Source organism: Enoplosus armatus, chromosome 24, assembly GCF_043641665.1.
Source record: "Enoplosus armatus isolate fEnoArm2 chromosome 24, fEnoArm2.hap1, whole genome shotgun sequence".
NCBI classification, from domain to species: domain Eukaryota; kingdom Metazoa; phylum Chordata; class Actinopteri; order Centrarchiformes; family Enoplosidae; genus Enoplosus; species Enoplosus armatus.
In genome coordinates, this window is record NC_092203.1 from 2,587,888 (window position 1) to 2,648,835 (window position 60,948).

The 60,948-nt window shown below is 45.8% G+C and overlaps 4 protein-coding genes across 4 annotated transcripts; 3 read left to right on the forward strand and 1 right to left on the reverse strand.

Annotated features, from left to right (window-relative positions):
* The first annotated feature begins 1,223 nt into the window (after positions 1 to 1,223).
* gpr137c (G protein-coupled receptor 137c) lies at positions 1,224 to 8,324 on the forward strand. The gene is made up of 8 exons (XM_070930679.1): positions 1,224 to 1,598; positions 5,921 to 5,970; positions 6,165 to 6,272; positions 6,371 to 6,509; positions 6,886 to 7,035; positions 7,571 to 7,696; positions 7,820 to 7,944; positions 8,039 to 8,324. Exons 1-8 carry the CDS (start codon positions 1,224 to 1,226, stop codon positions 8,322 to 8,324), a joined length of 1,359 nt encoding a protein of 452 aa, XP_070786780.1.
* Positions 8,325 to 13,039: 4,715 nt separating this feature from the next.
* On the reverse strand, positions 13,040 to 20,262 carry acp2 (acid phosphatase 2, lysosomal). Its single transcript, XM_070930447.1, has 13 exons — positions 20,172 to 20,262; positions 17,102 to 17,197; positions 16,629 to 16,715; positions 16,346 to 16,406; positions 16,160 to 16,251; positions 15,983 to 16,081; positions 15,683 to 15,772; positions 14,743 to 14,826; positions 14,607 to 14,655; positions 14,337 to 14,425; positions 13,978 to 14,084; positions 13,266 to 13,441; positions 13,040 to 13,185 (listed from the first exon to the last, which is right to left on the reverse strand). Exons 1-13 carry the CDS (start codon positions 20,259 to 20,261, stop codon positions 13,040 to 13,042), a joined length of 1,266 nt encoding a protein of 421 aa, XP_070786548.1. The 5' UTR covers position 20,262.
* A 4,592-nt stretch (positions 20,263 to 24,854) lies between these two features.
* LOC139306552 (insulin receptor substrate 2-like) lies at positions 24,855 to 38,562 on the forward strand. Its single transcript, XM_070930446.1, has 3 exons — positions 24,855 to 27,627; positions 27,958 to 28,454; positions 35,730 to 38,562. Exons 1-3 carry the CDS (start codon positions 24,938 to 24,940, stop codon positions 35,732 to 35,734), a joined length of 3,192 nt encoding a protein of 1,063 aa, XP_070786547.1. The 5' UTR covers positions 24,855 to 24,937; the 3' UTR covers positions 35,735 to 38,562.
* A 17,947-nt stretch (positions 38,563 to 56,509) lies between these two features.
* lig4 (ligase IV, DNA, ATP-dependent) lies at positions 56,510 to 60,714 on the forward strand. The gene is made up of 3 exons (XM_070930750.1): positions 56,510 to 56,556; positions 57,332 to 59,402; positions 59,634 to 60,714. Exons 2-3 carry the CDS (start codon positions 57,340 to 57,342, stop codon positions 60,301 to 60,303), a joined length of 2,733 nt encoding a protein of 910 aa, XP_070786851.1. The 5' UTR covers positions 56,510 to 56,556; positions 57,332 to 57,339; the 3' UTR covers positions 60,304 to 60,714.
* The last annotated feature ends 234 nt before the right edge of the window (positions 60,715 to 60,948 follow it).

Here is a 60,948-nt window from a genome sequence, read left to right on the forward strand (position 1 = left end):
TAACTTAGCCAACGTTATCACCTGTACATTCAGAAGATACATGACGGCATATGTCCGTGGGATATGTAACGGTAAGCCGCAGGCAAAGCAAGTTTACACGGTTATTTTTTAGCCAAGCTGCACAGTGAAATTTGAAAAATGTGTCTTAAAAGAATGACGCTCCATCTCTCGCGAAACAGTGTCAAGAAACGAGAGTTAAAATAGTACTTCCTGTTGCCGTTTTAAAAATAAAATCCTTAATTGACACATTTGTTGCGCAGTTTTTGAGTAGTCCATACCACTTACTACGATGGACACGAAAGTGATACTGTGAGAATCCACAGTTGATGAGAATACAGCTGTTTTACAGTTGCTCTATTTTTTTCCCTAAAGGTTGCTGTTCTGTCCACGCCAACATTTTATGCTTTTATTTTGAAGGCTACAGACTTTTTCCGCAAACGTGCGTTATTGCTTAGCAACTTGACGTATGTGTCTGCAAATTGTTTTGATGCCTCATTCTCCGCGATAGACGCCCACGTGCTTCTTTGAGCCAATAAGGCCAGGGAACTGTTTTGACTTGAAGAAATGGCAAATCGCAAGCGCACAGAGGGCGGGCACTGCCACAGCTGACATCATCATAAACCAACGGTGAGCGAAAGCTGCGGAGGTTGGGCGGCAGGATTAGCCAATGAAGCGGCGCACTGGGGAAGTGGGCGTGAGGACGTCTTTCACTTGGGAGCTTTAGCTCGGAAACTGGTCAGAAACTGTGGCTCCGGAAGTCAGCTGTTTCACAAGAGAATGAGCCGGGTGCTGAGCCAAGATGGCGGCCCATGAAGCACTGGTTTCCGTTTTAATTGAGAGCAGGGGGGCGGGTCTAAAACTGCATCACAGCTGATCTGGAGGTTTTCCCCCCCTTAAGTTGTTTTTTGCAGAGAACAGCTTTGCAGAGATACACAGGGGGACCTCTCTCTTGTTTTCTTTCTCTCAGTCTTGTTATTTCCAGCCTAGCGCTTTTTTAAAAAAAAAAGCAAGATTCTAAATTTTCTTCCACCCAACATCGGATTTAGACCCCAGCGCAGTTTCATTATGCCACTTCTTTTCATAATAAACTGCTTTCATCGCATTTTTTTACCCGAATACCCTTGTCTTTTTGTCATCCACGGCGAATTTAGCCCAGGTCTGACCCAGGTTTAGTGCTTTTGCCTTCACAGCACCCCATGTCTTAGTGCGAGCCGCCGGTGGATATGTTTTCGGCAGGAGAGGAGGTTAATTCCCAATTGTTTACCTCACTGAAGGAGTCCCATGGAGCTGCAGTCTCCCCAACACTGGAGCTCAGTCTAACTACCATCTACACCGTCCTCTACTCTTTCCTGTTTGTTTTCGTTTACCTGCAGCTCTGGCTCATTTTGCACTACGGACACAAGCGCTTCAGCTACCAGAGTGTGTTTCTGTTTCTGTGTCTGCTGTGGGCAGCGCTGAGGACGACCCTCTTCTCCTTCTACTTTAAAAATGTGGTGCAGGCCAACCAGCTGCAGCCTCTGGCCTACTGGCTGCTCTACTGCTGCCCCGTCTGCCTGCAGTTCTTCACACTCTGCCTCCTCAACCTCTACTTCACACAGGTAGGACTGCACTGTGTGTGTGTGTGTGTGTGTGTGTGTGTGTGTGTGTTAGAGAGAGAGAGAGAGAGAGAGAGAGAGAGAGAGAGAGAGAGGGTGTGCAAGTGTTTGCCTGTGTGTGACCTGATTTCATAAAACAGCTGACTTTGCTGATTTTGTGTTCATCAGATGTCTCATTTAACACACAGTTTAACTCCCATACATAGCAAACGCTGCTGTTATTCTATTCTATTGTGTTCTATTGACTGCTTTGGAGGATTCCCACGAATTCCAAGGCCCTCAACCACCCAACGCCCTGTGGGTAAGAGCTCTGTCTCCCCAACTCCAGTTAGAAGGGCACCCGGTTTGAACAACAACAACGTCACGTTGATGTTGACGCATTGAATTTGCTGTAAACAAACGGCAGTTGTCATTTTAGCAAAAGAGAAAAGACCAGTTATTCAAAAACTACAGCTCCCATGAGGCTTTGACAGTGCTTCTTTGGCATAGGCTCATTGGGTATGTTGGATAAAATAAGAGCTGAAACAATTAGTTGGTCAATATTGAGTAATGAAGGCGTCACCTTGGTCTTTGGGAAATTGAGACAGACACTTTTCTGACATTTTATAGACCAAACGACCAATTGATTCATTGGGAACATACAAGCAGTACAATATGGTTTTTATTTGGTGGGTGTATTCATTTTTAAAGGGATGAAGCCTCTGTGTCAAAGCGGTGTGGTTTATCTGGAACACATAACCGTAAAGGAATAGTCTGACATTGTGTCAACGCTGAGTCTCGTCGTCACCGCAAAGGCTTCCAGGCAACCGGCGGAGACTCCAGGAAGTTGCGCCCGGCTAAGAAATAGTCCCTCGTGAAACGTGCCGCTATTTACAGTACGAAAGGAATGAAATACGGCACGTTAGTTGGTGAGCTTCAGAGGTGCTGTTACCAGGCTAGCTGTTTCCTGTCTTTATGCTAAGCTAACTGTCTCCTGGCTCTAGCTTTGTACTTAATGGACATGAGAGTGGTGTCAGTCTTCTCCTCTAGCTCTTGGTAAGAAGGCACACATAAAAGCATTTCTTTAAGCCAGTCAACATGCAGTATTGTGGGTGGTCATGTCTGCTTCCTTAGCAAAGTCACTTTCAACACGAGTCTTTGCTTGTAGGACTTCTACGACAGCCAGCACTTCTCCTTTTTCAAATGGGGAAATGTGGTCAGTGTCGGCCTACATGTTCCACAGTGGCGTGGGTTGACTGACCTGAAGCAGTTAAGGTGTTTTTTAAGGTTGCGGTTGGTCTGAAAGCTCTGCAAACGGACACAACGGTTCATGTCCCGGGGTGAGAGATAAAAGCCCGTGTTGCATTAGGTCCCAGCCTCCGTTGATGTGTTGTATTCAATGAGCCGACGAGACTCGAGCAAATGTGAAGAGAGAGAGACACGGTTGGTCAGTCACAGTCGTTTAACACCTGCCCGCCCCGAATGTCAAAGACCTGTTTGTTTCCCTCTCAGAAAACACCTCCACACTTTGGGACTCTTTAGTCGGTGACGCCGCCACAGTTCAATCGCTGCTGCGAAGGAAAACACAGAATGTGTCTCAGTCACGAACAGGGGTGTGAGCAGAAAGGAAGCTCGTCCAACTGGCTGAGTTGAAATTGGGTAGTCAAGCCAGTGGTGTCATATGACTGCTGAATACACTTTGTAGCCCGTTAGCTGATCTGCGATCGGTAAAAGGGTGCAAACTACACTCCCTGTGAATGAAATAAACGTCTTCCTTCTTCTTTGGTTGTTGTGGTCCTTCGCATTAAAGCAAGAAAACTGACTTTCATCGCACGCACGGTGGCTTTTCCTTTCCGCCGTTACCAACAAAATGGTGTTCTTCCGTATCATTATAGGTTTAAAAATATGTATCTATCTATGTTGGGAAAACCACGTGACTGGCCCGCTCAGTGAGCAAACTTTTCCTGCATGTGGTTTCATGTCTAGCCGGGTCAGACCTGAGTAACATATCACATTCATATTTTCTCCCTCAGTAGAAACTCGAAAAAGGAAGTCAGATTCACACTAAAGCAGCTATAATCAGTCATTTTATATTAACAATGAATCAAATCAGTTCGAGTTGACGTTCTTGCCAAATATGAACAATGCTTAAAGCGCCACGAGGCACTGCTACCCGCGATTTTGTCTCAAGAAAAACTCAAACCGCAGAGCTTGCTGATCTGCCATGAACACGAGCACAGAAAGTTAAAGCTCAGCACGATTAATAATTTGTTCGAGCAGATGTCTGAACACAGTTCCTGCATTAACGCCTTGCCCGCCGAACAGCGCTGTTTAACGTCCAACTCGCTGGAAGTAGCAAAGGCCGCGAGCATCACGCCACAGTGACGCATGTGTGGAAATGCTTAGTGTGTAGCGTGTTTTCTGATGAGTCAGGCCCGAGTCCTGACCTGTGATTTCCTTCTGTCTTTTTGCATTTGAGCTCTTTCTTACGAGAAAAAATGACAACAAAAAAAAACAGGATCATTCCATCACTGGGAAAGCTCACTCTGTAGTGGAAGACAAAATATTGATTTAGCTACATATTCCAGATGTTTTTGAGGTACACACACACACACACACACACACACACACACACACACACACACGTAGTGTACATAAAGCATGTAATCCTGAAGGGCTCTCTTGGCTTGTTGCTTCATTTCTAGGTTACAAATTACCTCCTTCTGGCCTACATTCTCACACAAAAGGCTGAGTGTTTATGTGTGTGTGTGTGTGTGTGTGTTTAAACTCAATGTTGAGCAATTTTTAAGACCTCTGTGGCCATGTCACCTATTATATAATATCAAAAGATTAATCATTATCGTCATTAATCAGAGTCTGACCGATAAGAGAGTTTGATCAGAGATACTGTTGCATGTGTCTGCATGTTTGTGCCTCTTCAAAGCTGAATAAACCACAGTTTTCGGGAGGTGAGTGAACCAGACCAGGAGGCCATTGTCCCAGCCTTTGTACACTAAAATTGGACTTCTGCACAGTTTGATATTTTTTTTTAAGGTCGCTGCTGATAACATGTTGGCAGCAAGGCAGCTGGTAGATGATATGTAGGTGGACTATTTGTCTGATCATTTTCATACCAACCAGGCAGAGAGGATGCAGATCCAGGGTGTTTAATACTGCGACATCTTTCCCTTTGGATTTTCTGTTCATGAATTATGACTCTCTTCAGGTTTTGCCCTTTTCTTTGTCTGTAAGGCCACAGTGGCTAAAGCTGCGCATGCTAAATGCCTGGTCCTTCCATTTAGTGCTGAAGCAAGGCGATTAATTGCTGAATCAACCAGCGCAAAATGAAGGATTTTCTCCTTTTCTCTGTTTTATATCATTTCAAATTAAATTAAATGATTAGCAGTTCTAATCCCCCCCCCCAATGTAAACTGTGTTTACTGTTACTGTTATGTAATTCGTGTAATGTAGCATGCATTAGCTTCTGGCTAGAATTAGGATGGGACATTGTGACAGTATATATACCACGAGATGATAGAGATTTGTCCAACGGTGGAGAAAAACTAAAATTAACGAACGAATGAAACTATTAAAACGTGCAGACATCAATAAAAACAAATACAAAGAAAAGGACACAGGTTAATGCCATCGTCACTCATTTAGGTGTGGGTTTTTTTTTTTTTTTAGCCCTGATTGCTAATTAGCCGAAACACTGAACATTTTAAAGAATTACCTGCAAACGTCAAGATCGGGCGGCGTGCTCCTTCCTCTTCTTCAGCACAACTGCTTGTAAATAACCGCCTGTACATTGTCTGGTAAACAGTTGTAAACCACAAAACTCACATTTGTTTACATTGTCTCCACCCCTGTTGCCAGTTCAACTGTCACTCAAACTGCCCCCCCCCCCCCCCCCGTCACCTCAGAGGCTTTTTTTTTTCTTCCTCTCGATTCTAAAATCATATCAACGATAATATCGTAACTCCCTTTGACGCGATTTGTACTAAAAAGAGATGACTTTAATGACTCAAGAGTTCTTTTTCTTGTGTTGTTTGAATGTATGCTGCATGCAAGTGAGTGTGTGTGTGTGTGTGTACTTTAATGACACACAGGAATCTCCTCAGGCTCTGTTAAGTTCACACTCTCCTCCTAAAAGAAACCCAGCCCCCTTCTGTCTCGTCCTCGGTCTTCTAAAATACCACAAAAACGTTTGTCTCCAGCTGAGTCGAAATGCGCAATTGTAAAAAAAAAAAAAAAAAAAAAAGACCATATTTGGATGATTAAATTGAGTGTGAAAAACGTGTGTTGTGTTATCGTGTGTGATGGTTTCTCTGCTCTTCTTTGTTTAGGTGATGTTTAAGGCTAAAGCCAAGTATTCCCCGGAGCTCACCAAATACAAGTAAGTCTGTCTGTCTGTAACTTTGTTTGGTTTTTATGTGTGCTGCCTTTCTTTTTCCTTTTCCTTTCTTCTCTCTCTCTCTCACACACACACACACACACACACAGTTGGTTTGCAGCTTCAACACCGTGCATTTTAATTAGCTGTTGTTTATGAATAAAAGCCATACTCCGCCTCCCTCTGTCTCTCTCCAGGGTTCCTCTGCGCTTGTTCTTCCTGTGTCTCAGTATATTTTTCCTGGTGGTGAATTTAACCTGTGCATTGTTAGTGCAAGGAGCCCTGGAGCGCTCTGAATCACCAAGGTAAACACAATTAAAAAACACTAATGGAGCGCTTTCTCCTCGCGTAAATTCACATGTCGACTTGATCGTCTTAATGTAATAACCCTCGTGTCCCCCAGTGACGGGGGTATCAGACATGCAGTCCTGGCCCGGGTCTTGATCAACGACAGTCTGTTTGTCCTGTGCGCCGTCTCTCTGGCCGTCTGCATCTTCAAGATCGCCAAGATGTCCTCTGCCAACGTTTACCTTGAATCCAAGGTGGGAATAAAAACCACTCTCACTGAGTTGAACACTGACAATCGAAACGCAAATCAAAGGATTCCCAGGAGGTTTCCTTCTTGGGATGTTGAGCATTTTTCAGGCATTACTTTTGTGATTTGTGCAGTTCATGGCAGAAACAATGCTTCCCATGTATTCCCGTAATCTCTCAGTCATTGTGGTAATGCAGACATGTACAGATGTCCTACAGAACGTAATTCCTGGCCTGTAGTCTGTCATTTTGGTCACAGAGAGGCCGGAGAGGTCATGTTGTGGATCACACCTGTGGCCCATATCTGACATGTAATTACAGCCGACTGATGCGTGAGCGTGAGCTTGTAATAAGCACAGAAACTCTTTCCACCCCCTCCCCCAGGGTACGTCCGTGTGCCAAGCTACAGCCATAGGAGCCGTGGTGATTTTGCTCTACACATCCAGAGCCTGTTACAACCTGGTGGTGGTGGCCCTGTCACCCCAGGACAGACCCAGTCCCTTCAACTACGGCTGGTACAGCGTTTCTGATCAGGTATTGTACCAAGTGTGTTCAGTTATAGATGGAAAATAAGCTTTTATTTTGACCAGAAACCCAGTGCTAAGTGTGCGTGCGTGTGTGTGTGTGTGTGTGTGTGCGGACAATCCATCTTAGGAGATTTGGGGAAGCAATGCTTAGTGGGGTAAAGGGCTTTGTTTGGCTATAAATAACCATGTGTGTCTGTGTGCTGACCTACATCAGGGCTCAAGCCTTGAGACAGACAGCCCATTTTAAAGGGGTTCCATCGTGTGTGTGTGTGTGTGTGTGTGTGTGTGTATGTGTTGGACACAAACACACACACACACACACCAACGGACACCCACTGTGTGGATGTGTGGGCATAATCTGGCTTTACAAATGATTCTGCATACCAGCTGTCAGCCCAACATCTCAACCTTATTCTGTCCCTTCCCTGAGCATGTGTGCCTTTTCATCCATATTTATGTTACATGTTATGTTGTTTTAGTTCAGGTAATCAATATGAATTTATTATACAGTGTGTTTGTATGTGTGTGTGTGTGTGTTAAAGGCCGATGTGCAGGAGATCGGCGGCGAAGCCTACATCGTGTTTGGGATCATTCTGTTCTTCTGGGAGCTGCTGCCTACAAGCTTAGTGGTGGTTTTCTTCCGAGTCCAGAAACCCAACCAAAACCTGGTAAAAAAAAATAAATAAATAACACACTAAAAGTACAAATGTCAGCAACACTGTGTCAGACAGAACGGCGAGGTTTCAGAGCTGTAAACTCCAGTGAAGCTTGAACATCTGTGTATCTCTCAGGCTCCAGGAGGGATGATCAACAGCCACAGTTTCAGCTCCAGAGCGTATTTCTTCGACAACCCTCGGCGGTACGATAGCGATGACGACCTGTCCAGAAGCATTAATAGCAGGACTGATCGGGCCAGGTGGGCACGCACGCACGCACAGATGCAGTCTTTCACAATCTGTTTCAGCCAATCAGGTGAACTTGACTTCTAACTAATCCTTCCCCTCTCTCAGTCTCCTCTCCACCACCCCCCAGCTGGGCACCTCTAGTTGGTATGGCTCCATCCAACGCAACGGGACTCTGACGGCGGGCGTTGCGCCCGCCCAGCAGCCGCCGTCTTCCACGGCGCCCCTCCTCTTTGCCTACGGAAACATCCAGAGTCACCACCACCACCATCACAACTACTACTCCACCCCGCAGAACAACAACCACCACCACCACCACCACACTAACTACTACTCCACGCCACAGAATTACTACTGTGGGTCGCAAACATATTTCTGCACCCCACAGAATTAAGCAGGGCCCATCGTAAAGATTGAAAAAGACTAATAACTAACAATTTCCTGCGTTTTTGTCACCATTTTGCTTCCCCAGATACATCAAAGCAGGTACTTTTGAGTGATATTTGGTATTGCTCCGGACTTGGTTGGGCCTAAAAAAAAATTGGCTCACCAAATTATTCCGGAGAAATGTGGTGGCATCAGCAACCGGGAAGTTGTTGTGCCATGACTAACGGCTTTTTTTAGGACGTCGGCGTCTTTAAATGGCATGTATGGACCTGAATGAAAGCAAGCGCAGGCTGTGGACCAGAGTTTTAGCACTAATATAGCTAATACACCTAAAACTGCAAAGACCAAACTTTTTTCCTGTTAAATGTTTTGGTCAGACAGTTATCATTTCTAAGACTGGAATTATCAGGGACCAGATAATCATCGCTCTTGACGCCTTTCCCCCCATTTTCCTTGTAAATTTCATCCAATTGTGCTTCTGAACGTACCATTCTGCTCAGACAGGAGCCATGCGGTGGGTTTACCAAGCTAACGTGGCTAATTCCAAAGCTGTCAGTCAACAGCTCTGGACGCACAGACGTTATATTCACTCAGCTTTGCCAAACTATTATTTAGGTGGTCACAAATGGGTTGTGTGGCTGTTTTTAACGGGCATGCCTATGATACAATCTTTTTAATTAGCACAAAAAGGGTAATTTAAGCTGGAAAAGAACAGCGATGGATGCTGGCGTGCTAGCCTGATCCTCGACCCTCAAAAAGGCTTTTCTGACAGTGAAAACCAAATTATATGCATCTACAAAGGGCATGTCGCAGTCACGCTGTTTCACACTTTTAGGTCTAGTTTACGTGTGACAGGAATTAGCCGTTGCTAATTTGCCATTGGCTGTTGTAGCAGCGAGAGCTAGCTTAAAACCGACGCTAACAGTTAGCCTAAACTCAGAGACCTAGCAAAACCTATATACAATAAGCTAATCAAACGTCCGTCCGTCCGTCCCGGACTTGGTAATATTATCTTGTTGGTGGCAAATAATTATCATTTCAAACAGTGATAGTTCATTTTTTTTTTGGTGCAAAATAGAAAGTTGTACAAACTCCGTTAGCAAGCCGAAGCCTGTCAACTCAGTTCCACTTTACCGGACGCTTGTTTAGTTTTGACATGTAAAATAAGCTTTTTACAGTTTCCATAACTGACTGTACTCCAAATACTGGTCAATTTATCTCAGTGTTCACAAGTATCATCCATGTAAACCGCTTACAGCCGCAAAATATATGTGAAATTTCTATGTAGCTGCCATGTGGGTGTTATTGTCAATCTCAATAGCACAATATATGTGTGTAAAAATGTAACATCAAAATTAATTTACACAATTAAGGGTGGAGGAACGGTTTCAACAGATGACTCAGGCTTTAACAAAATATTTAACAGCAGCCAAATCCAGGTTTTCCTTAACCACAATGATACAATGGAAACTATACGGAAACCTAAGACAAGGGGTGCCACACATTGTCAAGCTGTTGAATGTTTAAAAAAAAAACATATCATAGATTTACTTAGCATTATCAGTATCATTTGGACAGTGTATGACAGATCAAAGTAACAATATGTAATCCACATTCGACATTGGAGTAGAAATCAGCCCCTAGGATTGTTCACTAACCAGGGGTGGAAGTTTTCTCTGAGTCGTAGTTTCGACCAGAAACCTTCCACGGAGTATGACCCCCTGTGAGCCGCGAGGCAACAATTTGCACTTAGAAGACGTTCACCTTCAGAGAAAAAGGCTTCAGGCCTGAACGTGGGATTTCATCTCCTACTCGCTCGATGTGTTTCCTTTCAACAATCGTCTGTATTCTATATTTGACTATTTGTCCTTTGAGAAAGGAAACGTCAATGTGCCATCACGTGTTGTCGTATCTGATCATTTCATTCCTTTAGGGAGACATTTTTGCACAAGAAATGGTTGGATGATGTGTGTTTTTCATCGTTTGTGTGTCTCCAAGTTAATCGATTTCTAATCCATGTGTGACATTTGTCGAGTCGGTACGTGTGTGATCTTAGGTTTTTGGAGTTTAATATGCTTTTATACATTTTTGTTTTTATTTTACATTTGATTGTTGTTGTTTAACAGATTTTTATATTTCATCACAAGTTTTCTGACTCTCATGACAGACTGCAGCCTGTAAGCAATACTTCACTTTGATGGAACATCTGACCCAGTTCTCAGACCAGAATCAGTCCCATCTGTGCTAACTAAGTTTGTCGGGACTGAACCAACGCCGTGGTACTTACACAGACTTCAGCTGTCATGAAACTCAATCTGTAAAAGACATCATACAAGAAAAACAAGATCAACAAGTTTGAAATACAATCGTGGGAGTGAAGTTGTCAGCGTTGGGTCCAGATGTTCACCTGTTTCAGAGAAATGACCATCTACAGTGCATGCTTCTGCGTCAGAGTGCAAGAACTCAAGTGTCATATTCTTTCCAAGGTGATATCATTTGTGTAAAAATGTTATTTGCTCTTTCTGCTTTAAAAAAAAAACAAAAAAAAAAAGCAGTGATAATTGTTTTATGGATTGTTTTATCCGTGGCCATACTGAATGTAACCTGATCGTGCAACAGATCACTAACGATGTATGCAAGAAAAGCACTACCATGTTTAAATAAAGGCCTACTGCACTGTTTTTAAGACAAAAGTGAACCAGAATTTGTCAAACGTTCACCGTAATGATTACAACAACAAAAAAAAACATTCCCTCATATTCATATTAATCTATAAAAGTGTTACGATTCTAAAAGACAGTTTACTTTCCCTTTCTACCTCGGCAGTTTTTTGCGCTGCATACAACCCAGACTGAAGTAAAGTGCAATCAGTACGACAGAAACGAACTCCTGCAGCCAGCTGGTCATGTGGCTGAATTTGCCAGCTAACAAGTTTATGGGGAACATCCGAATTAAGGCAAGAGACAGCAGCTGGCACATGGCCGAGTCAGGGAGCCACTGCACCGGAAAACATACCAGCCAACGTGACGACGTTTCATTTGTTTTCAGACACACATTTGAAACAAGGGAAATTAAGAGAGTTAAGCGCGTTTTGCAAAGTAAATGTCGTGTATCTACAAACAGCATTCCCAAAGACTGATCATTTATTTTTCAAAAAAAACAAAACAAACAAAAACAAAACATTTACAAGCAGCACGTTCTGATCGATCATTTCACACGGCATGACAGAAAAGTGAAACGACAGAAATGACTTGAAGAAAAACAAGGTCCTGCTCATTCCTGCATTAGCATGTATGCTTATTTGGAACAAAGAAACGTTCATCTATAAAAGCCCCGGGTGTGGCTTAAAGAAAAGCGAAACATCCGTCCTGCATTAAAAAAAAAAAAACGATTAGTTCAAAGACAAAACAAGTTTTTTTCTTTTTCAAACAATTCATAGCTGAATTTTTAGGGCTGCCAGATTCAAAAACACACGCATGTAAAAGGGCTCCAGTGTTTCCAAAGTTCCCAGAAATTCACAATAAAAAATAAGAAGTAATCATATTTTGTTCTTAATGGAAGCTGTAAACTCTATCTATAAGATGTGTGATTGCATTAATGACTTGAAGTCATCTCTTTTACTTGGTTTCCCTCTGCACAGAGGTCAAAAGGTCAGGCTTTAGTGTCTTGCTAAGGGACACTTGCTGTCATGAATGACAGTTTCCCAAAGTTCAACACCTCCCAGCTGCTCTTTTGATAAATCAAAAGCATCTATTTGAAGAAATCAAACACTTGAAATCCTACAAAAATATGTGTTATGCGTTACATTAGAACAACACCCCCCCCCCCCGTTATTAAAAAGATTTAAGGCATCTCGGTCATTAGGCCTCAGAGTCAACACACAGACACACACACACACACTGCACGAATTATAACACACAAAAGGAGATGCAAATTCATGAGTACATCTGTGCACACACAAACAAGCGACTCATGAATTTGCAGTCACTCACACATACAAAACAAATGTATTCTTGCTAATGTAAAAAAAACCAAAAAGGGACCTGATTGCATGAAGAACCTGTGGAAAGAGTCCAGTTCTGGAAACATTCTGGACTCAGATTCAGTATTGAACCACTTTTAGCTATTTAAGTTTGAATGAAGTCAACATCTTACGTCTTTTGTAATCAGGTGAAGTCCTATTTGTGCTACGTGCTTTTGAGGAAGATCAGACTTGCCGGGAGGTAAAACATGTTTGTTCGAGAATTCACCATTTCCCATCAGCTTTCCAGACCATTTTTATATTATCTAAAATCACAACTTTTCTGCAGCCAACAAACACGGCGTCTTTCCGAGCAAGAAATCAGGGTCACGTTTGTTGAAATGGTGAACTTATTTGGCTGATTGGAGATCAGACCCCGGTTTTCCCTGCTGTGTTTTCTTGATGTAGAGATCAGTCCTGGTCCCTTCAACAGCGTCTCACTCACTTAGAGTGAGTTTTTAAAAGCTGTGTTACATTTTTCCCTCTGACCCGAAAGAAACAGAGTCAAAAAAAAAAAAAACTCACTGTTTTAAAAACAAGAAGAAAATTGAATCATTGTGTGTCCTGAACTGGACGCGCTGATGAAACCATCATCAAGGTCACTCAGGAGTTTTAGAGTTCAGAGTTCAGAGTTCATCGTCATCGCTGCTGTCCCAAGACGCGAGGCTTGTGGATCTCCGAGGGAGGAGTTTGTGCTTCTGTCAGGATTCCTCTCCGACTTCCTGGTTGATCACGTGGTGGTACCCCTGGCTGCCGACTGGCTTCCTCTGCCAGCAAATGACGCAGAGGAGGAGGGCGATGAGGAGGAGGAGCAGGCAGCCGGACAACGCCAGGCTGATGATCACCTCTGGAGGCGGAGAGACAAATGAGTGCGAAGGACAGACGGAGAGGAAGTGAGTTTTCAATGTGTGTGTTAGAAACGTTCACCTTTATCTCTCCCTTCTGAAGGCACTTGACACTCTTTGTCCCGGTCTTCTGAAATAGAGAGCTTTGTAATTCTCACAAAGTCGTCGAGGGGGCAGTCAAGGGAGCAGCCTGGCAGCTGCAGAGGGTAGGGCTCCACTTTGCTGTCGTTCCGGTAAAACATGGACACCGAAAATGAGCTGGATGGACACACAAAGAGAGAGAGAGAGCGAGAGAGAGAGAGAGACAGAGAGAGAGAGGTATAAAATTTCAGTTTTACAGTCTATGATCATCTAATGCCACTTTTAAAAGATGTTTTAATGTCCATTATCAGCACACAAATGGTCCTCATGGACCTTAAGGATAAAGTGACTGATGAAAGCAGTTTTAAATCAGCTTCACGCGTCCTTGTATTTTTGACGCAGTTGAATCTGGTTGTGTTAAATTTCAAAGTAAAAGTCTCACCCATTTATTCCACTGAGCATAATTTTTTCCTTTGTTTCTGGTATCAGCTTCTCAATATCACACGGACTGTCTGCGTGTGTGTGTGTGTGAAAGAGTGTATTATGGGTACATTAATCTGTTTACACAGTCACATTGTGAAATCATTACATTTCAGGGTGGAGACTTGGTTTAAGGGTAGGGGTAGGGGTAGGGTAAGTCTCCAGGAAATGAGTGTAAGTCAAAGTAGTGTCCTCTGAAGTGATGGAAACGTGACCGTGTGTGTGCTTTTTACCCGTTGCCGTCCCTGTACAGCTCGATTATGTGACAGGAGGCATATGGCGGCTGTCTTCCGTTGAACACGTTCAAGCTGGCCTGGAGAGCGGCTACAGTGGTGTCATGCTGTGGAACACACACACACACACACACACACACACACGTTTCAAAGAAACGTAGCTCTTACTTGCTCTCTTCCTACGAGTTAAATGAGAAGACCGAGCGCCACTCTCGTGTCCGCACGCCAATTATGAGGCTACAGCCAGGAGAAGGTTAGCTTAGCTTAGCGCAAAGACTGGAAACGGGGAAACAGCTAGCCTGGCTCTGTTGTGATTCAAAAAGGCATTCTTAAAGTGTTAGTATTGTTAACTGGCTCACCGCTGACAGCATCATCATTTTCAGCCTCTGTTTGGGGTCTGGGACGGCCATCTTGGACAGATTCTTCACTATTTCGCCCAGCAGGATACCTAAAAGACAGCCCATTTAATCCTGTATTTAAAAGGTTAAGTGGTGATAGTCAACAAAATCCCCTGAAAAGACCAAACCCAGCAATGAACTGATCCTTCTAACAAGTGCTGTGTGTGTGTGTGTGTGTCAAAGACGGACGTCTCTAAAGCAGTCGGATTTCACTGAACTACAAGCACGTACCTCCCTGCAGCCGGCTCTTTTCTTGTTGTTTGTGGACACCGAATATGACCTGTGGACATTGGACATCAAGCGGCATTTAGACAATCACGAGACACGAAGACTCCTAAATGAAACTGGAGATATTGCTACTACTTACCTGAAATCCAAAGTCTTTGAGCACTCTGAGCTTCTCCATAACTTCAGGAGTCACCCAGTCAGGAGCCGACATGTTGTGGCGGGACTGAATTCACACACACACACACACACACACGCAGAGGGAATTACGGAAACCGTGAAAAAGACAGTTGACGCTGACTCAGCTGTCCCTGATGTCATATTTGCCTCAAACCTGAAATCTCTCATTACTTTGCGTGCATTGACAGATACAGATACTGATGTATGTGTTGACAGCATTATTGATCGGTCTGGCATGTGTGCGCTCATGCACGTCCACTGGGAAACCAGCTGAAATACATGTCTGTGAACTAAATAAGATGATGCACGGATGAAACATGTTCCTCTAACAGCCAAAATGTCCACTTCTTCCTCAAAAACTGGTGAGGCCAGCTGAGTCACGAGACTAAAGCCATCACACGTGAGATTTGGTCATTGGTCGCTCAGCCCACCGGACGCTTGCACATAACTTCTCCGTCGAGACGGCTTGTGAATCGTGGACGCTCTTATTTTGAAATGAAGGCGTGCAACGGATTTAACAGCACGTCAAGTTAGCAAGTTAATTCCTGAAATTATTTGAATGATCAATCAATAGTTTGAACACTATCCGAGTTAAGTTACATTTCATACGTTGTGGCGCTCAAATGAAATAACTCTATAATGTCGTAGTTGAACGCCATGTTTTCTGGTTCCAGTGAGCATTTTTCATTCTGAGCAAACGAGTCGTGTCAGAGGATTTCCCGCCTTCTCAGAGAACAGTGCTTTTACGAGGTCGGGCTTTCGTTGTTATTGTCAATAAAAACAGAAGAGAAGAGGAACGCCAATACAAAACTTAGGTTTCACTTCTGCTCTGGACTTCTTGTTTTTGCTGGCGGGTGACTGTGTGTGTGTGTGTGTGTGTGTGTGTGTGTGTGTGCTCTCACCTCACAGAAGAGTGTGTCGTACACACTCCAGACTGACTCCACGTTGGTCTTATTCAGTCCAGTTTTACTCCTCACCAGCTCTATGATGTCCTGAAGAGATGAACACAGTAAAGCTCTTTACTTGATTTAAAGAATGTTCAAAAATAATAATAATTTTATGATATTTAGACGAGAAAATATGTGGAATAACCACTCTCCTTTTGACGTCACGTAACCCCGCAAACTTCCCAGAAATATCGGACCTGGTCTTGGCGCTATACACTGTATATAATGAACGGAGAGAAGAGAAGCAGACTGTACCTGGTATGTAGTGGTGACATTAAGAAATTCCTCGGTGTGTTCGGTTTCATTCATCAGCTGCTTGTAGCGAGGGCAGTCTCCGAGAGGGAAAGAGAGAAGCTAAAGAAAAAGAGACGGAAAGTTCAGACAAAGAGCGGTGTGAATAAACCTAGAGAAGTCTTTATATTACACGCATACCCTCTCTTGACTTTGTGGCACGGTGTGGACAGGTATTGGCTGCCACATCAAGTCCGGTTTGAAGACCTGCTGACCTTTGGGGGGGTAGAGACCTAGATGACAGCGATATAACGACACAGGCTGTTAATGTGAGGAGGGGAAGTACTTGGAAAGAGAGGAGTTACTGGTGGGAGGACGAGCAGAGACCTGCAAGGTTGGCCTCGGCGCTCATCAGGGTGCGATCCAAATCTGTACTGCGAACTGAGATCTGTGGACAAAGGAGGTGCCAGTGAGTGAATGTACAAGTTCAACTGTTTTATAAAAAACTGCCAAAGTACTCGGGGGGTGGGGGGCTCCGACTGAGGGCCTCCTCCTGGAAAGCAGCTCTCAAACTTCCCGCATGCATCGTGTTCTCGGAATTGCAGCACCAGTCGGAACCCTGTATGTACCACCAACATGGCAGGGGGGGGGAGGGTGTCATGGGACATACCTCGTGTCTTTCATAGGACTCGTTGAGAAATCCCTTGTATCGATTCCTCAGAAACTGGCCCAGCTCAAAGTGCTGCCGCATCCCCACCTAAAACACACACACACACACACACACACACACATCAAGAGGAAAGCTCATCGACCTAAAGGTATTGCATTGGAGTTATAGATGCAGTAAATAGAGCTTCAAAACACTTCAGCGTTAGCCTTTAATGCATTACAGTACATGAAGTGTACAGGTCATTATATTGGTGTGTTAAAAATACAATGGGCCTCCATAGACTTTAATGCAGTGCATTAGCAATAACAATAACTCAAGCTGTGTATGGCAGCATAATGACCCTACACATAGTTAATCACTGTGTAATACTGAGCATTTTGAGATTAGGTTTGTGCTGTATACAATGGCTGAGATGTGGCTACACACACAAAAAAAAAAACGTTGTTTGTGCGATTAAAACATGCTCATTGTACCTGCGATAGCTGTCCAAAGCCCTGCGGCCAGTCGCTCTCCTGGTGCGGGTCGGTGGGATAGGCTTTGACAGGAGACCTGTCACCGTGCCGAAACAACTGCAGGGGAGAGAGAAGAGATGTCACGTGTCGCGGCTGCATGCTGTCCCCCCCCCCCCCACGTGTTGGTCCCTGTTTCCCTTCTGCCCAGGTGCTACGTCTACTTCCTCAACGTTGTGCACCTGGCCTGAGATGAGATGAGCTCCTAACCAGCATCAGGAGAGGAGAGGCCTTGGGGGGGGGGGGGGTTTTAAAAAGGTGTCTCGCTGTGGTCGATTGGGTCGGGGGTGGAGTTTTGTTAGTCCCATAGGGCCGCCTAAGGGTGGGACGTAACACAGGTAACCTCCAAATAACAACACACTATTTGCCCTTTATTGAGCAACAACCAAAAAAACTTCCACTATTACGTAACATGTGTATCTTTCAGTATTTTCTATTAACCCAAGCTGTTTATGGGGGGGGGGGGGGGGGTTCTCCTGGAAAATGCTTGAAATATAAGTGTATAAGGTCTCTACTTTCTCGAATTTCTTTGAAAAAACTGGAATAAAAAGCGACAGATATTTGCACATCGCTGTTAATGGTCTTTCTTAACAGATGCTTGTTAGTATGTGGGTGTGGTCCGACCCATGACTGCTGAGTGCTCCTGTAATAATGTAGTAATGACTGCTGAGCCCTCATGGGTTGGAACGCCAGTGTTGATGGGTGTCGCGGCTGCTGTCATCCCATCGCACTATGGTCTCTTAGTTTGTTGACTGTCAGCAAATAACACTTTCACTGTTTCATCATGTGATGTTTGACTTTGGTCTTCATGAGCCTACTTAGAAGCTTTTATTTCCCACAGCCTGAGAGAAGTTATTTGTACATATTTGTTTTGCTGTATTTGGCTTCTAAAAAGGATAAAACATCAGTCCTACAATTATAAAAATGCCTCAATATACTGTACAGGGACCTTTTCAGGAACTGTCTATGAACCGGGCCTTTTACTTGAAACTGCTCCTCTGATATAAATAGGGAACTAAGGTTGTGAAGCCTAACGCCGGTGTAGGTTGGCAGTAATAGCTGTATCCAGTCACTTAGATCTTGCTACTGCATGCCACCACATCAGCTGTCTATTCAAGTAGAACAGTTTCAGTTTTCAACCGTGCAGCCACTAAAGAGAAGCGTGGGTTTGTGGTTTTCTGGTTTTCTGGTGTGGCGAGCATGCATGACTGATCTGTCCAAAATAGCTGAAATAGTGTGTAAACTCTTTTTTAAAGGGTGGATAATCCCTTTAGAACTCCTAATCTGATCCGCTCCGTGAGCCATTCATGGCCACCTAGCAGGAAACTAGGTAACCGCCTCGAAGAATAAGAACACGTAACATTAAGCTCCCGCAATATCAGTCGCAAACAGCAGTCACCAAACCTACTTTCACATGAGACAATCCGCGCTTTGCCCTCTGCCCTGACCTCCCTCTCACCGTCATATTTTAACACTGTGACATGCAAGATGCTTGATGGCTTTAACACGGGAAAACACGAGTGTGTCCAACGCTATTTCAATTCTCACATCCCTGACAGATTCCATGTCTGTTACGCTAAATAAAAAAAAAAAAAAAAAAAAGCAATAGAGGGTGGGAAGCAGAACCTACTCGTCCTCGCCTCACAGTAGATTTAGAGTAAGTAAGAGATTAGAAAGGGGCAAAAGAAAGGGATTCTTTAGATTCAAAATGTATAATCCAATCAATCAAAGTGAAGCAAACATTCAGGTTACTGTTACTAGAGCTGCCACTTTGTAATTACAAGATTTTTACCCTAAAGTGGTCCCAACATTTGCATTCACCGCAATGTGTTCTCCAAGGATCTCTATACTTTGCGGGGGGGTTTTCCTGCATATGGATGATGGCCAATGACTCGGAGAAGGCTGGGCAACCTTCAAACAATCCATAAAGCTGCAACCAACTATTTCAAATCCTCTCACAAAGTGTTTGCCCATGTTATGATTTTGCCTGCTAGCGTCCCATCTGCATCACAGTGCATCCTCTTGTAGTGACGTCAATGTAGAGCTCATTGTTGCTCTGCCAAGACAATAACTTCTGTATTCTTGGCTACAACCTCGTCCCTTCCCTGGGGCAGCCTGGCCTCCCCGATGAGCTGTGAACAGGTCCAGGGCAGGGCAGCTGCAAATACTTTAGCGAGTGCTTCCTTAATATGTGCCCGTGATGTGTGCTTGGAACCAGGGAAAACATCCAAGCAGAGGCGATGGAGGTTTCTACATGGCCCAGATCATTATCAATCTGACCAGATATGCCCCAGAGATTAGACAGCACCCAAAGAAGGTCAGCATTTACATGACAGCTGACTGGTCACCTGACAGGATCCGAATCATAATGAAGTTTATCGCCAATCAGGTTTTCACATACAAGGAACTTGCGTTGGTATGTGCATAACAATACACATAGCAAGTAGAAAACACTAAGACATACGAAGAGGATGAGTTTTCTGACAATGATTACTGCTATAACTAATTCCAAACCTTGTAATAACCTCTTCAAGCTCGACTCATCGTTTGCCAGAAATGACCTTAACGTGAGTTAAATGTTTTATTTTAAGTGTCAGCAGGACACTTGCTAACAGAGTTCCTGTAAGACTCGTTTGGGGGGGGGTTGTCTTTGGTCGTTTGCTGGTGTCTCATGACTCTGAATTCAAACTCCGCCTTTATTTTGCTAATATTTCAAGAAAATGTCCACTTTACGACGGGTTAGCCTGTTTTCCAGCGCAACGTATTACTAGCAAATACAAACTGTGCTTCTTTGGAAAAAAGTAAGTGTCGCCAGGTGCATTATTAACGTGCCGACTTCACAAGAATACCCAAACGGTTCGTCTTAGACTCAATTCGTGTTCAGTAAAAATATGCGTGTTCCCAGATAAGCAAATAAAAGAAAAAGTCAATGTAGTTCCGCACGCGTCTATTCACACCGAGGAGAAACGACGCGGGTCGCTGCGGAGTTCAACGCAGCTTCCGAAGCGTTATACGAGACATTATTATTACTCACCACAGTCACATATACTCGTTCCCTTTCTGCCGCAGCTGCCCCACAGACAGAGCCCACCATTAGGAGAAAGAGCACCGCAGCGGACACCATGTTTTCCGCCTGAGTAACCGGAGGGCAAACCTATATTTGCTATAACTGATTGTCGCTTCCCGAGGTCCCCTGGCTGGGCTGCGTCAAGTCAGCCATTGTTAACCGCGCCGCGACTGGATCGGAAGTTAAACCATAAACTGTAACGCGTGTAATTTTAACAAAAAAACGAGCTAAACTGAGGGGACGCCAAACATTAAAAAGGGCGAGGTGTATAGTCTATTACGTTTTAAGCATATACTTAATTTTCACCCACACTTGCCCTTTTTATTCGTGGAAAAAAGGGCACATGTTGTTTAGCACGCATTTTATTTTGAAATGAATAGCCTGCTTTGAATAGCTGACTTTATACAGAAAGGGAAAACGGAAGTGACGGGACATCCAATCCGTGTGCGTGCTTGTGAACAGTCCTGAAGACCACTCTGTGCTCATTTTACTTTGTTTGTTTGTTATTATTGTTATTATTTTCAGAATCAGAATCAGAAATAATGTATTAATCGGGGGGGGGGCGTATCAGGTATCAGTCTATCTATATCTCTTATGGTCACAGACAAGATCAAGGCTTATAGTTAGTCACATTTTTGACTTACTAAAATCAAAATGATGAGATAGTAAGTCAAAAATTTCATTTACTTCATTACAATTTTGACTTGCTTAATTTTGACATATTAAGTCAATGTTTTGACTTAATATGTCGATAATCACATAAAGTTGATATTAAGTACAACTCGAGATGGTATCAACTATATTAATACTAAATTATAGGATCGTAAGTGAAGATCATGAGATAGTAAGTCAAAATATCTCATAATATTGACTAAGAATCATGTAATTCTGTCTATGTTGGTCAAAATTTTAACTTAACATGAGTGTTGGTATTTTTTTTTTTTGTCATGCTTAACTTTTCTTTTCATCTTTCTTTCTTCGTTTTTATTGGCAGAAATCGGCCTCCACAAACATCTGCCAAAACACACCACATCTGAATTGCCAGCTCATTCATTTGGAGGCCTGCAGTTTTTCTCCGCAGCCACTAGAGGTCAGTGTTGTGTTGTTGCTGCGCAGCCTTGAATGATGTGTTTCTGATTACAGTTATTAGGCTCTACCTATGGGTACAAGACGCTGCTGGAACTTTAGCCTTAATAGGTCCGAATGTTTGATCTTTTTTAACATTATGCTGGAGAGAGAAGATTGAACAAAAAAATCATGTCAGAAATACCTGAAAAATACTGCATCAGGTTATGTGCATCCCTGGCAACTTGAGAGAGGCACTTTTCATTGTTGTATAGACTTAATTGGTTAAAATAAGCATTACCTGCAGCTCTAATGTTAATTGCAATAGCATTTTGTGCATATTCCACTAAAACTGCAGTCCTCAAGTGATTGGTCTTTGGACATGAGGGTCTTGGGTTGTGTCTGTGTGTGTTTGAGTGCATGCTGGTATTTACCATTGCTTTAAGATAGCAACATCCGTGGAGGTGTTCAAAGTTAGAGCTTTGAAAGGGCTTTTTTTTTGCGCTTCAAAGCAGTAAACGCTAAACTGAGATGATGAACAAGTTATACCTGCTGAACACCTGCGTGTTAGCATTGTCATTGTGAGTTTGTGAGTATGCTGACATGCGAGCATTACCATTTAGTAAAGCCTAACAAAGCTGCTAGGCTTGTTATGTAATTTTATGATTCAATGTAAGATAAATTTGTAAGATAAATTTGACAATGAAAGTTTTACTACTAGTACTATTATTTACCATTATTATAACCACTATTTCTACTACTACCATACTTGTTAATACACCTACTACTATTATTAATACTGCCACACATCATACTATTACTCCTACTACCACTACCAGTTCTACTACTACTACTAGAACTACTATTTGTGGGATGTAGTGTACTTGTACTAACAGGCCTACTACATCTATTTCTACTGGCTTTTACTGGTTTTGAGTTCTAAAGAAATGATGTTCTTCCCCATAAAGTTGACGTTGTATTAAAAATGAAACATCAACAAGTATAAAAGATCATTCTTGAACCTCAGATACGTTAGTTTGACAAAATAATCCTGTATGAGCAGCTAAAAGCTCCAGAAAAAGCTAGTATACAGGGCCTTGAGTTGTCTCTGGGTAAAACAGGCCCGTCAGAAGTCTTTCCTTCAGCCAAGAGAACTGATTCTCAATCTGGAGCTGACCCAGAGAATCTGGAAAGACGACAGAGTGAGAGATTTTCTGGGAATAAGTCCTCAGGCCTGTTCACACTGGGGTAGTACATAACGTGGCGGCCTTATGGAGTTGAAAATTAACCAGTGGTGGAAAGAATCCCAAAATATCCCGCCGATGTAGAAGAGCTCCTGATTGGCTGACATTTTTGCTTTACTGGCATCAAAATCTGCTTGCATAAAGGGAACAGATATCTTATTTTGCGGGGAGTAACTTATGATTAACCAAATTTGAAAAAAGGAAAAGACAAATGGCAACGGAATAGGCAAGAGGAGAACGATAGACAGGATTGTGTGAAGGGAAATAAAAGAAATAATGTATCTACAGGATCATGAAATCATCATAAAAGCTTTTTTGAGACGGTTGTGGCACACCTGGACATTAACACAAATAAAACATCCCCGGGTTCAGGCAGAAAACACCCAGATTAATGTTGAAATAAACCCTGTGGGAATGTATCAGTGCACCACATCCCACGAGCTGCCTGCAAAACACAGAGTAGCAAAACAACAAGCAATCAGCCATATTCCCTCAGTATTATTGCCAAGTTGTTGTACGTCTTTGCCAGTTAAACGTCAATAATCTCTTTGTTGCTTTTTGTTTTTGCCTCGGGTGTTCATATCTGCGGTCAAAAGCTATGTATTACTAAATCCTGGTGGAGGTGTTTGTGTTTTTGCTCATAACTCAGATTATAGGTGACGGCTAATGCTGAAAACACATGCTGCGTCCTGGCTTAGCCATAAATTAACACTTGTGCAAAAACAGAAAAATAGGCAACAGCCAAATCTCACTGGGATCACTCACACACACACACACACACCGGCATCAACAATAACAATAATGAGAACAATAGTGATTAGGGGAGGCAGGGATTACCCTTAATCTGCAGTATCTATGTGTTTGTTAAGGGGGCAGATATGCTCATTAAGAAGGAGTTAAAGCGGGATACCCTCCCTTCATCTATAGAACCAAATGCACACTGACACCTCGTTGAAAGAGGTGTAATCGGCTGGTTGGGGGATTATAAAAAGCAATCCAAGTGTGTGTTTGGGCGGGGGGGGGGGTGAGGGGTATGATGGCTGGTCTGCCCCGCACGGCCATGACTAATGATCATGAAGATCACACGGAGAATTACTGACATAATTACCGAGATGATCTGCAGAACAGATGTCTGTGAGCTTCCTCCTGTCATCTGACAGGCCCTTCACAGCCCTAACGCCTTGGTGCCTTCCGCTGGTCCCTGATTGTGATCTGCACCGAGGAATAAAAGTGGGTTTCTTTTGCTAACATCATGTGTGGGAGCAGTTGCGATGGACGCAGGGATGCAGAGTGCGCCTGAGCGGCCAGATGATGGCAGCATTTTCTGCAGCTTGTTATCACGCTGAGGCCTCTGACGCATTTGCTTTAGTCATCCCCCCCCCCCCCCCCTCCCCTTCCTCTCTCTGTGAGATGACTGTTTTTCATTCAGCATGAACATTTAGTAAATATGCAGCAAAGTGCAGCATAGGCATAAAGGAATATCACATCTCAGACAAAACTAGGCTGCCTCCCCTCTGTTTCGTTTTCACACAGCAAAAGCTACATTTTTAGAGAGATAATGACAATAATTAATACCAAATGTAGACAGTGCTGGGGTGCACTGAGATGGGAGAATAACTGGTGAGGTATTGCAATAGGAAACACAAGGTTCCAGTTGGAGAGGAATACCCACAGGTTTAAAAATAGGCCACAACACTCCTTATATAACAAGTGGGACATGGGGGGGGGGGGGGGGGGGGTTGTTTACAGAGTTACTGCCTGAGAAATGAATGGTAACAATCCAGCATTATGTTGCACATTTCAAATCCTCATTAATCCAAATGGGCCCAATTAGCCTGTCAATCACACTGTAAAAAAAACAACAACAACAAAACAAGAGTATATTTTAACGGAGGTGTCATTCTGTTGATATATGAGAGGTGTGTTTGATTTGATTTGACAGCGGACTATGTTTGGGGTTTCCTGTTATTTCCGACGGGCGTCTGATCATTTCGGTTTCTCCACCGGAGAGCTGCTGGAGAGCAGCGGGGCGGGGTTTTGCCCCGGCTTGAGTCACTCGGTCAGCCAATAGGCAGCGTCGGAGCCGGGTGACGGACAGGCACGGCCCCCTGCAGGACGCCCCGCCCCCCTATGACTCCGTGTTTTATTCTGTTTTTAGAGCGGCGGCGTCACATGTTGTTTTTCTCCGGGATCAGATCGGTCCCTGGTCTGCTCCGACCGCGCACTGTTGCTTCTACCGCGGCGGGCAGCGGACACAGCCGTCGGTGTCTGCCATGGACTAGAGAATAAAACGGGTGAAAGTTTTTTTTTTCTCTCTCCCCCCCCCCCCCCCCTCTCCCTGCTGCGAGTTTTACACACACAAGAAAAATAATAATAATCAGGACCTCGCTGTATCTGGAAGTCGGAAAAGAGGAGCGGAGAGAAATGGCAAGTCCTCCGGCGGCGACGGGAGGACACCTGTTATCTAATGGGACGAGCGGTGTGAAGAGGTGCGGATACCTCAGGAAGCAGAAACACGGACACCGGCGCTTTTTCGTGCTCCGGGAGCCGACCGAGCGCTTCCCCGCCCGGCTGGAGTATTACGAAAGCGAGAAGAAATGGAGGAACAAGTCCGCCGCGAAACGGGTGATAACTTTGGACTCCTGTCTGTGCGTAAACAAACGGGCCGACGCCAAACACAAGCACCTCATCGCCCTCTACACCAAGGACGAGTACTTCGCCGTGGCTGCAGACAGCGAGCAGGAGCAGGAGAGCTGGTACACGGTCTTGACTGATCTAATAGCCGAGGGGAAAGTGTACGACAGCCCCGCTTCCACCTCCTCTTTAGTGGGCTTTGAGGAACCCAGCTACGGACTGGTTACGCCAGCAGCAGTCGTCTATAAGGAGATATGGCAGGTCAACTTGAAATCCAAAGGCTTGGGTCAGATCAAGAACCTCACTGGCGTGTACAGGCTGTGTTTGTCCAGCCGGACCATCAGCTTTGTCAAACTGAACTCAGAAATAGCTGCTGTCAGTTTACAGCTCATGAACATTCGGAGGTGTGGCCACTCGGACAGCTTCTTCTTCATAGAGGTGGGCCGGTCAGCGGTCACCGGGCCTGGGGAGTTCTGGATGCAGGCGGAGGACTCGGTGGTGGCGCAGAACATCCACGAGACCATCCTAGAGGCCATGAAGGCAATGAAGGAGCTGTCGGAGTTCAGGCCGCGGAGCAAAAGCCAGTCTGCCAGCACGAACCCCATCTCTGTGCCCACGCGGCGCAACCTCAACAATCTGCCCCCTAGTCAGACGGGTCTGGTGAGGAGATCCAGAACGGATAGTATGGCGGCCACGTCCCCAGGGAGAAAGTTCACGTCCTGTCGGGTAAGAACAGCCAGCGAGGGAGACGGGAGCGTGACCCGGCCCGTGTCCATGTCCATCTCTGTGAACGGGAGCCCCACCAGTCCAAACTCTGGAAATCACCTCAGCAGGTCCTACACCCTCAGCAGCGGGCGCACCTGCAGAATGCTGGAGTCCTCCTCCAACCTGCACCATAGCCGCTCCATGCCGGTGTCCAACTCTCCTCCAGCCACCTCCAGCCCCATCAGCATGTCTCCCAGAGGGGGGGCTAGTATCTGCACTCCTGACAAAGCCAGGCGGCCTTTCAGCTGCAGCGCTTCCATCTCTGGCTCCCTCAGCGACACTGGTTTCATGCTGTGTGACGATTATAGCTCCAGCCCAGGTGAACCCAAATTCCTCCCCCTGACCCGCAGCGACACCCCTGACTCTCTGTCCAGCACGCCTCCATCCGGTGATATCAGCGACCCTTGTGGCTACATGATAATGGAGGGGGCAAATGGCTTCAGGTCCGGGGCTTGCGGTGAGGGTCTGGCGTTTGACAAGGCTTACAGGAAGCGGACGCACTCCCTCACCACGCCACGTCAACAGAGGGTGGTGGCGCCGCTGTCCTCAGCCTCCCTGGATGAGTACACCCTCATGAGGATGGCCCACGGACAGAACTCTCACTCCGCCTCGCCCAAACTGTGCTACCCCGAGGATTATGGAGACATTGAAATCGGTTCATCGAGGAGCTCCAGTAGTAACCTTGGCGACGATGGCTACATGCCAATGACGCCAGGTGTTGCAGCCCAGTCTGGCAAGGCAGACAACTACGTGCCCATGAGCCCCATGTGCGTCTCAGCACCGAAGCAGATTGTGAACCCCAGGGTGCATCCTCAGGCGGCTGCCAGCGGCGGCTACAAGACCAACTCCCCCTGCAGCAGCTCTCTGGAGGACAGCGGCTACATGAGAATGTGGTGTGGCTCCAAATCCTCCATGGAGAGCCCAGACAGGCATGGTGAATACATGAACATGTCACCCGGAAACCCACCTCCACTCCAGACCCCCCCTGACTACTACTTGGGCCTGCTGGCTGGTGAACCCGCATCAGTGAGACCAGCTTACCCGGCCGGCTCCCTCACTCTCCCTGCTAAACTTCAGGCCTCCAAGAACGACGAAAGCAGCCAGTATGTGTTGATGAGCCCCCAGAGTTTGAGGCAGAGGGTGGGGGAGTCAGACTATTATTCCGTGATGCAGCCCAGTGCAGCTCAGACCTCACCGCTGAGCCCCTCAGTGCCCTCCCCCGTCAGACACGGCCGGGCAGACAGCCTGCCCTACAGAGGGAGGCTGGGAAGGCCTAACAGGCTATCCTTGGACACCCTGAGGACCCTGCCCAGCATGAACGAGCACCCCCTTCCTGGAGAACCCCGGAGCCCTGGGGAGTACATTAACATTGACTTCAGTGGCACCAGATTCTCCCCGCCCTCCATTATATCCACAGAGAGCCAGTCTTCATCACTGGGTTCCAGTGGTGGGGGCCTGGAGAGGTCCTCCCTGACAGACTACATAAACCTGGAGCTGGGCTCACACTCACCCAAGGAGGCTAACACTCCCGCTGGGCGCTTGGACACACTCCCAGAGTTATCGATGTGCCCCTGCTCAGAGGAGGGTGGAGTGTACCATCTGGATAGTGAGAAAGGGTCTCAGGGCCTCGGAGATGAGGTGAAGAATGACTACACTGAGATGACATTTGGGATGACCAGCTCGCCTCCACAGCTTGTTCCTCAGAACACAGCAAGGTACGTCTTGTTTGGAAGGATTCCTTATTATCATTTATTCTCAAAGGGAGGCATTTTGAATGTGTAAATGTGCATTTGTACTCAATGGATAAATGTGAAATGGAAGGTGTCTGATAGTCTGCATTATTGACACTGATGATGTGAATCCAGATATGATCCATTATCCTTGGTTGATTTCCTAAGATATGGATTTTTAAGCTTCGCGAAAGTTGGGATGTGTATTAAATGTGTAATAAATATCCTTTGGTTAATAGCTTGATTAGCTCTTTTCCCAGTATGAACAGAAAAGCTGACTAACTGTCTCATATTTTGAACATTGTTCTCCATCAGCCAGAGCAGCCTGGAGAGGAGGATCTCTCTGGAGGACCAGGGAGTCCCAGACGGCATTGGTGTGTTCCTGCTTGGGGCCGCCTCTTCCTCCACGGTGGACCCCAATTGTTCTGCCAAGGTGATCCGGGCCAATCCGCAGGGACGTCGGCGCCACAGCTCCGAGACCTTCTCCTCCACCGCCACCGTGACGCCGGTCTTCCCCTCCTTCGCCCGCAGCGACGCGGTGAAGCGGCACAGCTCGGTGGAGAACATCTCGTCCCGGAGCAGCGAGGGCTCCGACGAGGAGTACGGCAGTCCCGTGAACCGGCAGAGCTTGGCTGGCTACCCAAACGGACTGAACTACATTGCCTTGAACCTGCTGGATAACAGGGATGTGGAGAAATGCGAGGACCTGGCTGGCTTCAAACCCACCAGCAGCTGCAAAGGGGGCATCAATGGATTACACAGCACACCATATGTCTGTTTGGGATTCAAGGAGGCTGCAACCACTGCCAAAGGTGAGCGAGGTTGTCGATGATGATGTGTTACTGCTGAATAATTAAAAAATAGGTGCAGGTGTTATTGTTTTAAAGGAGGAAATGAAGCGTTTTAAGGAATGCGAAAGCAGTTTGGTTGCACTGTGCAGCTTTTCACACAGTACAACCAAAGATCTCCTTTTCACCGTGCTGCCGTGCTGAGCAGTTGGAAGAGGAAAAAAAAAAAAAGGATGAAGGCAAACTTGCATTTCCTGTAGATTCAAATTCAAACTGGCTCTGTGGATTTCAAAGTGCATAAGTGGGTGGTGCTGATGTGACCTTCAGGTGCTCCTCTTAAACTCCCACTTCTGAGTATTTGCAGGTCCTGTAACATAAGAAGCAACAATTAAACAGACAGAGTGCCGTTGGGTGTTGGAGTGACGACTGATTTTAGTAATAATCTTCTTTTTTTTTTGTCTAAATCATTCTTTTTTTTTTTTTTGTATTCCCAACATTTCCCACCACATGTGAACGCAGCACAAGGCTGCTATGAAACGTGACCAGGCTGAGAGCTCTGAAGTAAACAAGCACCGTGACAGAGCAGGAGGCTGCTGCCTCGCTGCTACTGTTGTGGGCTGCAGATACCAAAAATACACGAGTACATTTTGGGATTCCAAAATAACGCTTATTATGAATGAAAGCTGAAAAAACAAAAAGGAGAGACCAGAGATTCATTATAAACCATCGCGCACAAGTATACAGGAAATATGAACTCAGAGGTATTAAATAGTTCCTTATCAAGCCTAAAATATAGATTAACCATGGCATGTTTCTTGCAGTAGTTCAGCTGGTAATGCCAAAGCCTCAAAGCTGATAGGTAGGACTTCCTGTTAGTTGTGATGTCACACTGAGCCGCAGGCGTTTCCGGCTGTTGTTTTTCAGTTGGGTAGGCTTTAGGATGTGTTGCACGTCATTGTGACCTCTATAGACCCCCTCATTCACACCATCCCATGATCAATACCGCGTCCCAGAATATCCCAGCGAACAGAATGAAGCTGTGACGTGGGACAGCAGGCCGGTGTAAACAAAGGCCGCAGAGTGGGGCGGCGGAGTGACGCCGAAACCACGTTTGACTTTCTGTCCCCACGCCGTGTCTTGGACACAGCGAGCTCACATGTGTTTGCGAGCACATAGATGGGTGGGAGGAGGGTGGGAGGAGGGAGGGAGGGAGGGAGGTGGGAGGAAAGAGGGGGTTTGTGCGCTGACATGTGAGGCCCAGCACAAGTGCATACGTGTGTGTGTGTGTGTGTGTGTGTGTGTGTGTGTGTGTGTGTGTGAGTCCTTGTGGGCAGAGAGGGAAAACAACAAAGTGGGCGCGTTGCTATGCGGCCATCAGGTAACTGGATGTCACGGTCCACATTCCTGGCAGAGCGGGTCTGAAAAGTTTGCTGGGAGAGGGGCCTTTTTTTTTTTTTTTTGTCCCGGCTCCAGGCCATTTGAATGGAAAGTGGCTTTTATTTCACCACAAGCCCCCCCCCCCCCCCCCCCCTCGTGTGTGAGGAGAGTGAAGTTCTATTACGCTTCATTTTTAACACACAAAACAGCCACAACTCTCTGAAAAAGTTATTTAGGAAGTAGAGGAAATCAATTGTTTTCCCAGAAGGGCCTTCATTTGTGCCTTCATTTATATTGAAATGAAACACAATAGTGTGACGCCTTTGACGCCGAAACATGTACGCGACTGGAGTCAGATGGCTGTTTTTCAGTTAAACAGGCGGTAAACTGACTTAATGATGGCCTGCTGCAAAATGACTCTTCACAACATGTGCTCGCACGTTTGTTTATATCTGAGCCGTGTTGGTTGGCACGTGTTCCGTACTCATGTTTTTAATGGAGTGCAAATATTTTTATGGCGCTAATAAAGCTTGTTGAATGTAATTGACTAGGGAGAGGGAGGGGGGTGGTGGGGGGGAAGGAGTCAAGCACATACATGTGGACTCTAGCACGTACGCATGCAGAGCAGTCGGGGGTGTTTTTTAGTCCTCTCGGGGATCTTTTTTTTTTCCAGTGGCGTAGCCTGCATCACTTGGCAGAGATGTGCAGAAAGAGAGAGTCGCCTGTTTTGTTTTCCAGTGCTGCTCGCCTGGCTGTTTGTGGGAGGGCGACTGAGTGCGTGCATAATGGGGCAGGATGGCACGTGCACTCCACTGCCCTTCTGCCTCATTAGGCTGTTCACTTAGCAGAAGTAAGACAAGCGGGGGGTGGGGGGTGGTGGGGGGGGGTTGGAGCACAGCCTTGTATGCTCAGTGGAAAGAGGAGGGGAAGGGCTCGGGCTTTTTAAAGCAACAAACAAGCTCATTGGTGAGGCCCCCTTTCAGCCAAGGTGCATTCTGGGAGTTCGGGATGGCAGACCCAATGGCTTGTTTACTGAACGCTCAGTCCCACTGCTGTGTGGCAAAGCGGGGTGAAGGAGGTCAAAGTGTGCTGCGCGGGGTGGGGGGGGGGGGGGGGCGGTTTGGCGCCGGGCCCCACTGGCGGAGGTCTTTGATTTGGTGTTTAGCAGGACTCCACGCTGGGCTCTCAGGCCGTGTGCCGTCCTGACCCAAAAGTCTGCAGGTTTTTAAATTCCAGCCGAACGCACCTCCGCGGGCCTCGCGCTGATTAGTTTACTCTCTTAGTGAAATGTAGTTTAATGAAAACCTGCTGACTCCCCCCCCCCAGGTCAGGGGAACTTCTGGTTGAAAGCCACCACTCTGGAGGAACATGTGGCTGTCAGGATCAAAGCACACCCGCTAAACCAATCAAGCCCCAACTGCCCCTTGGAATTTAGCGTTTGCCCCGCATGTGACGCAGCCCCCCTCTCTGGTGAGAAACGTGACCACGCTGCCCCGAGACAACAAAACCCCTGAAGTCATAAGCTTTTGACAGCTGGTTACTACTTTTTTTGATGGTCCTCCTCCACCTAGAGTCAGCTTAGATGTCTTAATGCCTGCCGTACAGGTCAGGCGTTTGTTTACATCTTGTTCCGTCGGCCAGGCCATGTGACTCGGAGGCGGCGTTTACCTCTGCCCTAACCCGAGCCGCGCGCCTCCTCTCGCGGCCCTGGCTAGCCGCAGCTCAGCCAGGTGGATGTTCTGTACCAGACCCGGATTAGCCAAGTCAGCCGTCTCTGTTTCCACCTCCTCGTCTTACTAATACCTTTTCGTCTTGGCGGCGGCGGCCAGCCCCTGCCTCCTCTGTGGCGATCCAAGAAGCTTGATTTGCACAGATGAGATGACTCTTGTGTTCTTCAGTTTGCTGGTGTGTTGATTTGGTTGCCTTTTGCTAGTTCATATCAATCAATCAATCAATCAATCAATCAATCAATCAATCCGTCATCAGGCGTCACAGTAGGTAGAAGATACGGGATATAAAAAGGTGGAAAAATGATAAGGGGGCTCCTGCTGTGACGCTCCGAGTCCCTCCTGAGTGCTAGTGGCAGATGGCCACTCTCTGGAGGGCGAGTGTGTGTGTGTGCGTGTGTGTGTGTGTGTAGTTGTTGGGGAAAGGGGGTGGAATGGGGGGTTAAACACCTGCCACTCTGCCCTATTCTCACGCACACATGCAAACACTCTCATTACACCGATTTCCCTGCCCATGCCCACAAAAGCACGTAAAAATATACATAACACACTATATTTCTCTCTCTCATGCTCGCACACACACACACACACACACACACACACACACACACACACACATATCCCTACCTACTCACTATCCCTCCGCTAATGACAGCCCACCATCTGCCGCACCCACAGGCTGCAGAGAGCATGACCATCAGCATTGAGTGTGTGTGTGTGTGTGTGTGTGTCTGAGTGTAATTCATCGGCCAGATTAGAAGCATTCGTGTCCATCTACTCAAATCCTGCTTCCTCTTAACGTCATCCAGGCAGTAGTATTGCGGGTGATGTCATCGCAGGGATGATGTGGCGGGTAGATAGAAATGCACCCAGAGCGTTTGTTACGTATATATATATCTGTGTTACTTATATTTCCTGTGTGTGTGTGTTTGTTATGATGTTAGCGGATGCAGCGAGCGAAAGAGGTCTCGCTGCGCAGCCATGCATCCCTAACTCGCTCCGAGCGTGCGCAGTCGAGTGCGGCTGTCATAACAAGGTGTGTGTGGACACGCTGACACGAAGACTTCACACTTTTCCTCGCTTTTAAATTCGACTTGGAACGATGTTACACAAATCTGAATTCCTATCTCCGGGCTTTTATTGTGAAAAACTGGATAGTTTTACCTCTTTGGGCCTCGAAAATGTGTCTGTGCCGTGATGAGATGTTGCAAGCAGACACTGGTTTATTTGAAGAGGTATTTAAGCCTGACAGTTTGGGAAGTGCTGTCTTATGTGATAGTAAAAAAATCTTAAGGGTCTGGAATGCTGGCATTTTATAGACCTAATCAGCAGATTCATCAGTAATAACATGTTTTTTTGTCTTGGCTCTCTGCTGCTCGCACACACACACACACACACACACTGAGACTTTGACATTTGCATAAGGGCTGCATTGATGCCGCTTTTTCCACTGCTGGAATTTGTGGCCAACATAATTACTTTGCACAGAACCACGTGGCTCTGTTTTGATTGTCCACATTGTCACATTTTGTTCCAGCATTTGTGGAATTACTCGCAAAGGCGACACCTGATTTCAGCCATCAGCTTGATTGCCCCATCCGTTGTCGCTGCGTAACCGCCCCCCCCCCTCCGCACACCGGCTCAAAACACACACAAACGTACGCGCTGTTAAAGCTCTTAAATAGTTTATTTACGTTCATCAGACCTGCATCGAAGCCCAGATCTCGCAAACGTATCAAAGCAGCGCAAAGAGCCAAGGCAGGAAATCCAGAAAAATGCGATGTTACTTGATATATAGAGAACAAACATGCACACGTAACACCCCAGGCTCTTGTGTCAGAGTTTCCAGGCAGCGTGTGTGTGTGTGTGTGTGTGTGTGTGTGTGTGTGTGTGTGGGGCTAAAGTAGGCCGGGATGTTCCAGACAGAAGCGCTAGCTGCTAGATAACTGCGTGGCCAGCGTTCCCCACATTTAGCCAGCCATGGCTCCAGATGAGATTACAGCTACTGCAGGCGAGATTAGACGGCCAGGGGTAGATCAGTGAGAGCCAGCGGCTACTCCACGGACAGCAGCTGGGTAATGTGTAATGCAAGGTGTGGGCATTTGTCCACTTCAGCCTGTCCTGTGTTTGTTGTCATAATTGAGCACGATTCAAGCTAAAAAATCAACAGAAATCTAGTTGTAAATTGGCAATAAAATCATATCTGGGTTGCACTGAAGACAAACTTCAACAGTAATATCATCCCAGTTATTCAGAAATTCCCGGAGTCAGTACATGCAAGTGAATTCTGGATGTTTTGATAGTAAATTATGTAAGATGCCGGGACTTAGTGACTTAACATCCCCGCTGTCCTCAACTGCCCTCCATCCTTCCTCTGTTTTATCGTTTCATCGTGCTGAAGAAGAATGAAGATGGCGTCGCTTCAAGGCTGTTTCTATATATGTGCATTTGGTTGACGGCTCCAAAAATGGCAACTTTTCAGGAGCGAAGGAAAACAGCCTCGCTTTCAGCCCGACCGCCGCGCATTTTTGAGGTTATCCGACGGCTTTTTGAAGAGTTTCATCAGCCCACGCTGATGGAAGTTTCCCCAGCCCCCCAGAGGCAGCCGCGTAATCCTCGTGCGGTTTCATGACACATGACTGCAGCGAGGATATTGTCCTCCTGGAGGCCAGTGAGTGCCCCAGCGTCTCTAGGGCTCGTCTCCATTTGTCCCCCTTTCCACACACACACACACACACATTTGGTATTGCAGCCCTCTCTGTAAGCCCTTCATCGCTGGACCCCCAGCTCTTCCTGGAAGCTTCCAGTTGACCCAGCGTCCCTCCCTCCCCCTGACCATCACTCTGACTTCAAGTAAATCCTTGCTTCTCTCTGCTTGCAATGCCCCCGACCCCTCCTCCACGCACACAGGCCTTTAAAACATGATAAAAAGACCACAAAATCCTACATAATTATCAATATCTGTTGCAATATGAATGCAACCACGGTTTCACAGCACATCAGTGATGCGCCAGCTCCTGTACTGCTCCTCAGCTCAGCGTGTGTCCATAGCAACACGGCAGCGCGACGGAAGACCCCCAACCCCCATCTCTCGACGTCCCAGATTATGTAATTACGACCGCTGCCGACCAGATTCCCACTACCAGACCACCACCACCACCCCCACCCCCACCGTCCTTCAAGCGCTTCCCAGGCAGAACGAATAGGATTGGGATTGGAGGGGTGACAAGTCCAGGTGGAGCACAGTGAGCTGCAGAGGCTGGAAAGATAATGGCGTAGTCAGAGTGCGTGTTCAATGACGCAACACGCACGTTTACAAACCCTCTCCATACACACCCAAACACATCATGGCTGCCGTGAACCCACATTCATACTAAATATCCTCATTAAACACAAACAATGCAAGGCTACACATCCCAAATCCCTCCTATTTACCGTGTGTGTGCAGCACTCACTGTTCTTGTTATTCAAGCTGTTTTTCCCCAGTGCTCTCTTGTTGTTGTGGCACAATAACACAGCCTAATCTGAGTCTGTGAATGAGTTCACACTGTACAGTATAAGACTCTGTTCTCTCAACCTCCTCGTTGTTGGCACCGGTGTTGTTTGTGGGGAAATAATCAGACTACAGCCTGGGGTTTTCTCACTTTTAATTATAATTAATAATTAATAATAATTGGGTTTGTCATTGAAATGGTCCATTGTCAATGGATGTTGTGAAACATTAAAGGTACCCTGTGGAGTATTGACCACTGTGGTCAATTTATGAGGAAGGAAACGCATTTGTTAGACCTCAAAGATTCACACAATGGGTTTTGGTGAGAAACACTGAACGTGAACGTACCTTTTTGTTTATGTACAAAAAAAAAAAATAAATAAATAAATTCACAGTGCAGCTTTAAGTCTCCATGTATATTTCATCGTTGTTGGCCTCGAGCTCGTTCATTGGTATTCATTCACTCCCACTCAGCTGACGGAAATGCACCGCATTTGTATTTTATTTTTAACATGTCAAAAATGTCAGTAACAATTTGCTTGACTGCAAATGGCTGCAAATGCTCATCCCACTGTAGTGTGATTAATGCGATTGTTGGAGAATGTAAGATGAAGTGTACCAGTCAAATGTCTGTTGTCATGTCGTGAGATGATTAGATATTTCCACTAACTTCCTCTTTTTCTCTCTTGTCGTCCCTTTCAGACTGAAGGAGTCCTCTATCCTCTGACTTGGCGTCTTCACCGACCTGCTGCTCGAAAAAAAAAACAAAAAAAAACAAATCGACGTTGCCCTTCCACCGGGCCCTGTGGCCCTTAAAGACTGTCTGGACCCTCAGCAGCACTCACACACAAACACATAGCACACATTTAGGAAACAAGCAGGTCACCATCTATGCATGTCGCGAATTTGCTGCAGGCAGTGACAGGTGTGTTTGTGTGTGTGTGTGTGTGTGGATGTGTGTGTGTGTGTGTGTGTGTGTGTGTGTGTCGCATACCGGTGCGCCTCATGTTCCCTGCGCTTTCAGAGGCCATTCCTCCTCTGACCCAAATTTTGGCGCAAGCACAGAAGCAAAGATAGTCAGACAATAACAAAACTCTAATGGTACCCAGATACTATTTATTTACTTGAGGGTAGTTTTATGACTGCCTGTATGCGTGCGAATGTGTGTTTCTGAGACAAAGTACGACCAACCGGTATGTCAGTGAACAATGAAACCTGCTTTAGAAATGGCCAAGGGAGCGAGGATACCAAGGTACACTGAGTATATAACTATATTTAGAGTAGATATTTTATTTATTTTTGGAAGATGAATGTCTGATAAGACCTACCCAATGCCTTAATGTCTATACTGTCCTTACGTTTTGTAAGAAACAAGAGATAAATATTCTATTACAGTATGTCTATTTGGACCTACATCTCTATATTGTTATTCTGTTGTGGAAAGTAAAAAGCCTGGCTTACCATTAAAAAAAAAAATATGATTTCCGAAATGTACAGTACAGTACAGTGGGGCTGCTTGAGATCTGATTTATCGTATTGATATTAAAGTATTTTCGTAATTACTCATTTCTTATTTATTCTAACCTAGTTTTATTTTCGTGTCCAATCAAAAGCGCTGGACTTTACAGAAATATATTTCTAAATGTCTTTTCAGAGTTATGCATGTCTTTATAACTCAGCTCAGAACCCCACAACACCAGGCATCTGAATGCACTGTACCTCCCACAGTTCCTCAGTCACTTGAGCCTGAAAACCTCACACACTCCTACCTTCAAACCTACGGCCTGCTGTTAAGCTCCAGCGCGGGCCGCCCTGCTGTGATATCATTTGACGGTACAACTGTCTAGTTGAGGTGACAGTGGAGGGTTGGAGCCAGCGAAACATGTCAAGGTTGGGGCACAGTCGGGACTCGGTAACGTCTATTGTACAGCAGTACGTATCTAATGTTTGCTAACATTAGCCACCATTAGCTACTGGCTGACATTAGCCACCATTAGCTCCTGGCTGACATTAGCCACCATTAGCTCCTGGCTGACATTAGCTACCATTAGCTACTGGCTGACATTAGCTACCATTAACTACTGGCTGACATTAGCCACCATTAGCTCCTGGCTGACATTAGCTACCATTAGCTACTGGCTAAGTAAGTTAGCAGCAAAACTCTTGAGCGTGATGAATTTAACAACAGTGTTTTATTGCTTATGAGTTTATAAAAAGACACTTTACATTTTTCAGATACATGGTCTCTCTGCCTCTTTAAAGTGAGGCTAATGATAAATGCTGTAGAGTGACACTCGTATGTCAGTTACACAGCAATATTCATCGAAGGTTTGCTACCGTTAGCTAACGTTAGCAAAAAGAAGTTCCGTAGTCTGATTTTAACCTGGCGAAACGAGACATTGTGATGAGTAGAGGAACGTCTTTGAACCTCCAAAATGGCCGCCCGATGCTTTGAAAGCCCTCCGTGGACATCCTGACTGTGCCGACTCCAACTGGCTCACAGCGACCCCCTTTAGTGTACAGTGGATTGTAAAACTTTTACTTTGAACCATGTCTGAATGTATCGCTGAGCTGGTGGGAACCACCACAGAAACATAATGCGGGAGACGGTTTTTTTTTTCGGCAGAGGTGAACAGTATCGGAGCTGTACCACGCTACGGTGTGGCGTCTATTTATCTTCAGAGTCTTGAATGTGTATATTTGTACATAGAAAGAGTTTAACTAAAAAGATCTATTGAAAATACATAGAGGACTTAGATTTGACCTTTGTTGCAATGATATTCCTGTGTAAAGACTTTGGCTACCAATTTTTGAAAAGGGGACGGCTTTGGGGTTGTACAGTGTATTGTATGCTTTTCTCCCTCACAGTCTCTGTGACTATATGACAAAAAAAAAAAATACTCTGTCTATTTTATTATAGAGATCTCTTTGCCTTGTCGACACACTTTTACCTAATGGCATATGCAATAGTGACATGAATACAATCTAGTTTACAACCGTGGAACCAAATGTAACATTGCATTAATGATTTTATTTTCTTTCTGTGACGAGCAGACGCTGTTTTGCTCCGTGTACATTTCTCTTTCTGCCAAGTGTTTTGTTGTTTTTTGTTGGTTTTTTTTTTGTCGCCGGGAACTTTGTTCTTGACACGTCTCGAAGCGCTTTCCCCATTTCTGTGTCCGTGGACAGACTCTTCTTTTACAGATTGATCTTGGATTGGCTCAGTCTGAATGTGTCGTCGTCTTCCATTGTACATAGTTCAATATACTGTTTATTGTGATGCTCACGAGAGATGATTATAATGATTTATAAATTCTGGTAGTCGAGTCTTGCTTTTGTCTGTATTGATTATGGATAGCAACCTGCAGAAATAAATCAATTTATTTAAAGAGGTACAACTTAGTCTTCATTTTTTTTTTATCCCTTCAGGTGATACCTCATGCAGCCCAAATGCAAATATGGCCGTGGTGTAATATCAAGACCTTCTCAATACAATAAAAATGAAAATATAGCTTTCCTCATGGAAATACCTTTTTCTAGCGGTACAATAAAGATAAATATTGGAAATATAAAAATGATTGTTTTTTTTCATACAAATATTCATACTCGGGGAAATTCCTTAAAGCGATACTATAACATTTACGAGCTTACAGTGTGACTTTGATTCATTTTTCTCCTGCAGTTTGATATGACCTTAAAATTAGCTTATCCTCCTTTAAACCACTACTAACAAGCCTCACAAGACTCCAGATCCCACCCTGCCCCTCTTCTTCCTCACTCGCTGGAAGATCACAAAGCCTTAATAGCTTCCTGACGTGTGTGTCGAGAGAGGAGGATATCCTACCTCCATCCTGTGGACTTTCTCCGCAAGCGTTTTTATTGCAGATGGAGGCAGAGGCAGGAAGCTCATACTGATCCAATGACACCCCCCCCCCCCCCCCCTCCAAGCCACGCGTCTCCAGAAAAGACTAAAAAGGCTACGCAGCCTGAGTCGAGAGGTCAGCGGGTTCAAATCACGAAGCAAACACATGCGATTACCTCATTACATGTTCATTTCAAGATATAGGAATATTAGACAATGTTACATTTCTTATCATTGGACATTGGACACCTTTGGACAGAGCCAGCACCCTAACCCCTAACCCCTAACCCCTAACCCTAGCCGTCAAATTTGTACTTGTTTATTTTGTTTTCGTAGCCATGCTAAAATCATCAGGCCAAAATTTGAATTTGTTCAATTGGTTGATGACCTGCAGAGCGAATGGCGTTCCTATATAAGCTGCAGGTGTTTAGTGCTAATTAACACACGTTAGCATGCCGACACGGGAGACTAAGATGGTGACAGCGGTCAAAGTTATGCCTGCTAGACGTCAGCGTGTTAGCATTGTCATTGGGAGCATGTTAGCATGCCGAGTGCAGCCTCACAGAGCCGCAAGGTTCAGTAAAAACAGGTATGTATGCCCCTGGGTTGATGGGGGAAGTGCAGGATCTGAAACAACAGGAGAGTTACGGCAGGAGAGGGGAAAAAAAGCAGACAAGGAAAATGTGAGACGAGGAATTGGCCGACATAGTGACACTCAGGCTGCTACTGCTCTCATTCAGCATTCATCAATTTGATTAGTGGCCCACACTCACAGCGTGTTTACAATGCAGCTGTGACGCTTTAATATTCTTTATGGGCATCACTTGATCAAGTTTCCAACTCTCTACTGCAGACACACACACACACACACACACACACAAGCAGCCACTGAGGGCACACCTCTAGCTGGTGTGTATTAATTAGCAGTATGACACTGTCAGTGGGGCTCTGCTCTGCTGCCAGGCAGAAACCAGCCTTACATAAGAACCCACCACCAAGCCACCAGGAGGGACACAGTGTTCCTCACCCCCTCTCTGCACTGACTGTCTTGTCTTTTCTTCCCTTTTTCTTTTTAACGAAATCTGGATGGGCACATTTCTGCTCCGAAGGCAAACCGCAGGAGAAGGACACGAAAACAGCAGTCTTTGTTGCACGATGCCTTTTGTTGTCGCTGGCCGTCTCCCTCGACATAAAGGACGGCTTGTTAAATGAAGTGTGTCAGGGAAGTGAATTTCTCAGTCAACAGCAGTCAAGGTTTCCTAAAATACCGCTTACAGGATGCTCCTTTGAAGTAATTGTGTGCGAGTGTGTGTCTATCTGGTCTATTCCTGGATGCCCTCAATTATTCCCAAATTTAGAATCACATTCACAATCACATGCTTGTACACACACACACACACACACACACACACACACACAGGCAGACAAGCAAGACACAATTCCTCCTGTCTTGGATAATGGAGCCATGAAATCTGCGTCGTGGAGGCTTGATTGCTTCGAACTTGTGACATTTCTTGGGCGCAGAATTCTTTGAAGTTCAGGAAATGTCCGGTTTGGAGGGACATCAAGTGGCACGCATTACTTTCAAAGGGGATCGCATAAAGACAGACGGAAACATGAAATAAGAGGCCCGTAAGTGGATTTGCTCATTTGATTACACACAGGCACTCCAAACATCTGCACATGACGTCCATCATTTTATTACATATTTTATCTGACGTGCCATTTTTATTGTTTCGCTCTCAAAGCAAATCGATTTTTTTAATTTTTTTTTTTTTTATTTATTCCGTGAGCAACAGTCAAACGAATTTTTACAGGACAACACGTGCGCGTTAGTCAACTTTGAAATTCCGTCGCTCACTGTGAATTGGTTGGATAAATAAGTCATGAAGCTGGGAAGAATAGCTCCACTGGGAGTTCAACCCGTGACACCAGGCCTGATTTGTTGGTGCCTTGATCCGCATGCCAGCGGCCCGACTGTGAAGTAATCATGTGAAATTGAACTTTAAACGGCAGTCGCCCTTATGTGCTGCGTGGACTCGATGCACCCTCCGTACAGTGCGTTAGAGCAGCGTGCGTGTGGTATGCGCTGTAGATTAGGGTCTTACAGAGGGAAGAGCTGCTCCTTTGGCAACCTCCTCCACCCCAGCGCCCCGGTGGGCCTCCCCTGCCAGCTTGCTGCCGTGCTGTGCTGCGGCTCTTGAGGGGATTGGGAGTTGCTGGCCCCATTATTTCTCCCTGAATCAGCCTTAGGAGGGCTCCAGCCGGGCTCACTGAACTACGCCGGCGTAGCAGCGGGGCGGAGCTGTGACCCACTTACAGTAGCCAGCTCTGGCTCTCCGCGGAAGAGGCGGCAGAGGCACCCAGCACTCGTGATCCCGCGTGAAAACATAACATACTGACATATATTTTTTTTAGAAATGCCACGTTAAATCAAATACGGATGAGAATGTGTCGACATCAAAGGTTTCCTAATGTTATTGTCACAAGTTCCTCGTGTAGGGAGCTATAGCAAGCGTTGCCGATTGATGCTGCTATGATCGGCTCGCAGCTACAGCGACACCAGGTTGCGTGCTGTGAAGTCTGAAAAGGGTGGCGGTATTGGTGAGGCCACCTTGCTCACTCCTGCTCTCGTGGCTTGTTTCGTTTCTGACTTGTCAGAAAGAAGGAAGAGAACCGCAGGAAGTGAGAGGGTCATGGTGGGCAGCGGCTGTCTGTGTCGGCGTTTAGTAACAGCCAGCGCTCTCCTTTCTTACAGGCAGCGCTCTAAATTACATGAAGGTCAACAGGTCAATCAACCCTGACTTTCACGGCTTTTATCAGAAAACAGACAGAAAACTGCCACAAGGCAAACTCTGGATGCTTGGCTTGGCATCTGACCGTTGGACATTTTTCATTTTGAGTCGTTTTTTCGTCGACGGAATTCTTGCTGCGATGCCAGGGAAAGTCTCTGGGTTGAGTTTTCCGCTATTTTAAGATGTCTTGAGAGCCTTGCGGACCGTGTGTGGTAACACGGGTATTGTCTTGGGCTCCGTTTGACTCGAGCCAAAGTGGTTTCATGATCACTGAGGCCCCCGTTAGCATGATTTGGCACACATGTCTCTGCTGCTTTCAATGAAGAGGTTTGGCAGATGAATCCAAAGAGAACAAACACATTTTTGTCTATGAGGGGATCTGTACACGCATGTGAGTGTGAGTGTGTGTGTGTGTGTGTGTGTGTCAATGGAAAGCTCAAGTCTCTGCAGCTCTGTCTCTCAGACTCCACGTGTTTGGACAGCATGTGGAGCCCAGGTCCCGCCCACTGCTCACAAACACTCCTGCTGCTGTTTACCACGCTGGCAGCGGAGTGGAAGAAAGACTCCAGCCTGCCGGTCCACATGCCGCCTTATCAGCCGAAACTCTCTCACTGCTCGTAAACATGTTTTGCAAAGGAAATTCTCCGGGAAAACACTTGTGGGAGAGCCAAACACGAGTCGGCTCGTATTTTTGTGCGTCTGATGAGCTGGTGTGATATCTAGTGGGCTGAAGGCAAGTCATTTAGCCGGCATTATATGTCAGTTTACTTATTTTGGAATCAGCTATCAGGATTGTTTCCCCCCCCATGCTCCCCCTGCTTCTGTTCACCGCAAAACATGACCTGCGCCCGATTGCGTCACGCTGGAAACCTTTTGCAGGCTTGAATTTGAGGTCCTCGGAGGCAAAGCAGGTCTGGGGGAGGTTAAATCTCAGAGGGCAGAGCCTACGATTCGAAGCAAGATGGAAGTTAGCAAAGAAAGGAAGAGACGAAAAGGTCTAACGAAGCTAAACGCTAGCATGGCTACACACTGATGACGAAATGGGACGCGCTTTTTTTAATTCACTTTCTCGCTGAGAGATTGGTGGGAAGATCGTTACCGCCCTCCAGCTAGAGCCAAGAGGCGGTTAGCCTAGCTTAGCTTAGCACAACGAGTGGAAGCAGGTGGAAACAGCTAGCCTCGCTCTGTCCAAAGTTCCCATTCCCACCCCCCCTGGCTCTTGACTCACACTCTGCTGTTTTCATCACAGCAGCATTTAAGAAGTGCTTTATAATGTTCCAAAAAAACTACTTAGTCCAATACATTTTACACAAAAGTGCCTAGTGAAACGTACAATTTCCCATATGCATTGAACTGAAAGGCTTGAATTAAGACACACCCCACCCCCTTCTGCGTGTATGCATACCATACCTACATGCTCTTATTCAGACATTTCACACTTGTTGAGTTTTAAAGTTTGGAACATTCCTCGTGCGCGTCAACCAGAGGCATCGGCTCATTCCACACCAGACCTCGGGCAATTTTATGCTTTTGTGAGTAAGGTCTTTAGATGGGGGGGGCAGGCCAGAAAAGGCCTGGGAACCTCTGGTTGACGCACGTCGGGCCTACATGAGTCACTGCAGGCCTCGGGCTGAACATGTGAACACACATTGGTCTCGCAGGCCAATGAAACGCTCGCTGAATAGCTGACATGCAAATCTGACAGCGAGCGGCGTCACCTTTACTCTGCTTTTCATGTGCAGAGCTTGCACGGCCTCTAAACGTGGAGAAGACGCAATTTCCTCTGCACCCTCAGGTCGTTTGACATAAATCCTGGTGGCTATTTGGTGGCTTGCAGCTGCAGGCTTTTGAAAGCTACGAGCTTCGCCCTTCCTCCTGAGAATCCGACAGTACCTTCGACACCTGAGGCTAGATTTCGTCTAAATTCCTTTATTCGTGTCTTCAAACATGCATCAGTTTCTGATGACTCAGCGCAGGGCTAGTCGTGCAGTGTGTCACTAAATGAAACACTGCAAGACTTATTTGTTTTTCTTTTCTTTTTTTTTTCATATTTCAGACTGTTTGTGTCTTAACAATAGTCTGCAGCCATGATAATGCTAGCGCGTCGATGTTCAGCAGGGGTTGTTTACCATGATCACCTTGTTAGTTTAGTGTGTTAGCATGTTAATGTTTGCAAACTGGCACGAAACACAAAGTGCAGCTGCGGCTGAAGGGAGTGTCACGAGTTCTTAGTCATAAAGCAAAGTACAGAACACCAACCAAAAGTCAAAAATGTCAACCTGCTGGTGGCATGGCAATCCATCTAACAGTTTATTTCACCAACCGACGGTGCCATCCCTAGAGCCAGGCTGCCAGTGTGGCTAAAAGGCTCACGTAATCCATTCCGCATCATGAAAAGCAGACTTCTCGCTGCATTTCCTGTAATTATATAAATCTCTTTACATTCATGGAAAAGCGGAAATCCACCCCGCAGTGTTTGCCCTCTGACACTTAATCCACACATGTCAGGGAACGCAGCCCTCTGCGTGACATCTGAGTTTTAAGCACGGCATTCTCAGTCACAATCAAAAAAGGGGGAAAAAAACACGCGAGGCGAGAGTAGGCGATGCGGTGACTTTGATGCGCGCGCATACAGTCGTGCACATAAACCCTGTCAGCTCATCCATGTTTCCACCCGTGTGTCTGACATTTACTGCCTGAGAACAAACGAAAAGGCACACAGAGCTTTTAATTGCTAAAAACACTCGACTATGTGGGATCACAGTTTGTTCTCTGCATTGCTAAATCACATTGACTTATAAACCCATGTATTTGGGGTTATTTCCTGCAGTTGGTTTGTGTGATGCTCATTTGCGCCACCTGTGTTCAGGCGCTCAGGCTCTCACATGGATGGAGCACTCAGGAATTCCAACCACACCAAGCATGCTTGACGTGAACACACCCTCAAGATGCACCAGTAATGCTTGAAAATGCAGTTACAAAACCTGACTGGTTTGAATCTTTCTGTGACACATCCATTGCTTTTAGATCTGGAACAAATCACTGTCCCACACGCCATTTTTTTTTTTTTTTAAACTTTACTGCTAGTGTGTACACGCTATTGATACATCCAGCATTTCTGAACAGCCGGGTGACGTCACAGGCTTCAGTCTCCTCCGGCTCTGCGTGGTCGGCAGTGACGCTAACAGGTCCCCTGTAGTGGAGAGGGATGCTGCTTCAGAGCGAAGTCAGTGAGACACTGATGCTAATGAGGCATTAGCTTAAGCCCATAATGCGGAGCATGGCAGTTTAACATTGAGGGCGGCCCTCAGCACACAACCAATCTGACTCACTGGATTTGGGATGATACTGCTGGTGACCTAAAAGCTACAAAACACACATTCAAACACAGCTACAGTGTTCACTTAATGCATCGTTTTGATTGTTTTGTGCAGGATCATGCGTGAACCTAATTCCATCTGCATCCTTATATTTCATCATTAGCTGTAGTAGCATCGCCAGCAGCACAATTATTCTGCTTTTTTTATTTATTTTTTTTTGGCCATGAAAATGACCAAATTCAGACATAATGAATATGCATATATACAAAAAATGCAATCCAACAGAATATCATAAACTTGCAATGTAATGTAAGCCTTGCAGAAAGCTTGACAGAGGAGCCTTTGTGTGTGTTGGACATGGCAGCAAGCAAAGGAAAGAAATTGCTTGTTTGGCACCCACGCGTTTTCCAACCCCAACAAATTTGTGTCGCACAGGCCAAAAGTAACAAATACACATAGCTCGTAAAAAAAAATAATTATATTAAATCATGAATTCTCTACGCAGAACTGTTTTTTACCGCCCACTGACACAGATATTGCATGACAAATACTGAGCGCCATCTGCAGAAAAGCAGATCAAATTTGCATTTTCCTCTTTTTGGCATAGACAAATTTTAACCAAAATCTGGTATACATTTGATTTCTTGCCCAAAAAAAACCCAAAAAACGTTTTAATTTCATTTTGACTTTAAAAGCTGTCATGGAGGCACACACGCTGACCTGTATCTTGAAATTGGAGATCATGTTCCATATTCATCCTCTTAAAATGATCTCTATTAAACAGTCTTTTCCATCCCAGAGCAAACTTATACACAACTGATGCCTTCTGAGAGCTTTATTTCCACGGGGATTGTATAATTTGACCTGTAAATGCATTAGTGAGGCTCTTGCGTCTGTGAAGGAGAGCTGTGAAGCCTTTAGCCTCAGCCTCAAACAGCCACAAAAAGTGATTTGCGTCAGGGTGCGTTAACGCCTTAGCGCTCTGGGTAACGCTTGAATGAGGATGTCTGCACGAGGGCCATCTGTGTGTTTAACGTCCGCGTACGTCAGCTCGCTGCCTTGCGACGTAACCCGTCCGTCCGCGTCCGCTGGAGCCTGTTTGGATGTTTCTCGTAACAGCAGAACCTCCGAGCCGAGTTTCCCCTCCGGGTGCAATTCAGCGCATCTTATCTTATCTTTCCATTAGTGTGAGTGTGTCGCCTGGGAATGAATGAAGGGGAGAACTACTTCACGTTCACTCCCGTTGGACTGCAGGCTTTACGCCAGTCTTTCAAATTCCTTTTTAAAGCCCAGACTTTTTTGAACTTTGCTCTAAACCTCTGGCACTCGCCGCATTGCCAAATGAGGAAAACGATCTAAATCCACCGACTTAAAGTCCGACATGAATTTCTGGCATTTAACCTCTCACGAGCCACGGCCTCCGGCCCCGGGACACTGAGAAGAACTTTCTGCTCGTATAACGCTCGAGAAGAAATAGGATGCAGACGCTAGGATTTGCTGACTTTGAATATAAAGAAAGGTTTTAGTCTGGCACGCAACTTGATTTGCAAGCCTTGGACTGTGCACAACAGAAACTGCTTTCTCCAACGATTTCCAATATGTGCAGCAGTTCTCCCAGCTCCACCATTCCCTCATACGACTAAAGATATTTCAACTACAGTAAAACCACATGGGGCTTTTTGGCATGTTTGCAGCATAGTTTAGCCTTCCAAACATTCTTCTGGCATTCCTCGACCTCCGATGGAGACTCTCACTGTACTACAGTGGCAGTTGACTGCAAATGGATGCTTACAGTTCCTGTTGATCGCGGAGCGTTCGAAGCCATGCAGATTTGAAAGGATAGCTTGAGTTTGTGTGTGCATGTGGGTCACCGAGGCTCCGATCTGCTGCAGCCTCCAGCGTCTGGCTCCGTCGTCGGGGCCTCGCTGTTTTTGACCTTAGTCCCGGTGCTTGTTTACCTGCTGAGTGGAATGTGGAGTTATGTAAGGCTTAATCTATCAGAGAGTACATGTCCCTCTGTTACCTGGGCCACAGGGCAACACGCACAGACACACAAACACACACACACACACACACACACACGGATGTCCACACTGACTCACACACAGGCAAACTTAATGATATGGCCTTTCTGTTGTCGCACACAGGATATATCTAAACTGTGCTCAAATAAAGAAGAATAACCCTGTGTACACACCGCTAAGCTTTACAACACACACACACACACACACACACTGCACACTGCACACACGAGTGTTAAGGTCTTGCACCCTGTCTGAGCTCACTGTGTCCTGACGCGTGCACTTTTATGACCAATAACTGGGCTTTTACGGTCACACAACAAAGATAAAGGCCCACTCAGCTTACGCATGCTGAACACACACACACACACACACACACAGAGTGGAAACACACACACGCCTCAGGCGTTGCTAACCAGTGTGTGTGTGTGTGTGAGTGTGTTGCCATTATAGACTCAGCTCCATCTATGGAAACTTCCCCTCATGTTTGCCGAAAACGCACCGCTGACGCGTTTCCGTGGCATGTTTGTGTGTTATCGACGCGCCGGCGAGGTCAATATTTCTTTCCGAAGGATTCTATTCATGGAAGCCATCCGGTTCGAACTGTCTGCGGCTCCTCTGGGGCCTCATACTGGTGCGGGACTGGGTCAGACTGCTCATGAACACCCCCCCCCCGGAGAGTCTATTACTCACCACATAAACGTACCAGTGCATTGGAAGTAAAAATAGGCGTCCGCACACAGAAAGCACACGTGTGACAAATACATGCACACAACCGGTGTTGAGCGCAATAAAAGACGTGTTGCAACCATTTTGCCCTGTGTGCGGAATTCCAGTTCAACATACTGTACGGTACATTACTTAAGCTTATATTTGAGTAAGATAATTGCTTGAAATTCATTCTTATGTTGGTGTCACGTGGAGCTGCATTCATTTAAAAGCCGTTCTTATTAAACACATATGAGTTTTTTTTACGTGACGGCAACCCTGTAGAGGTTCTGGTAATTTATTCAGGCAAGGACTTGAGTCACCTGCTTCCTGTGAACTGGTGTGGGTTACATTTATTTGCAGCATGTACGCACAGGAGTGTTATTGCACGGTGCGACCGCTTCCCATACGCACCATATGACCTCTTCAGCACCAGCTGACTGCAGGAGTTTGAAACTGGGCCCAGTCCTATTAGTGGGACTGGGTTAGTGCCTATAGGAATCTTAGTCAGCAGCACAACAACACCCACCGAGGCGAGGTCACACCGGGGGCATTTTTGTGTGCGCAGCAGCCAAGTAAATCATCCGTCAAACATGCCAGCCACGAGGCTAAAGCTTACAGCGCGGGACAGAGTCGGAGACACACATCCAGAGGGGCTTAATGGAGAGTGGTGGCACGCGAAGATGCTGCGCCCCAGAAAACCTTGCGACCAGACCCGGCAAAGAGGCCCGCATGCGCTCTGTGCTGTCCGCCAACACACGCACATGAAGCCAGAAGATCCAGTAAACAGAATAAAGTTGCGTATCAATGGCAAGTGTGCAGTAAACAGAGCGTGACCTTTCGTTTCGTGCCTCATGCTCAGACGCGCCTGCATGTGTTGTGAGCAGTGCTGTTCAATGGCTGTTTTGCAGTCAACTTCCAAAGTTCTCCCCGCCCTCCACCCCGCCCCATCAAAACATGGACTTGATACTTGTTTTTGTCCTACTAAGGAGAGAGCCAGGGCTGGGAGGCGAATAGGGTTTCAGACGGCTTATTGTTATCGAAACAGCTAGACTGTGGCCTCAGCCCAGTGAGCAGCCTGCTCTCTGATACAGAGGGATCCATTATGGTCACGTCTGACATCAGAAAATCATTTCAAGATGATCGCAAGAGGAACCATAATCACCTCAAAAGTCAGCCATTTTTTTGTATACGTCTCTGGACCAAAAGGAACTCATTAATAATTATAACTGTAGACCTGTTGGCTAATTCAAAAGTACGAAACACCGTACTGACCCTTTATTAACAACCTTATGAACTGACCATTTGCTGAGCTCAGCTTAGCTGGCAGATTTAAGTATTAGCTTGTTAGATAGCTAATTAAGCTAAGTTAGCTAAACGAAAGTAAAGTAAAAGGGTCTTAAACACACACACACACTTGATGGCTACATACGTAAACTGAAGCTAAACTGTTATTTGGTTCTAACGTAGCCCCGTTTGGCTGGCTTAGCTTACATACTTAGCATGCATTTTTCAAACGAAAACATCTTTTCACTTTTAATGTTGGACTAGAAAGGGCTTTTAGGACGAGGGCTAACCATTCTGATAAATGTAACACCACCTCGGGGAAAGGTGGGCGAGGCTTGCTCGGAGTGTAAATGTCCACAAATCCGATTAAAGAGCAGGACAGGGCTGCTAACGTTAGCTTAAACTCTGATAGCATCCAGGGCTGGGAAACATAAGCCCATAAACTAACTGCTGTAGTTTTTTTTAATAATGTGCTCAGCGCACGATTACTACTGTTGGTCGTAAGCTAGTTAGCCAGACATGCTAACAATTGGCTTACATTAGAGCAGATGAACACACTGTTAAATACAACTCTTACACTTCAAAAGCTCTGCAGACCTGCTGTTCCTGGTTACGGTTACTAAGCTATGATTGGACAGTCGCTGTCCAGGGGAGGGGTTTAGCGAACGGTCAATCGATGACTAATAAAAAAAGATAGAGCCGATTAACGTTTATTAATGAGGAGGATATTCCGGTATAAAGTAAGCAAGTAGAAAGCTGTACTGTTCAGTATTGACTTGACTATGTTTGACTTGCTGCCTGCTGCACGCGGTGATCAGATGTTAATATGCTGATAGATTAAAAACCCTTTATGACTTGGACGTGCACGGTCTTGCACGCCCCAGAAACAGCAGGTAAGTGCAAAGATTCAGGCGGTGCAGCTCCTGGGGCCACACAGGCAGTCCAACAGCCGAGGAGGCTGTGACTGAATGTTTGTTTACAAATGACCAGACTGTAGTTGCTCCAGTTGCTCATTGGATTACCGAGAGTGCCAAGTGTCTCGGATTTGGCACCAGATCTGGTGCTGAGGGCCAAAGTCCCGGCTTGAGGAAAACACAATCATGCCGATAACACTGAGTAATAAACAACATAAAAGGGAGCCTATCGGTGATTTGCTAATGGTCCCTGCAGGCACGTTTAAACGCTTTGTCAAAGAAATCAATCCGGCCCTGTCGTTAAGATTTCAACGGAGCCTAACTGATTTGAATTGATGCCTTTGTGGTGAAATAGCAATTGGGGTTTGGTCCCTGGACCACCAGGTGCGATGTGAAAGAATAAAAACAATTAATAGATGAATAAAAGGCAAACGAACGGGCAGGAATGTAACTACACTGAACAGGGCGGTTCGGGGCACGTCCCATTTAACAGTATTTGAGATCAAACTTCACCGCTTACTGTCTTGGCACCATTCCCTGGTTTGACTCAAAGTTTGACCCCCGTGTCCAACAAGATGTCCCCCTCCCTCAGAACATTGCCCTGTCATTAATTTGAATGTTATGTAATGAGTTGTTTTTCGAGCAGAGCTCCCTTAAAGCGGGGCCGGTGATAGCGTAACGTTGCATAAGACGCATCAGAGGGTGCTGTCTTTGTTGTGTCCTCTCCACAGCGGCTGATACTGTGTGTGTGTGTGTGTGTGTGTGTGTGTTCAGCCTCTGATGATGGCATGATAACGGTGAGAGAAGGTGACTCGTCGTGTTTAGGCTGAAGGTCGGGACCGACCAGTCACCGAGTTCAAAGGCAGCACTTGGATAATGAGACTGCAACAGGTGACAATTACAGCAGTCGCAATGTTCAAAATACAGTGCGACAATATGACCTTACTGGAGGTGAAGCCCGGCAATATAAATGCCAACAGCCCTGGGGCAGATGGAGCCTTGATAAACATGTTAGATTTAGACATAAGCTGCCGTATTTAGTTTGCAAATGTAGTGCAAGTATAGTTTACGGCATAATCTTATAAGTGTTCTGTATACGTTTTCTTCAGTCTACACAAATAAACAGGGTGAGGTGTATTTCACAGGCTCATCTTCCGCCAGTCACACAGATGCTTAAGATGCTGCTGGATGACAACATATACAGTAGCACTCCATGTGTATTTAGAAGACAGGTAAGTCTGGTTTGTGCATGAGAATGAGCCGACTGACTTGACAATGACTCATTCAAGTTTCAGCCGTCAAAAATAGGGGCTGAACAGTATGTTTAAACAGAGATGTGAATGTATAGAATTCTGTTTAACAATGTGAATATATTGTAAAAGGTCGTGTTTAGATGGGGTCTTTGTGTGAGGCCTTTGCTGCTGGTGTGTTGATTGCTTCATGTTAGAACATTATTGATTAACGAACCAACAAACAACATTCACACGTCTTGTTTTGTCCAAGCAATAGTCCAAAACCCAAAGATATTCAGTTACTATCATAGATAAACTAAAAACACATTTAAGAAGCTCTAACCAGTGAAATTTAGCCATGTTTGCTATGAGAATGATTGATTATCGCAATTGTTGGCTATTTATTTTCTGTAGATCAACTAATTGACAAATGAACTAATTGTTTTAACCTTTACTTGACTTGTGCTATGTTTAGCAATGTTCCACAGTCAGCAGTGACAGGACCGCAGCAGTTTTTTAATCGAATTACCACATTCAAGATGAAAGACAATCAAGGTTATCAAGGTCATAAAAAATATAAGGCTTTACTGAAATATAAAGTTGTGTATCATCCACATACAAATAATAACAAAGACAACTAAGGCTGCGAATAATGAGGCATATAGAAAGAAAATATAAGAAGCCCGAGAGCGGCGCCCTGAGGAACACCACATCCCAGAGCACAAGAAGAAATGTTAATTCCACTGGAGACTACAAATTCCCTCTGTGACAAGTGAGAGGGGAACCAATCAAATGCAGATCCTGCCGTGTCAGCCCGGGGCTTAAACGAATAAATCATGATGCCGTGATCAGTGGTGTCAAACGCAGCACTTAAATTTAACACCAGCTAAATGGGCAACCGCCAATCTAGGAAGGCTTAGGTGTCAGTGGAAAGAAGCGTGGGTGAGAGTGTGTGGCATTAAGCCGACACCTTCCTTCACACACACACACACACACACACACAAATCCACTATCCTGACAAAGGACCCAACAACAGCGTTTATGGTTTTCCATGGCTCAATTAGCCCCAATGACACCTGAGCCTTTCTAGATTGGAGCTAATTTAACGAGGTGTAGTGGTATAACACAAGGAGCACAAGAAAATAAGCTTTCTGATGATTTTGGGCTTTTGATTCATTTTTTCCAAATAAAATTACAATTTAATGGACTATTTTTATGTAGCTTTGGTCGGAATACGTCCATCTGGTTCGCAAAGAACAACACTAACTTCAGTTATACATAAGTAAACTCATTGGTTCTTTAGCTTTTTTTTTTTTATTAGATGCTCACAATATGACCCTGACCTTCTTCGTGAGTCCATCTGCTCCGTGTAATTGCTGCAGGGGCTGTTATCTCATGCTTTAACCCAAACCAAGGCCAAGTCGGGGTCTCTGAAAGGCCGCCATGGCGACCTCCCCGCCCCTCTGCTATTACGCCACATGATGTAGCCGAGCGAGACCTCCGCACAGGTCAGCTGGCCGTCCAGTCAGTCTGATGAGATCAGAGAGCGGTCGGGGGTTTTATCGGAAATTCAATTTCATAACAACAGAGAGGGAGAGCGAGAGCTGTTATGACACAGCGTGTTATGACAGAGTGAGGGGGAGAGACAGACAGCTATTAAACAGGTAAAAAAAACAAAAAAACGAGAGGGCAGATTGCAGTGTGGGATGGCAGCGATGTGTGAAGCTGTTCTAATTTTAGTCGAAGGTCACTGGGTACTGTCTGGCTCGGCCCCGCCAGCTGAAAAAAAAAGCCCAGCACAATATTTTGTGCTCTGCAATTTAGGTGAACAGGATCTCCCTGTCCTCATCTCTCCTGACATTTGTGTAAGATTATGTGGTGAGGAGTTCAATCGTGCCTTGAGGCGGCGGCGGCGCATCAAATGTGGCTTTGGCAAGTGCGCAGAGTAAATTTTCTTTTTCACTCTGTTTATAAAACAACTGCTGGGAACACACATTAGGCACCGTGCGAATGGGTACATACTGTACTGAAAACACACTCTCATGCGCACACTGTATTTATGTTTGTCGGTAATGTATGTCGGCTTTATCCTTCGGGCCACGATCTTCAGCTGGTATGCTTTACACTGAATGTAATGAATAAGATAAGGTAAGCCTCCATTGATCCTCAGAGGAGATATTCAGGGGTGGCAGCAGTGCAAAATCAGATAAATAAGTGCAGGTAAATAGAGAAAATGTAAGAAACTAAGCTAAAATTATAAGAAGAAAAATAGAAATTAGTCTAGTACCCATGAGCAGACTAATATTGCAGAGATAAGTAGCAGAAAAGTCAGTATACTAGATACTCCATATTCATTACACTACATTCATTACACCCTCCCTGTCGGGTCAAGCGTCTTTTATGCTTCACGTCCCACGTTCGTGCCTCTGACGTCTCAGGCCCGTAACCCTGGTGACATCACAACGACGAGCATCTGGGGTTATTTCTTAAACTTTGAAGAAGCTCGCGAGTGAAATTAGAGAGCCCCTTTAAAAGTCCTTCTCATCTATTTCTAGTTATGTCCATCTCCTCGTGTGTTTCCTCGTAAGGGAAGTCAATATTGTCTTTTACCAGGATTCACCACGTTAGTGTCCTTTATGACAAGTTGCACAATCAGTACAATAAATGATCAATGGGAAGCCCTTTGGCAAACATGTCCCTCAGTGTGTCATCAAGCAGCAGGGGACAGGAAGTGTTTACGACTGTCCCTGCAGCCACACCATCACCGACAGCTCACTCTGCATGAGGAGGCTGACGCACCGGTTCATCATCGGCCATGTTGAGGGGGGGGATTTTAGCTCTGTTACTCTGCCCAATTCTCTCCCTTTCCCTCTGTGCCTCCATGCCAAAATCTCACTCAGTCCTACAGTAACACACCATAAACACCCCCCCCTCCTTCCTCCTCCTCCTCCTCCTCCTCTTCCTCCGCCCCCTTTTCCCTCTCAGCCCCAGCGCGAGCTGATGCATGCCACGGAAGCAGTGACGTCAGTTGTTTACTGTCTTGTAGGTCGCTGCTCGTTGTAGTGCAGCAGCACATCCAGCAGGGCTTATGTAACCCCACTGCCAGCTGCATGACTGCATGACAAGCCGTTTACTGCAGAGTGTGTGTGTGTGTGTGTGCGTGTAGGAGGGGGGTCTTGTGCTGCAGCCTGCACGGCATCGCCCACCCCCCACATGAGCGCAGGTGCATGCACCACTGCAGGCAGACATACAGCATATAAACAGCCCGTCAGCACAGCTTTCCTCTCCGCTGCACTGCATTGTGCGTGAAGTGAAAACACAGCGGGTTCACTGCTGGAGCACATAGTAGCTCCAAATGGACCTCCTCCCTCCCCACACATATCCCAGGATCCTCCACTGCAGCAGCAGCAGCAGCAGCAGCAGCAGACAGGTAAACAACTCTGGCTGGCGTGTAAGAGCAGTCCAGCTCGTGCTGTACAGACGCATGTCGCCCCCTGTTGGCCGCAGGAAGAGCCAGAGTCTATTTTATTTTTCAGATCAGAATTTCTTTTTAAAGAAAGGGTTGGTACATGGCTGCAAGGAAGCCGTATAATTTCAGTGTTACGGGAGTAGACACTGAGAGGAGAGACTCTAAACAGCTGGGGATGCAAACTCTTTAGCTCTAGCTGTTCAGCACTCGCATACTTGATAGTAAAGGTGATGTAAGTGTTTGTTTTTTAACTGTAAAATGTATGCTCATCTTCACGTGTGCTTCTCTGTTGGTCAACGTACACATTTCTTGTTTTGTTTTGATCCCTGTAGGGAAATCTCTACACACTCACACACACACACACACACACACACACACACACACACACACACTGGTCAAAGGTGAGGGTCACTGACTGAGCAGCACCTCTGACCCGGAGGAGTTTCACAGTCTGAATCCAAATAAAAATCAAATCACTCCGCTAGTCAAGTAAACACGATGGCCTACAGATCTCAGATACTCAGAAGACGACAGCACTGGTATCATTTCGCATTACTTTGCAAGAAATGACGTGTGCTTGGAATTCCACCTGCCACCACCTAGTGGTGTGAGTGTCAAAACAAGTTTGTAATGGAGAACACAAACACAAGGCTAACAGCTATGAAGCTGTTATCCAAACACGAGCAGGCAACAAATAGGTTTGTGCAGCTTTAAATAACCGTGGAGACAGGTCAAATCAGGTGAAATATGTCAGTATAAATCATATTAAATTCATAATGCACGCATGTAACGGGCTTGTTTTGTTAGTGCTCCCAGCAATGAGCTTTTGTTAATACCTGAAACCAATTGCAAGTGTTATTAGGGGCATTAAGGTGTCTCCTGCAGCTCTTGTCGTGCCTGTCAGATAAAATGTCCAAACCTGGTTTTACTGGCAGCTGAGAGTAATGTTGAAAGACAGACAAGATATTGTTATCTTAATGTTCTCCTCGGTATCCTGACACGTCGCTCTTTCTTTTAATTTCGGTTCTGTGTGCAAAGAGGCACACCTTGTCGTGCCTCAAATGGCACGCGTGTGTGTGTGTGTGTGTGTTTTCTCAGAAACCCCTTGTGAAGACGGGGAAACCACGCAAACAGAAGAGTGAGACCCAAACCACACGGACCATTTACTGCCTAGAATAAGAAGAGATAATATAATTGTTTTTTTTTTTTTTATATCATGCAGTACTTGTCTTTTAATGGGTACATAAAATAATTAGAAATGTGTTTTAAATCACCACAGGCCCATTTAGCTTATCATCATAACCAAGATCACTATCATAATGATTGTCCAGGCGGTGTTACTGCATTAATGGCTGAGCAGGGAGGTCATAATGCCGCCTGCTACCAGAGGAGAAACGCCTTCTTGTGGTCAGCGTGCATGCATTCCTATCTTCTACTACCAGCTTACTACTGACTCCCTGGCTCTAGGCCCGTGATGATAAACAACCTCACTGGCTGCACCACCCCCCCCCCCCCCCCACCCCCTCAAGCACTGCAGCGCCTCAGTGTCGCCCTCTGCTGGCGACTAGAAGAGCAACGACATTATGTCTACAGGGAATAGCCACGTTTTTCAACATGCAACATGTTTTAATCTAACATTAAATCACAAAAAAAAAAACCTTCCCCCTTTTTTTCTGACGCCTTTGAAAGTGTGAATTTTGAGCTCCAAGAGATTATAATTTAGTTAACGAATATCAAAGTTTCAAAGTTTCAAAACACCCGGAAACATTGTGTAGGAACCAAAGCTCCGCTCTTTGTTTCCAGGGGGAACGTTTTCCTTTAAGGTCTCCACTTCGAGTAGCAGGAAGTGTTCGGCATGTAGCTCAGTGTGAGAGCTCGGACTGTTTTTTTTTTTTTTAATTCTGAGGATAAAAGGAGCAAGGTAACATTTAACTCTGATATATTTCATTATTTCTGTTTAATATGTAACGCCATTGTTCCGCAACTTCCTGCTTTGGCGGTCTGTTTTCAAAATGAAAGCGCAACGGAACATTAAACGCTTAATTCCTTCAACAGAACAGAATATCACATTTAGCTGCCATTACAAACAATAAACTTCTCCTAAATATTGCCTCGTTTGTTGGCAAATTGTCTGTACAGCACAGGCGTCATACGACAGCAGATGCTTTTATTTTGAAAAAATGTCACTAACCGGAGTCAGTAGCTTTGTGTTTGACAGCATTAAACGTTGATATAAAGATTGTTAGTAGCTAATAATTAGTACAAGATGCATTGCCTCATATCAGTGTTCAACCTAGTGTTACATTAAACACTTCCCACCGAGTTCAGGCAGTTTGTTTGAAGCTGTCTGCTGCTGCTCGGATTAAAACAAACAACTCGTGTTGAGACATGTCAGAACATGTTGACGTTTGTGCACCAATAATCTGCAACTACAGGAAGTAAGTGGAATACTAGGAGTGCTTTAACTGGGTAATGTGCACTTCAGAACGCTAATAGTTCACCCTGGTAAACTTATATAATAATACTTATATTTTCACATCACGCTTATCAACTAATCAATTGATCCACTAACCGTTTCAGCTCTATGTGAGTCATTGATTTATTGGGAAGAACTATTTCCAAACTGCAAAGTGGATTGTTGATCTGTCACTGCAGGGCTGATTTTTTTTATTTTTTTTTGTATGTATGTATTTCAGATTTTACCATGGAGGGAACTTCCAGAAGCGATGCCGCAGGTCCGCCCTCCGTCGCTGCCCAGGTTCCTTTCCTTCACCTGTGTACCACATTGGAGAAAATCCAGAAGTCCAAACTCCGTCCAGATAAATCCAAGGTCCTTGGGGATTTCATTGAGTCGTGGAGGAAGTTTCATTCTGCCCTCCACAAAGACAACCCCAAAACGACAGACTCTTTCTACCCAGCTATTCGTCTTATAGTCCCCCCCTTTGAACGAGAGCGTATGGCGTATGGCATCAAAGAGAGCATGTTAGCCAAACTCTACATCGATGTGTTAGGCCTCCCAAAGAATGGCCCGGAAGCCAATAAACTGTTGAACTACCGTGCTCCGACTACGTCCCAAGGAGAAGCTGGAGACTTTGCTGGCATGGCGTACTTTGTGCTGAAGAAACGGTGTACCAGCCAAGGAAACCTCAGCATCAAAGAAGTCAATGACTTTCTGGACTCGGTGGCCATCAACAACGCAAGCAAGCAGAAGGACCTCGTGAAAAAGAGTCTGCTGCACCTCATCACCCAGAGCTCGGCTCTCGAGCAGAAGTGGCTCATCAGGATGATTCTGAAGGACATGAAGCTCGGGATCAGCAAAGAAACTGTTCTCCAAGTGTTCCACCCGGACGCCGCTGAGCTCTACAATGTCAACACGGACTTAAACAAGGTGTGCCAGCAGCTCCACAACCCCTCCGTTTCTTTAAGTGAAGTCTCCATCGAACGATTCTCTGCTTTCAGGCCCATGTTGGCGGCTGTGGCGAACATCCGCAATGTGGAGAAACAGATGGGAAATAGCCCATTTTACATTGAGACCAAGCTGGACGGGGAGCGCATACAACTGCACAAAGACGGGGACGTGTACAAGTACTTCAGCCGAAACGCCTTTGAATTCACCCAGCAGTTCGGAGCATCCCCACTGGAGGGCTCACTGACACCTTACATCCACAACACCTTTAAAAGCCATGTCGTAAACTGCATCCTCGACGGGGAGATGATGGCGTACAACCCGACTACAGAGACCTTCATGCAGAAGGGGAGCAAATTCGACATCAAGAAACTCATGGACGACTCCGAGTTGCAGACGTGCTTCTGCGTGTTTGACGTGTTGTTGGTCAATGACCAGAAGCTCGGCAAGGAAACGCTGAGGAAGCGCGACGAGACGCTTCAGACAGTTTTCACCCCAGTCAAGGGAAGGATGCACCTGGTGCCAAAGAGCGATGCCAGAACCATGCAGGAGGTGGTGAATGCCCTCAATGACGCCATTGACAACAGAGAAGAGGGGATCATGGTGAAGGATCCTTTATCCATCTACAAACCTGACAAGCGGGGGGAGGGGTGGCTGAAAATAAAGCCAGAATATATGGATGGCTTGATGGATGAGCTTGACCTGCTGATTGTTGGCGGTTACTGGGGGAAAGGGAGACGGGGTGGTATGATGTCCCATTTCTTATGCGCTGTTGCCGAAGCTCCAAAGCCTGGCGAGAAACCCTCAGTGTTCCACACTCTCTGCCGCATCGGCTCTGGCTACACCATGAAGGAGTTGCACGACCTTGGTTTAAAGCTAGCCAAGCACTGGAGCGTCTATAAGAAAAACGATCCACCAGCATCCATCTTGTGTGGAACAGAGAGACCAGAAGTTTACATTGAACCCTGCAACTCGGTCATCATCCAGGTCAAGGCGGCTGAAATAGTCGGAAGCGACATGTATAAGACCAACTGCACCCTGCGCTTCCCCAGGATCGAGAAGATCCGCGACGACAAGGAGTGGCACCAGTGCATGACTCTGGCAGAGCTGGATCAGTTCCGCAGCAGGGCGTCTGGGAAACTCGCCTCGCGGCACCTTCGCATCGACGACACCGAACCGCAAAAGAAGAAGCGCAAGCCGGCAGCCAAACCCAAGAAGGTGGTCGGGATCATCGACCACTTTAAGCCCCAGGACCTCTCCGGGGTTACCAAGGAGACAGATATGTTCCAGGATGTGGAGTTCTGTATCCTGAATGGCACGGAGGATCACCCCAAAGCTGAGCTGGAAAAGGGCGTGGCCAGGTAACAAGACACCCGTGAAAAAATAGTGGAGCAGGACCACCGGTAGAGAAGAGTTGTGAAGTCAATGATGTGGCTAAGTATTGTTAAACAGCAATATCTACGTTTGTTTTATTGCTTATGAGTTGAACTTTTCATTTGTAAGAGGGAGATTATGTTGTTTCTTCTTTCAAAAGTCACATAGTCACAAATCCTGCCACAAATAACTGATTACTGATGTCATTCTCTCATTAGATGTGGGGGTGTCGTGGTTCAAAACCCAGGACGGGACACGTACTGCGTGATTGCCGGCGTGGAGAACATGCGCGTGAAGAACCTGATTTCATCCGACCAGCATGACTTGGTGTGGGCCGCCTGGCTGCTGGAGTGCCTGGGCCAGAAGGAAGTGGTCCCGTGGCAACCATGTCACATGATCCACATGTCCCCCTCCACCAGGGAGCACTTCGCCAAGGAGTACGACAGCTATGGCGACAGCTACTTTGTGGAGACCGACGAGCAGCAGCTGCGGGAGGTGTTCGGCCGGATCAGCGGCGCGGATGCGTCTGCGGCCGTGAACGTCGGCCAGGCGGAGCAGCGCTACGGCTGGGAGGACCTTCCCACCAGCATGTTCAGACCCTTCAAGATTTACATGGACCGCTACGCCGACATAGGAGACCCTAAAACCACCATAACTGCCACCTGTTTGGACATCAGGGCGCTGGAGTTTCGCTACCATGGAGGGACGGTGGTGCAGAAGTTAGAAGAAGGAGTCTCTCATGTCATTATAGCAGAGGAAACAAGGCTTCTGGATTTAAGAACTCTGAGGCGCTGCTTTAGGAGGAAGTTTAAGATCGTAAGAGACTCATGGGTGACCGATTCGATCAAAGCAGGCTATCTGATGACCGACACCGACTACTTAGTTTGAAGAGTCTTCAGGTGGTAGACACAGGTTTTAAGTTGACACGAGAGCAAAATACTCTTATAGCTATCATTTTAATGAATTCCTAATAAGATTAGCAGTGCGCTATTTAATGAAAGTTGGAAAAAAATGAAAATTCCAAACTGTCACAATCACCATTAACGGTGAGAAAAGCGGTGTGGTTGAAAGCTATACTGCACTGAACAGGGACGGTACTTCTCAGGGGTTTCATGTAAACTTTATGAGTTTTATTTTTTTATTTCATTTCTTAATGAGTGATTAAGGCTGCTTGATATTAGTTTTAAATTGGTAGACCACTGGAAGAGTCAGGAAGGCAATGATTGTTTTTTCAATATTGAAAGCTAGAATTGCATTATGAAGTATGTAAATGCCCCCCCCCCCCCCCCCCCACACACACACACCCCTCTTAAACTTTTAGCCGAGCAGATATTAACATTTTAAGGAAAGAAAAAAAGCCAAGCTCCACAAACACTGGATCCCACTTTACCCATAATGCAACTGGATAGTGTCTTTCGTTAGACCTCCATTGTCTCATTAATGCCTATTAATGTTTTTAATGCAAGCTTTCTGTCAGAATTATGTCATGTTCAAATTAATCAGTGTGATCTGGGTATTTTGTAACTTATTAGG

Coding starts and splice junctions, on each gene's coding strand:
- lig4 (XM_070930750.1), top strand. CDS start 57,340: ATGGAGGGAACTTCCAGAAGCGATGCCGCAGGTCCGCCCTCCGTCGCT. Junction 59,403..59,633: donor CTGGAAAAGGGCGTGGCCAG/GTAACAAGACAC, acceptor TTCTCTCATTAG/ATGTGGGGGTGTCGTGGTTC.
- gpr137c (XM_070930679.1), top strand. CDS start 1,224: ATGTTTTCGGCAGGAGAGGAGGTTAATTCCCAATTGTTTACCTCACTG. Junction 7,697..7,819: donor AGAAACCCAACCAAAACCTG/GTAAAAAAAAAT, acceptor TGTATCTCTCAG/GCTCCAGGAGGGATGATCAA. Junction 7,945..8,038: donor AGCAGGACTGATCGGGCCAG/GTGGGCACGCAC, acceptor CCCCTCTCTCAG/TCTCCTCTCCACCACCCCCC.
- acp2 (XM_070930447.1), bottom strand. CDS start 20,261: ATGGTGTCCGCTGCGGTGCTCTTTCTCCTAATGGTGGGCTCTGTCTGT. Junction 14,656..14,742: donor TCAAAGACTTTGGATTTCAG/GTAAGTAGTAGC, acceptor CAATGTCCACAG/GTCATATTCGGTGTCCACAA. Junction 14,426..14,606: donor AAAGAGCCGGCTGCAGGGAG/GTACGTGCTTGT, acceptor GCTGTCTTTTAG/GTATCCTGCTGGGCGAAATA.
- LOC139306552 (XM_070930446.1), top strand. CDS start 24,938: ATGGCAAGTCCTCCGGCGGCGACGGGAGGACACCTGTTATCTAATGGG. Junction 27,628..27,957: donor GTTCCTCAGAACACAGCAAG/GTACGTCTTGTT, acceptor GTTCTCCATCAG/CCAGAGCAGCCTGGAGAGGA.